This window comes from Eumetopias jubatus, unplaced genomic scaffold, assembly GCF_037043125.1.
Source record: "Eumetopias jubatus isolate StellerSeaLion01/CBP00866 unplaced genomic scaffold, mEumJub1_p1.0 scaffold_1, whole genome shotgun sequence".
Lineage (NCBI taxonomy): Eukaryota > Metazoa > Chordata > Mammalia > Carnivora > Otariidae > Eumetopias > Eumetopias jubatus.
The window spans coordinates 93622431-93684102 of NW_028274807.1; the positions used below are offsets into that span (position 1 = coordinate 93622431).

The window sequence follows — 61672 nt, forward strand, 5'->3', positions numbered from 1 at the left end:
GATGACACCATCCCACCCAGTTAGCATCTCTGGGGCTCACCCACCAAATGCCAGGAACACTTCCTCTTAATCTTTGAGAGCAAAAAATCACTCAAGACCCTTTTCATTTTATTCAAGAGCAAAGTTCCAAAACAACCCCATGGGGTGGGATTGTTCCTCTTAAAAGTCATAAATCTAATTTTGCATCTTTGTATTTAAAAAATGAGGATGTTGTGTCCCCAAAGAATATGCCCAAAAACCACAAAGTCTTCCAAGAAGAAGAAGAAACCAGGTAAGTCTTGGCAGACCCAGGCCAGGTGAGCATTTTCCACGTGCCAGGCATTGTCTTAAGCTCTTTTTAGACACTAATCTAATCTTCACATCAACACCAGGCAAAAGACTTTATTAACCCCATTATACAGTGGAAACTGTAGCACAGAGAAGTGGAATAACTTACCCAGGGTCCCACAGCAGTAAGTGGCAGAGCCCTGACTCAGACCATCTTCTTCAGAACGACTCAGGGACACAGCGCAAACAACAGATTGTTATTTAGGACTGGAGGTGACACAAAGGGCAAAATGCAACCCTCCTGCATTGTGAGTACACAAGATAGACCTGTTCAACCAGTTCATTATGTTGACCTCCAACCATGCCTCCAAGTGATCGTTTGTTCCTGCTTGGTCTCATCGTCTTCTTTCTTGTGTTTTTCCTGCAGACATTCATGCCCAGGAGAAGGCTGCTTTGGGTCCCTTTGGACCTTTCCTAAAAAAGGAGATCCCTATTCACCAGATGAGTTCCAGAAGCATCCACTAAGGCTCCCATAGAACCTCTTCCATCAGTTGACCTTCACCGTAACCCTTATCACGCAGGATGAGTGGCTTTCTTGCCTCCCTGGACCCCCGGCGGGTGCAGTGGGGGGCCGCCTGGTATGCCATGCACTCCAGGATCTTGCGCACCAAACCAGTGGAGTCCATGCTGGAGGGAACTGGGGCCACCACAGCCCATGGCACCAAGCTAGCTCAGGTGCTCACCACCATGGACCTCATCTCACTTGGCGTTGGCAGCTGTGTGGGCACAGGGATGTACGTGGTGTCTGGTCTGGTGGCCAAGGAAATGGCAGGACCTGGTGTCATTGTGTCCTTCATCATTGCAGCCGTTGCGTCCATATTATCAGGTAAGTGTCTCAGTACAGTGGAAGGCCTGTGGAAAATCTGTTACTGCTCACCCACTCCTCTAGAATATTCAGTGATGAAATGTATGAAGTGTCAACAAAGGAGTCATCAGACTCCTTTCTTGCCTTGACTGCCAGGGAGTTCAAGACTCAACTGTAGTAGCTTCCTTTTTCTTGGTTTTTCGATACAAATAATTATTCTGGTGTCTGACCACCTCCCAACTTCTCATTCCTTGTCATGACCTAATGGCTCCATTTTTATCATAACTTTCCCTTTCAATGGAAGATAGGTTAATCCCTTTGTCAGAATACATATAATACATATGTATAATATATAATATTATATTATATATATAATATAATACATAAAGGCTAGGCAGAATAGCAAAATGACAAGTCACTAAATCTGACATAATTGGGATTTGATGAGCCAAAAACTGGCATTGTGACCCCCAAGCAGGAGGAAACCAAGCTAGGAAATGTAAAGCCATTGTGAGAATCACAAAGCACCATCTGCCACAAGCACTTCAATAGACTGTATTCTACAGGGATAGTTCAACCAGTGCCGTCTCTCTCCTTGGGAAAGAAGCATAAACTCATTTTTTAAATAAGGTATCATGAATTATATATTGATAATTTGTGAAATGACTCTCCTATTTTCCTTTTCCTTTTCCCTCGTTTTCTCTTGAGATGTGACCCACAGTATCTTCCCAGGAATAGGTCAATAGATAATTACTTGAAAAAGAAGTAAAAAGAACACATCCCGCTTCATGAGCACTGTATTGCAAAAGGATGACATTTTGCTGGGTTTTTGGTGGCAGATCATGTGGGTCAGCTCATGTCTTGACAGGGAACGTGATGGCCTCATCCAGTGCCTCAGAAGCAAGAATCCTAGCATATATCATAAATCAAGATTCCTGTGTACGAATGCACACTATCACAAGAAGAGTTCTACATGAATATTGTCTATCCAGACTAGCCTTCATCCACGGGGGATGCACAGCCCAGGAACACACAACCAGAAAGTGCACCAGTTTATATTTGACATCTTTTTAACTTAATGAGGGAAGTAATTTCAGGCTGATTTTATTTATCTCTTGTCAAAGCTTACTTCCCTGTTGGTTGTACAACTATCCATTTTCCTGAAGTCATCTCTAAGATGCATGAATAGCCTAATAATTGAGGTTCCTTCAGAAAAGAGGACTCTTTTCTTACAGATGAAAATAAATTATTCACATGGATGATTTCTGTGGATACTTCAAAAGCTGTTAACCTGATTGCAATCATTTTCAAGCTTATTGGCAAAGAAACTATTTGGAGGGAAGTGCCAGATTCTTACTCACTATAAATTTATAGATCGAGAAGTGTTAGCATATAGAACAAATTAGCGATAGTAGGACAAAAGACAGACATATAACAAGGGGTCCCACCAAAGGTACAGGGCAGATGGCTGAGTCCTGCACAGTTAATGCAGATGGACCACTCTCCTCTGGATCCATTCTGTTATGACCCTGTCCCCCAAGCCACAGTGAGTACTGCAAACAAATCACCCACATCTTATCCTTCACATTGCTACATTATATTTAGAAATCAGAACAAGGCTCAGTTGCATTCTGGGAGGCTGTCCCCCTGCCAAGTTGCTCATGGCACTATATAACCCAGACTTTTCTGCTGCTTATATGGAAGACCCAAGACTGACCCAGCCAGTGCTGTGCTGGGACCAGCTTGCACCAGCTGCCAAGAGCCCTAATTGTGCACACCTCTCCCCAACTTTCCTTTGTTACCTTGAAATTGGCTATAGTAGGAGTATTTACACCACAAAAAAATGGCAAATGCTCCAAACAGAGTTTGGTGTGTTGGTTGGTTGGTTTCAGAGAGTCCATTGTTAAGCATTTACCAGGACACCACTGGCCCAGCTCTACTTGAAGGTCCTGGAACTGCCCAGTAACTGGTGCCTTCACCACTGCACCAGGCACCAAAAGAAAACCCTACCTCTCTCTCAGTCAGGGATGCCCCCCTTCCACATGTGGCTTCATCCATACCCTTCTCTACCCTCTGTGACTGAGGCCAGCCAGAATTCTCTGATAGCCCCCAGCCAGAGCCCAGCTAGAGTATTTATAACAGAAGACTCCAACCAGGCCTCTCATTCTATGATGCTTTGTCACTGAACAAAGGGAAGGCCCCCTCTGCTGTCTTTTTGCCACTCCCATATCATCATCCCTGTAATTGCATCTCCTCTGACCAAATTCCCACCACTTCTCCACTTTTCCATATCACGATAATCGAACTCTCTTGTATCTTCAGACTTTTTAATACATGTTCCTTTCTCCTTCTGGCCTTACCAAAACTGGATCAACCCTGAAGACACCGTTGAAAATACTAAGAAAGTGCACTAGGGGGATAGACGTGAAGCCAAAAAGCGGGATGTTTGAAATTAATTGAGATTTCAGAAGGGGTACTGTAATCAGCGATGTTAAGATTAGACTTGGAAACTGGCTCTGCCACTGAGTGGCTGTGAGACCGTGAGCAAATTCCATAACTTCTCTAAGCCTCAGTTTCTCCACCTTGAAAATGATCATAATGATATCTCCTTCACAGTGTTGCTGTGAAGATCAGAGATGCCTGGGAGTGCTGCTGCAATGCCTGGCACATAGCACTACATAAGCGGTTATGATTATTGTGCTCCAAACCCTGTAGCTGGAGCTTGTACATTATCACATTTAAGACTCATAACATCTCTGCACCGCGCCTGGGTGGTGCAGTTGGTTGAGCATCAGACTCTTGGTCTTGGCTCAGGTCATGACCTCAGGGTTGTGAGATCCAGCCCCACATCGCGTTGGGCTCCACCCTCAGTGCGGAGTCTGCCTGAGATTCTCTCCCTCTCCCTCTGCCCTTCCCACTGGTCCTCTCTCTAAAATAAATAAATAAATCTTTAAAACAAAAAAAAAAAGATTCATAATATCTCTTCAAGGTAGGTTTTATTATCTCCAGTTGTACATAAAAGAAAACTGAAATTTTAATACCAGAACCTAGATTCAAATTTGTTATACCAACAACATCTGTCAACACTGACTATGAATTTAAATCATTTGGGGAATTTTTTTTTTTCTAAAGAATGGTTTGGGGGAGAGAATTCAGCTTTACTGAGTAATGATTACATACAGTAAAATGTATTCTTTTAAATATACAACTCTATGAGCCTGACCAACACATACAATTATGTAACCTCCACCGTAATCAAGATACAGAAGAGTTCCATCAACCCCAAATAATTCCTTCATGATACCTTTTGCAAGTCTCCTCTCCTCCACCCCCACCCCCTGGCAACCACTAATCTGTGTTCTGTCCCTCTACTTTCGCCCTTTCCAGAATGTTATATACATGGAATCATTCAATATATAATCTTTTGAGTTTGGTTTCTTTCACTTAGTATGATGTATTTAAGATTCATTCATATTGTATATATCAGTGGGTCGTGCCATTTTATTTTTGAGTAGTATCCCATTGCATGGATATACTACAGTTTATTTATCCATTTAGTAGTTGAATGTTGAATTGAGTAGGTTCCAGTTTGGGGTCATTATAAATAAAGCCATTACAAATATTTATATACAGGTTTTTGTGTGAACACAAGTTGTCAGTTCTCTTGAGCAAATACCTAGGAGTGGAATTGTCAGACTGTGTGGTAAGCGTAGGTTTAACTTTATAATAAACTGCTAAACTCTTTTCCAAAGTGACTGTATTATATTTCATTCCCACCAGCCATACCTGAGAATTCCAGTTGTTCTGTTCCTTGCTAGCCCTCAGAATTGTCAGGTGTTGCTTTTTGTTGTTGTTTTATTTGTTTGCCATTTTAAAGGTGTATAATGATATTTCAGTGTGGTTTTCACTGTCATTTCCCTAACTGCTAATATTTTGAGCATCTTTTTATGTGTTTATTTGCCATCCATCTTCTTCGGTGAAGTGTTCAAATCTTTTGCTCATTCTTTAATTGGGTTCTTCATTTTCTTATTATTAACTTTTAAGATTTTCTTATATATTCTGGATATAGTTCCTTTATTACATATGTGATTTTGTAAATATTTTCTCCCACTTTGTGGCTCATCTTTTAGTTTTCTTTTAATTCCTGTATATTTCCTTTTAAATACATTGATGCCCAGGCTCTACCCCCAGAGATTCTATCTCAGTTGGACTGGGGTCAAACCCAGGGAATGATATTTTTTTAAGAGCCTCAGAGGATTTGAATGTGCAGCCAGGGTTAAGAACTACTCTATCATTGGGACCAAAACTTAACTCCTGCTTCAACTATGACCTACAAAAAGAGAAAACATATGTTAGGATATAAATTATTTGGCCAGCAGATTCTTAAGAGATTTTCTTGGCCCTGTGGCATCATACCCTGTGCCATGCAAACTAGCTTATACAATGAAACAAATCTAAGACAGAGAGCCACTTCCTCTACAAATTGACAAGAGCCAAATTTACAGAAACCTCCCAAGCTCCTCCTACCAGTCATGTCCCAACACCATATCGCCCACAGCCCTATTGCAGGTGGAGGGAAACTTATCAGAGGAAGCAGCTTGTGCTGTAACCTTTACCCTCTGTCCATAAGGTCTTATCTACTCTTTAATAGTTCAGCAGGCCACAGCCAGACCCCATGCCCACACCAAACATAAAAAAACTCTTTGAATACACCAGATTAAATAAACGAGATAGGGGAAATAGTTTTCCTTCCTGTTCCCACCTACAACCATGTTGAAAGACTGAGGAACAGAAGCAGGATGGCTTCCAGAGCTTGTCTAATTCTGTTGACTCAGGAAGAAACACGAGCAAAGCCACCATGCCAGTGACATCTGGCCACTCAAAGCCCTAAGAGCCTCCTAGGAACTTGAGTGAGGATGCCTGCTTTGACTTTTTTCCCTAAGTTTATTTCCAGTTCTCTGTTAATATTACCAAATTTGAACCTTAAATAGAATGTAGGTCTGAATGACTCCTAAGCTCATGCACATCCTACAATAACCCTTTAGGCCTGTATCTCAAATGGTTTTGGTAGGGATGAAGTGACAGTGTGCTTACAGGGCATCAGTCCCCAATCTGATGCACAATACCAGTGAGTTTTATTATCTACTCATAAAAAAATAGTTGACAAAATCTAATAAGATGTGGTTCAGTAAAGATGTATTGTGTACCCACCATCTGCCAGTTCTGGGGCAGTACCAAAAACAAACAAGAAATTCTACTCTAAAGGACCCATTGCTTATGGATGGAGATGAACATCCAATCTGATGGGTACCTAGGGCAACAATAGTAGTAATAATAGTAATAATAGCAGCAGCAGCTACCATTTATTGAGCACTTACTGTGTACCAAAAGTGTTCTAAGTGCTTAACACACTATGTTACTTAATCCTCACATCAACTCTATGCCATAAGTGGTGTCATTATCCTCACATTACAGATGAGACAACAGAGATTTGTGAAAAGTTTGGTAACTTGCTTAAGGTCCCTGATTAAGAGGTGACAGAGCAGGGAATGGAGTGAAAGCAGTCTGACTCCAGAGCTCACATGGTAATCCCTTTGCTCATCTGCTACTGTGTTAGCAGATTATGGTCAGATTCAATCCCACACAACAGAAAACCAAAAACAAGAGACAATTTCACTTCTTTCTTGTGTAGAAAGAATCTGGAGGGGGCTGCTATTGTGGCTCTGCAGTTATGGGGATTCAGCCCTTAGTCTTTGTGCTCGACCATGGAGGATGCTCGGCTTCCCTCCTTAAGGTGACTTCAAGATCCAAGATGGCTGCTGGAGCTCCAGTCAGTGCATCTGAGTTCCAGAAGGCAAGAAAGAGAACAGAAAGTTGAGACAGGTCATTTCCCCTATTTCTGTCCCCTTTTTAAGAAACTTTTTCATAAGTCCTTCTCTATAACTTACATGTAAGTTATCTCTATAGGTCCTTCTCTATAACTTACATTGGTTGAAACTGGAACACGTGGCCACAGCAAGTGAGGCTATGAAGTGTGGTCTTCTGACTGGGTACATTGTCAACCCCAGTATTACAGAAGCTCTGCTAATGGAAAAGAAAAGGAAAACTGCCTGTCACTGCTACATCTATAGTGGGTGTACAACCCCTAAGCCCTCCAGCTTGCTGAGATCAAGTTCTTCTGACATATTTAAATAAAATTGGTTCTGATTCCCCATAATGTATAACTGGAAAATCTAGAGTCCCCCTCAATAACTCAATAGGGAATTGTGAGGCTTACCTTTTCCTAGTTCTGCCAACTCTGAGTCTCTGCTCCCATGGAGTCTCTGTCTCTATCTCTCTACAATGTCATCCCAGGCATTCTCCAAAGACTATTGTCCCCTAACTAAAATGGTCCATCAGGATCATTCACTAAACAAAGTGGGTTCTTAGAGGAGGGACTTGGGGACCAAGCGGGAAGCCCTGCCCAAGAGGACAGGCCAAGAGATCAAGAGACACAATCAGATCCGTATTGTAGTAACACGGTGGGAATAAAGTAGAGGTGGAGATACTGGTGTTGCACGTACTTACAGAACAGGCAAGAGAGTATGAGCGGAGATCAGAAGGAAGCTTAGGATGGAGAGGGTGTGGGCAAGGGTGGGCGAGGGAGGATGTAGCAGAGGGATAAATGCCCTCTCTAAATGAGAAAAGAGAACAAATGAAAGTGTTTTTGAAATAATGTCATTAGAATAACAGATTTACAACAGTTCTGGTGACAGAAAGTGAAAGTAGAAGCAGAAAACCCTAGGAAAGTGGACCGCCACAGAACACCACCATGGACGATAAACAAATCCACGTGTGCAGAACACCGCAGGGGGGCTCCCACATAGCCCTTCCTTCCTATCCTCACCCACACGGTGGAGAGAAGAGTGACTTGATTTCTTCCCTCAAAAGATAGTCAGTGGTTAAAGTAACTTCCTGGGAGGGAGGCAGATAGTGGCAGGGCCAGAACCCTCACCTCAAAATGCAGGACTCCAAAGCTCATGCTTTTCCATTTAAGCAAGCTGAGATCTTTGAAGCCAAGCATCTAAAAGGCAATATGGGCCACCAGGCCGAGTAGCATTTTTCTTGGCATTCTTAATTTACGGTTTGGCACTAAGGTTTCTAATTTGTATTTCCTGCCATCCTCATTTGCCCTTTGGCATCTTCTAATCCATCATCAGGTGAGACCATGGGAGCTGAAACCCTGGGGATGTGGTGAGGGGAGCAGCGCTCTGTCAAGCAGATGCCTTTCCCACAGGCAGGGCTCCCAAACCTCCTCCCTGGGCTGGATCTTTGCAAAGCCTAAGCAGAATCTCCCCATTGCAGTATTCATCTCAGGTTGGATTTTCATGACCAAGGAAGATTTCTAAAGGTTCTGTCTATTTAGAGAATCTGCTGAGTTCCCTTGTTTTGTTTTTCAGAACAGACCATTTTCCCCTCCTCAAACTGAAGCCAGACTAGAGAGATGAACACAGGAGGGTTGGACTTTTTGCATCGCTGGTCGTTCTCAGTGATCTAGGATCACTCATTCATTCCACAAGCTTGCATCTCTTTGTTCACCCAAAGGTATCTGAGTGCTGCTCTTAACCATACTGGTGGTGGGAGAGGCAAAAACACTGAAAGAGTATAGAGGAAAGGCAAAGATGAACAGATGAATGCCAGTCTTCAAGCCTCTGGAAAACCAGCTCTCCAAAATATTGTCCAAGCTCACAGCTCTTTGTCGAAATATTAATAATGATAGCAGCTACCCTCGATGTTTGTAAAGTCTCTAAGACATAACTTATTAAGCACTTGGTAAATGTTAGTCATTATTATTGTTGTTGTTTTTATTATTATTAATCCAATACCATGCCCCGGGCACTGTGCATTTAATGCTCTCAACCTCCCGACTATTAGTGTCCGCATTTTATTAATCATAACAGCTAAACCACTGGGGACTTCTGATATGCCTGCACTAGCTGCACACAGCTGCATAATCCTCCCAGCAAATCCTACAATATAAGTGCCATTGTATATTTATTTTGCAGATGACAAAACTGAGGGTCAGAGAAATAAGGTGACTTATCCAGGCCCTTAAGGCAAGCAGTGGCCAAGGTTGAATCTAACTTTGATTCTGCCTGGCTCCAGAGGCTATTACCCCCAAACTGCCTCATGCAGATGCATGCCTCCAAACTTAAGAACTCACCAAAGAGAATCATGCGTATCAAGAAACCCTTCACTCTTGTTGGGGTTTCAAAAGAGCAGGTAGCTCACCCTATTCTATTGATGAGTTGAGGACTTTTCTAGATCATAACTTCTGTAACCCAGGTCATGAAAATGCTTTCTAAGCTCAGCGCCTTTCTGTCACCTGTCAGCAGTGAGAAGGGTGTTGTGAAGTTCATGTAAGTCTTCTATATAGAGCTTCATTGACAGCCCTGTAGGAAGGATGTCAGTTACCAGTTCAGAGAAGGTGAGCTCATTTTAATAAAACTCTACAAGTCACTTAAATTGCTGATTCTGAAATGAGCTTCCTCCAGCAAACCAAGAAGAACCTGGGCTCCTTTGACATCTTCTACGTCTCCTGGTAGAGTGGACAGTGCATGCCAAGAGCAGCTAGTGTGGTGTGGGAGGGACCAGCTACCTGCTCTGGGCTCAGCGTCATGGCAGATGTGCTGCAGAATGCAGGAAAGAACTCTGAACATCCATGCAAAGAAACCAGACAGGCACACGTTGAAATCATCTTGAGCACTGCAAGAGACCACAGGGCCCGGGACAGAAGTCAGGACACCTGAGCCCTTATTCCAGCTCTGTTCTTCAGCAGCTCAGGACACTTAGGCAAGTCACTCACCTCTTGACTTCAGTTTCCTTCTCTGCAAAATGAACAGTTCAGATTCTATTGCCTGTAGGAGGGTAAGAAAAGAACCCAGGGAGGGGAAAGATTTGTATAGAAAGGTCCAATATCTCAACATTATGCACATGCGCACACACACACACATGCACACACACACACACACACACACACACACACTTTCCAACACCAGGTAGCATCTGGCGCCAGGTGGGGTTAGCCCTCTTGGAACAGATCCACCTCACTGCAAGCCCTGCTCTGCCATTTACAATGGTTATTGAGGGTATTGAGCCCTTGGCACAGCTGGGAGGTGGCAGAGGCCCCGGGCTATCACCGCCACCTGTGAGCAGCCTCGCCCCTGTGCATATTGCCCTCCTTCTCACAGCCATACAAACGTGACCATTCTCTGGGTGTGTTCTGTCAAGTGGGAAAGATTGGGAAGTCCCAATAGCCTGTCTAGATCTTGGATTCATCATCTGTAAATGGAAATAGTAACAGTTTTGCGTCATAAGCGCCTCATGAAGAGTGTGTATGTAAAGTGCTTAGGATAGCCGGTGTACATGGCAAATGCTCAGTATCTTTTCCTCATGTTCTTATCACCACTGCCATACAATTGTCCAGGTCTCCAACCTAAGGAGGCTCCATTTGTTCTTAATGCGAATGAGCTTCCGTGTCTCAGAATCTGAAGCCCCTTGGTGCATACCTAGCAGAAGACCCAGCAGGCCTGCCTCCTATCCACCCTTTTGCCAGATGAACTTTGCACAAAGAACATTCTTTTAGATCTGAAGGTATTTTCCCCAAGAGGAATTCTCATCTCTACCAGGATAGCCCCCTTCAAAACAATTGTGCTTCAAAACGTGCAAGGAGGCTACGCCTCAGAAAACAAGTAAATGAATACATATAACTACACATTGTGGTAAGTGCTGTAAGGAACTTAAACAGGCTCCCATGACAAAGTACTCCTTCTGAAGAGGTGATATTTAAGCAGCCTCAACTCTGTGCACTGAAAAAAGTGCTCAAAATGAGTAAGGCATGACCGCCATGAGATAAAAGCCCGTGAAGAGGAGTGATGCCAGGCATCAACCCTCACCCTGGAGGAGCCTGGTACAAAGCTGACTTTGTGTACGGAGGCTCAGGAGCTTTGCACGTGCCCAGCATCTGCTCCGAACACTCGGCGCCCCTCCTCATGGTGTCCTCCCTGCACATTAGCCCTGTTTGGGAAAAAGTTGCGATGGCACCCCTCTTTTATGAGGGGTGTCTCATGTCTCTAGGAACGTCCTCCACCGAGAACAGATCCAGGCCCATGAGAGATTCGCTGTGTCTCACGCTCCTGGGCATCTGCTGGGAAGGCAGCCCATCCCAGTGGAACCCGGACCCACCTGCTCGTCAGATGGTCTGAGGAGCCACATAAGGGCTGGAACGGGCTCTCTTAGCACTCACCTTTAACCCCAGCCACAAAACCGTCAGGGCAGGGAGGGATGGCTTGGACCCCTCACAGAAGCTTCTTAGGTCTGTTGGCCCCCCTTTCATCGGCTTTAGAAATGGGGGCACTGCGTACTCATAGAGAGTGGTGAGCTGAAAAATATCTGGGTGCACGAGAATGGCCAGCTGTCACTTTACTCCTGTTCTGTCCTCTCTGCACAAAGCCTTCCTAACCCAGTTGTCAGAGTCATCTGAACGAGGGGCTGGAGGCCTCCTGAAGAAAGGTTGAGCAAGAAAACGGGAAATTTCTCTCCATCCTCACAATTTCTGACTGGACCTGCAGAAGAGAACATATGTTTCCAGATTAAAGATGTAAAACCTAAGAAGGAACTTTTCCAGGTTCTGATTTAGAAGTGAATTGGGCACACATAGGGTTTGGTCTAGACTCCAGATGATTTCTGATATCCCTGCCAATGCTAAGCATCTAAAACCATCTGCCAACAATTCGTGCTTCCAACCCCTTTGATCCCACCCGCAAGGCAGAGGCTCCTGCATAAACACTCAGGAGGCTACTGCTAAGAAAGTCTGTGGGATTCCCCTTCTTCCTCTGTACTAATCCCCATGGCTCCCACTGGAGGAGTGCCCACTGCATGTCAGAACAGTGCACACGTTCCTTTACAGACCCATTGCACCCCCCCAGTAGGGACCACTATCGCCACTTCCCAGATGGGGAAACTAACACTCAGTGAATTGGATGCCTTACTCAAGGCCATAGTTAGTACTAATTGTAGTTGTCATTTAGTAAACACTTGCTGTGTGCCAGGCACTGGGCAAAGTGATCTGTGTGCAATATCTCATTTAGTTGTCACGACCACACTCTAGACCTCTCTCCAGAGGCTGGGTGGCTCCTACAACGCTCACTGCTTCTCCTAAAGCAGAGACGGGCTGCTGATGGTGGCCTCGGCATTTGCAAACAGCTGACCTGAGCATGAGATGAGAAAGCACGTACAATAGGCCTAGCATAGGTGGATGCCAAAAAAAAAGGCGCGTTTCTCTTCTGTAACATCTTTGTCCTTCCAAGACTGTCTTTGACATTGACCTGAGGTCGTCTACATACAAATGTTAGGAGCAGAGAAAAGGGCAGCCCCAGCCCACCTGCCACCACAGCAATGAAGAGGGACCAATCCAGGTCAAATAGGCTCCAAGAACAGCTAACCCTGTGGGTCATTTAGTTGAAAGCAACCACATGAGCATTACTATTATTACCATCTTCATCATTTGATAAAGCAATAAAATAAACTAGCATATGCTATTGATGACATTAACGATAGCATGACCAAACGATATAATACTCTAATTCATCATGCTATGGAAATTGTATCTCTGACAAGCTCTAAAATATTTTCACAGAAGGAGATCTAGAGAAGAAAGTAAACAGATAGTTTGGTCACATTTAATCAGTAAATTATTAAACTTCCTTGACCTGTCTCAGGGGTCACTTCTCTGACTATGAGAACATCTTCCTTCCTTCCCATGTATGTGTTGATAAATTGGTGTTCTGGTTTGGGGACCTTGCAAGCTCTCTGTTCCCTACCCAAATTTAATTGGAGTCCTGTCAGGTTTAGTAATGAATAGTGTCACACACACACCCTGATTGTTGATGCTGCCCATCCCCTAAACACAGGCTCTTACTGTCCACCTGGGGCCTGCTTTGTCAGAAAAATTATAAGTCTCTTCTTAGATGCAAAGAAACGGGCATTGCCAGACAAATTGCTTTTCTTCCAGACGCGTTTGTTAAAATTGCCTGGGCTTCACTGACAGGTGATGGAGTGACCAAGGTTGCTCAGGTCGATGAGACAGGAGCAGGGAAGAGAGAGAGAGAGAGCCTGATGGATTCCTCCTGGGGAAAGAAATGCACAATTTTCTTGGCTAATCAAGAACATTGGGAAGAGGACATGGGTGCAAAATGGCAGGTTCCCACATGCCAGGGAGCTGAAGAGAGGTTTCTGAGAACTCAGCAACCTGCTTCTCAAGGGGGACAGCAGTGATGGGGATACTTCATTATTCACCATTTGGAATTCAGTGTCACAAACAAAACAAATGTTTCCAAGAGAATTCACACTCTATTTCTCTCTGAGGTCCTGTGATTTCTCCTTACAGCCCACTCCCAATCCACATTTAAGCAGTAGTACCAACCACAGCAATATAGACAACACATCTTAGCCCTGCTGTGAATTTATAAACAGAAAAAAAGATGTTTTGAGAAAACTAACAAAATGAGAAGGAAATGAGTAACAACCATCTCAGCAAAATGCTGTTTGGTGAGGACTTTCTTAGAGACTTGTTTGGTGGGATGCACTGGTTCAGTCCGATGGCTGATTCCATCCTGTGTCTGGGAGATGGCAGATAATTGGCTCTCAGGAGTAACTGACTTCATGACTGAGAATCACTGATAGATACAGTATGTTCAAAATAACTGCTCAGGCTTGCTATCTGTGACCTATGGCCAGTCACCCAAGAAAGCCCTACTGACCCTCTGAGCAACACTCCCGATGTTATTGATCCCAGAGGCCTGAATGGAGCTGCAGTGTTGGCAAATTATTTTCTTGGAGACCCCTCCCCACCCCTTCCCATATCCTCTTTCCCTAGGGAGAGTCCTTCTGGCTGTCCAAAGACCTTACTTCAGAATTCAACTTTGCAGCTTTTTAAAGCAACTCCTGCATTTTCCCCCAGCCCCTACAACTAATATCTCCTTTGTTATTTTATAATAATTGTTGGTTTTCTTGTCTGTCTTCTCCACTGGACTATAAGACCCACAACAAAGGAACTGTGTTCTTCCTCTTCACCTTTAAATCTCTGAAAGCTAACATAGATGCATAGAGATGGAATCTTATAAGTGTTTTGGATGGATGGATGGATGAATGAATGAATGAATGAAAGCTCCTAGAACCACATATCAGTAGCTTTGATTCTAGCCATTAATCTCTGTCCTTAATCAAAGGGGCAGCTTCAGGTCTGGGGCTCAGGCACATAAACCATCAAGAGAACAACCCCAGTGAGCAGTTGACACCCATTCCGCACCATGCTCAGTGCAGCCCCGTGAGTCCACAGAGGAAGGTCAGAGCTTTGGGGAGATATGGGATGAGGGGGATCCTGAGCAGACCAGCCTCAGGTCTCCCAACCCCCTCCTCAAACAGAGCCACCCAACTGTTACTTATTTTTGTATGAGACTATCAAATGCACACTACGTGTGCAAAGAGGGTTTTACAACCAAGACAAAGCTTTAAAACTCTAGAAGTAGATGGACTGGGTGGTTTTTTTCAGCTAGATTCCCCCAATTTATTAAAAAGATCTCACTCCCTCAGTCACTTGATCCCAGTTCACCTCTGCAGACTCATCCTCCTCAATCTCCAAAGCAGCCCACAGGTGTCATTCCAGCTACCCCTTCCATCTGCCTAAGATCACCCTTTCCCATTTTATTTTGCTTGGAAAAGCCCAGCTCACCCTTCAATATGTGATCAGAAACTTACCCTTTCATCCTGACTTCCCCAGCAATGAAGGACCGTGCTGTCTAAAAACCACTCACCCCACTGGGCTCCCATAACACCTCATAAATACTGTATAGTATTAAATACTGGCTAGGCAGAATCACCTGTTTATTAAACTCTTTCCTGATTGGAATACAGATGCTTCAAGGTCAAGAGATCTCTGTCTCTGGCATTCACTTCAGTGCCTCACATAGTAGGCACTTAACAATGTGTGTCACTTAGGGGTGTCTGAGTGGCATTGCTGGTTAAGCATCTGACTCTTGATTTTGGCTCAGGTCATGATCTCAGGGTCATAAGATTGAGCCCCGCATCAGGCTCTGTGCTCAGCGTGATGTCTACTTGAGATTCTCTCTCCTTCTCCCTCTGCCCCTCACCACACTTGCATTCTCTCTCTCTTTAAAATAAAATAAAATCTTTAAAAAAAAAAAAAACGGTGTCACTTAAAAGATATTAGGAAGTCAGACGTTATCGTAGGAAATTGGTATGTTAGTTGATGGATAGGTTAGGAAATTAGTCAACAGGTTAAACTATATGTTAATGGAAAAACCTCTATTTAAGTAGAGTAATTGGCATTCAAGTGTGAATAACCTCTAGATTTACTCTTTCCAGGTGAAAGTACACTTTTAAAAAGTACTTGTATATCTAATGGCTTTCTTTAGTGGAATGTGAAGGAAAATATTTTTCTTTTTTTTTTAAGATTTTATTTATTTATTTGACAGAGAGAGACACAGCGAGAGAGGGAACACAAGCAGGGGGAGTGGGAGAGGGAGAAGTAGGCTTCCTGCGGAGCAGGGAGCCCGATGCAGGGCTCAATCCGAAGACCCTGGGATCATGACCTGAGCTGAAGGCAGACACTTAACGCCTGAGCCGCCCAGGTGCCCGGGAAATATATTTCTTGAGTGGAGAAATCCTTCTCTTTCACCTACTTGCAGGTGGATCTTTCTCTTTTACACCCTCTTAGGAAGGAGGAGATGGTTCTAAGAGAGTAAAAGAGAACCAGAGCAGGCTGTGCGTGGTGGGACGCACAAATAGTGATTATTTTGATTATTGGAGGCACCATACTGGGCACAGTTTGGAAAGTTCAACATCGTCCACGGGCTCTCTGCGAGTAGTTAATGTAAGGCTGGCTGATTATACCTATTTGTGATAGAACCACAGACTCTCTGAGTTCAGGAAAGAAATTCACAGTGAAAAGGACCAAATTTCTCTGAACTCCAAATCATACACCATTTAGGGTACGCAAGAGGAGATCATTAGAGAATATTTCAAATACGGAATCCCCTTGGCATCTTATCCCAACCCGCTTTTCAATGCGTAAATCCTAAGTTTGCTCCTTAGGCTGGCAGTTTGTCGATTTAACCAAAAACAGTCCTGGGTATAGAAAAAAAACAAAACACTAGGGATGTGACAAAATGAAAAGAAGGGTATGTTTACAATATACTTAAAGAGTGGATAATTTGAAAAGGATATCTGACTTGCAGGCTATGAGAAATCGCTCTATTCCCTCTTGTTCTGCTCAAATGAATCCTCTGTATTTGTCGAGGACCTGGACTTGCCATCTCTGAACAACTACATTGGGAAACTTCACCCGATGGTCTGCAGCAGGCAGTCACTCATGATGGCTATCTTTACCCCGACATTGCACTTCATATTGATTTTCTCCAGCTATGCTGTTATACTTTTGGAATCAATATATCTCTCCCTCTCCAATCACTTGATGGTTAGCCAAGGAATGCAGAATCACTTTGATAATAGCATAAGGCAAATATGACTAGGAAGACAACCCCAGGGGAAGAAATTTTTTAATGCATTACTAACTTGAATAGAGAATATTTATAAATTTTTCTCTCACTTAGAATAGTGATTCTCCACCCTAGTACACCGAATCAACTTTAGGTAATAAATACTTTGAAATTCTTCTTTTGCTACCCTAAAATGCAAACTAGAGATAATGCTACCTTCCTGCACACTTAATTTTCTTTTTTTATAGTTATTGAAATTATATTTTATTTTTTTAAGTTTTTATTTAAATTCCAGTTAGTTAACATTCAGGGTAGGGGTGCCTGGGTGGCTCAGTCAGTTAAGCATCTGCCTTAGGCTCAGGTCATGATCCTGGGGTCCTGGGATCGAGTCCCACATCAGGCTCCCTGCTCAGTAGGGAGTCTGCTTCTCCCTCTCCCACTTGCCTGCCTCTCCCCCTGCTTGTTCATTCTCTCTCTCTCTCCCTCTGTCAAATAAATTAATAAAATCTTTAAAAAAAAAACATACAGTGTAATATTAGTTTCACGTATACAACATAGTAATTCAACACTTCCATAAAACACCCAGTGCTCATCACAGCAAGTGTACTCCTTAATACCCATCACCTATTTAACCCATCCTTCCATCCAACTCCCCTCTACTAACCCTCAGTTTATTTTCTATAGAAAGGGGTCTGTTTCTTGGTTTGCCTCTCTTTCTTTTTTTTCCCCTTTGCTCATTTGTTTTGTTTCTTGAATTCCACATATGAGTGAAATCATATGGTATTTGTCTTTCTCTGACTTATTTTGCTTAGCATCATACTCTCTAGCTCCATCTATGTCATTGCAAATGGTAGATTTCATTCTTTTTTATGACTGAAAAATATTCTTCTTTGTCCATTCATCAATCAGTGGACTCTTGGACTATTTCCACAATGTGGCTCTTGTAGATAATGCTGCTATAAACATTAGGGTGCATGTATCCCTTTGAATTAGTACTCTTGCATTCTTTGGGTAAATACCTAGTAATGCAATTGCTGGATCATAGGGTACTTCTATTTTTAACTTTTTGAGGAAACCTCTACTGTCTTCCAGAGCTACACACTTAATTTTTTAAAAAGTCAATATGCCCTGAGTATGGAAGATAAATTAAAGAAAAGTCACTTTTAGTAAAAATAATATTTCAGTGTGTGGAAGCCGGGGCATAAGTACAATAAGAGAGATAATGATGTCGTCAGAAGTCTGCTGTCATTTACAGAACCACTATAAATGCACACTCACACAGGTGTGCTGTTTGATGTTTGAAGACCATGACTCATGTTACTCTTGATGATATGATTTTCCAAAATAATGGCCAACTCTTGGTAAATTCCAAACAAAACAAATTACAACTGTCCCTCAATTTACCCAGTTGTTGCAGCCCTAGAAAATTCAATGTATATGAAATCATGAAAAAAATGTGTTAATATATAAAATGGAGATAGACTCAGGATCAGAAATTATAAACAGGTTTTTATAATTTATAAACCTGTTTTTATAAACATGTCCATTTTGACCCATAGGAGTTATGGAACACACAGGACAATGCCTCATTCTGTGGGACAGTCCCACACTGTAGAATGTCTAACAGCACAGGCTCCTACCCACTTAATGCTTCAGGTGCCCACAATCCTCATGAGAACAATGGACACCCTCACAGATTTCCAAAATTCCCCCTAGGCAGCAGTACTACTTTTGCTGAGAACTACTGGTTTCCTGTATTGTCTCCAGGGCTGCCCCCACTGACTCAAATGACTGAAAGTTGATTCTGTGAAACCAAAGAATGATAGCACTAGAAGGGACCCTAAAGTTTATCTATCTGGCCCCCTACCTTTACCCATGTTAGGAAAGTAACCTGCCCTTAGACACTCAGTTATTACATGACCTAGAATAAAAACCATGGTTTCCCTTTCTTTGGTTTTTATTTCTTATTGAAATTAGAAAGATACCTTTGAATATGTCTCTCTTACACACCAGATATTTGAGAAAAGTTGAGTGACTGACAACATTTTCTGGCTCTTTTCAGGACATTTGGGGTTGAAATCACTCTTCACCACTGAGCTTCATTGCCAGGGTGGATACTCTGTAGTGCCCACTAAAAGCCTGGATTCTTGCATGCAAATAAATCAGAAAGATGCAAAAATAAAATCCTTTACAAAGTGTCCAAAAGAATGGTCTCTAGGAGCAGAAATTGTCTTACCCAGTTAGTGTCTAATTGATTTTCCCACTATTCTTCCCAAACTCCAGCTATCAGCATCCAAGCAGGATGGGAACTAAATGACTGACTTCATATGCTCCTGCACCGTGCCCAGCTCAGGGCCTCTGTCTCTGCCTCAGGGCAGCAGGGCACTTGTTCCTTCACAAGACCAAAGGGAGACTTGGCTATTTGCCAATTACCCTTGGCAAGTGGGTTCTGATGCTGAATTGGGTATTTTTACATCTAATTTGGCAGATCAAATATTAAAGAGAGAACCACTGATTGCCCAAACTTCATAATACTGGCTCTCCAAATTAAATTTACAATCAAATTTAATGTCAATTTCAAAAGCATTGGTAGAGAAACTTCAATTTACAAGCCTTGTGCATTATTAGGAGTAAAGAGGGTGAAGAGAAGAAACTCATAGGATATAAGAATTATTGGGTAAAGCTGTGGATCCTACACCAAAGAGTAGAATTAGGATTGCCTCCTAATCCCTTCCTCACACCACACTAAAAGGGCAGCCTAATGTGTATCTGCAAACCCAACTCTCTTCAGGAGATGAGAGCACAAAAGTCCTTCAAGCATTCAAGAAAACACTATCAGGTCCTCATACTCAGTGCTTTTACACTCTATACTCTCCTCATGGAAAAATTCTCCAGCCCTTCCTTCAGAGAACAATTCCTCTTAATTTTAGACTCACTCTAACAATTTAAACATCACAGGTGGTCTGCCTGCTCAAAATCACCCCTGTGTCAGCGACAAAAAAAAAAAAAAAAAAAAACAACTGACAGTCTGACCTCCAGGAAGAAGGTGGAAAACTGTTTTACAAAGGGGTGGGGGGGGCCAACATAAGAACTCAAAATAAACGGTGGCCTAGGCTATTCAGTGCAGACACTGATGGCTTTGCTAGCCCTGAGAATGTCTCCATATATAGAACAATATAGTAATTGATGTAAAAGAAAAGGAAACTATGGCCAATATACTTAGCAGCAAAATCCATAAAATTCAATGAAACAGGTAGAATCCTAGAGTGTCAGAATAGGAAGACCCTTAAAAGAGCATCCTTGTCTAATTCCTTTATTTTACAAAGAAGGAAACTGAATATAAAGGAATGAACAGGGTCAAGACAAAGTTGAGAAAGGAGCACAGCCCCACTTTTCCAGTGCTCCTTCCACATGAATGCCCTGAGAGCTGACAGCACTAAGGGGTAGGAAAAGAGATACTGCATCACCTTTAATCATTCATTGTGTCCTGGCTTCTGATAACTCTGTTTTTGCTTCCTTGCATTGATTTTATTCCCTGATTTGTGATGTAAAACCTCAGGGTTGGCCCTTAAAATTGTGACTGAAGGTAAAGTTTACTTTGAAATCCTTTCTACATCCCATTCCTGGTGTGTTTCCTCCAAGCTGTCCTATATTTGTCATCCAACTTGGCACCCCACCCACTGGCCTCAGACCCAGAGTCCCCAGCATGACGTAGGAAATGCTCCCAACTCCCAGAAGTTTGGCGTATTCCCAGTCTCTTTCTAATTTGATCTATAATCCCATCAAAGAATGAGGGAATATACTAGTGTTTTTCAATTATAAGTGGAGAGCTTGTGAAAATGCAGATTCCTGGTCCTCATCCCTGAAATTATGATTTAATAAATGATTCTCGTGGAAGTGGGTTTTGACCCACTTTGGAAAATACATGGCTTCTACTTACCTCTCCAGGCTTTCTGCCCCCAGTCCCCTCATGCACACTTCCCTCCACCCAAATACTTCAGACTGCCTACTCACCATGTCTTTGCTTCATGGTCCACCTTCTTTGCCCAGTTAATTCCTCCATATACCTCAAAACCAGCTGATGCACATCTCTCCTCTCTACTTTCTCTGTTCCTATATATCTCTGCATTATTGAGTTTATGCAGCCTATGATGGACACTGATCTTTTGGTATACCTTCCCTTGAGGTCAGGGTCATGTCTCACTTGCCTTTTTTATTCCCAGCACTTAGCACCCTGCCAAGCACATAGTGGGCATTCTATAAGTATTCATTAAATTGTCTTTTCCACATATTAAATTTCCTGTTAAAAACTTAGTCACTTATTTACATTTGCATGTTTTATCAACCCCACCTCCCATATATAGTACAAAATCTTCACAGATCGCTTGAACTCTCATTCTCAAATGAGGAGCTCCATCCATAATATTTAAAAATGAAAGAGAAGAATGTTAACCTAATGTAGCCATTAAGTGTGGGGGTCATAATGACCTAGGCCCACGTTCATTCAGGATCTCTGACACCTAAGGAACATCACAGAGACATATACAGCAAATAGGAATGTTTCTAAATAAAAAGCAGTTTCCAATAGTTTGTTAGAATCCATTTTGATTGCCTTCGCAGGCATTCAGGTTAAAAGTTTTTCAGAACTGACGTTGCAAGACGTTAGAATTGGCCTTGAATTTATTCATATATATAAAATTTCATGTGTTTGTTCTAAGATTGCAGAGATTCCCAGTATTTTGTACCCAAGATGGTTAAACATCTTGGTGAAGAGGTTAGCTCCTCTCCTGAAGTCCACCACCCATGTGTGCTTGTCCCACGCAGGTGTCTGCTATGCAGAGTTCGGAGTCCGCGTCCCCAAGACCACGGGGTCAGCCTACACCTACAGCTACGTCACTGTCGGGGAATTTGTGGCGTTTTTCATTGGCTGGAACCTGATCCTGGAGTACCTGATTGGCACTGCAGCTGGTGCCAGTGCTCTGAGCAGCATGTTCGACTCCTTAGCAAACCACACCATCAGCCACTGGATGGTGGACAGCGTGGGAACCCTCAACGGCCTGGGTGAGACTGCCATATCCTCTTACTCCAACAAATAAATGGGCTCCCCTTTCAGGATTCAATTTGACAAAATGTATCAAAAGCCTTAAATATGTCTCTTTTTTTTTTTTTTGCAAAGTAGTCCTCTTGTGAATCTATCCTAAGGAAATCATCCTAATTTCCATAAAAGCTTTATATGAAAAAATATTCATCACAGCCTTATTTATAATAAAAAAATTAGAAGCAGCCTAAGTATTCTACAGTGGAGCAAATGATTACGTAAATTGTGGAAGCATATTATGTAGCTTTAAAGCTTTAAAAGGATGATTGGGAAGACTGTTGTAATAACATGGAATATGTTTTTGATGTAATGTCATGTGACAAAGGATACAAATTGTATATGCATCATGTTTATAACTATATAAAAATAAAACCAATGCAGGAAAAATAACTGTAATGAACTTCTCCAGTGGTTTCATCAGATTTTTTTAAATTTTCACAAATAAGCATGTGTTAATTTTTAAATGACAAAATATACTTTTAAAAGGGACAAAATGGATTCCAGTCTAGCAGAAGTCAAGGAGGGGTAATATAACTGGGTAAATACTAAATAACCAGAACTTCATGTAACAAATACCAGGAGCTCCATCCATCGCTTGCTCCTGCTTTCCATCCTGACGTCTGACTTTACCCTCTCATATTCATGGGAACCACACTATAGTTGAGGAAGCTTGGGGGTCTTGCCACAGAACTTCCAAGTACAACTTCCATGGCTGTGTGCTACTCATGTGACTTTGGTGTCCCTATCTCAGAAGAATTGATAAAAATTGTTGAGCATCCTGATACCATGAGAAGATTAAAAAGTATGAAGACCACATCTCCACAGTATACTGATTTCACGAAGTTTTTAGGTCCGAAAAGGCCTCCAAAATCAGGTAGTGCAAACCCCTCACTTTACAGATGAGGTCCAGGGAACTGAGGCATTTGCCCAAGGCTACACAGTTGATCATGGGCAAAAGTACAGCTGAAATTCAGGAGCCTGACAGCTGAGGCAGTGCCTTTTCCCCTCTATAGAGGGCAGGAGTCCACTGGCCAACAGACCAAGCCAAATAGGTGGGGTGTGTTCACTGCTTCTTTTCTCTGCAACCACATACACATAAATGCAAAGAACACCCCTCTTCCAATAGCTTTCAAAGATACACATTTTAAAACTTTCTAAAAATGAAAAGATTGCTGGAATGGAATGGAAAATTTATGGACTATAAAGTGAACAATAGTGAAGATAAACCAGTTTTGAAATAACATGTTAAATCCATATATACACCAAGACTGTCTCAGGACAGATCTGACTTCAAGTGTTCTATGCCACGGTTCCATAGGCCGTGTTGTCATTGTCATGTCATGTCGCACAATTTTGGGTCCAGGATATCAGGTCTTCTTACCTATATACCAAAACCTTCCCATTTGCCAATAGACACTTGTGGACCACAGTGTAGTCACACGTGCACACACATACACACACTTGCACACAAGCGCACATGTGGACAAGCATGCCCGCACACACTTGCTTCTCCTCCCTCCATGACAAACTGATCACCCTTGCCAGAGCTGAGTGCAAATGCCTGACAGGGTGCTAGGAGTTTACATGGCCCTTTTTTCCCTCTGGACAATATTAACTCGTATCTTTGCCCTCTAGGGAAAGGTGAAGAATCATACCCTGACCTTCTGGCTCTAGTGATTGCGATCATCGTCACCATTATTGTTGCGCTGGGGGTAAAGAATTCCGTGGGCTTCAACAACATCCTCAACGTACTGAACCTGGCAGTATGGGTGTTCATCATGATCGCAGGCCTCTTCTTCATCAACGGGAAATACTGGGCTGAGGGCCAGTTTTTGCCCCATGGCTGGTCAGGGGTGAGTTTATCTCTAAAGCCTCGTAAGGCTATTGCACATTCTGCCTTCCATCCTGTGGCTAGTCTGAGACATAGTTTCAAAAAATGCTGCTCTGTCCCATAATCTTCATGGCATCTTTTTCATCACTTTTTATCTGAATTTAATTGGAATGCTCTGAAAAAGAGGTTCCTATATCATTTTTTTTACTTGTTTCACAAACTTTTATTGAGACCCTATTTTATACAAGTAACCATAATAGATTTGATGTTTTGGTCATCTGAAATATGCCTAATCTTATGCGAAGTGCTCTCCATGTAATACTTAAGTGTCCTAATAACCTTGAAAGGAAGATATTTTACATTGTGGTCTTACAGATGAAAAATTCACACTCAGAGAGGTCAGGGGACTCGCTATTAAATACACACTATAAGTGGCAGAGTCAAAACCCAAAGCCAGGACTATCTGACTCCAAAGCCTGTATTTGAAGAGCGTGGTCCTAGAGAATCCCTCTAGAGTATTTTCAGAGAGACAGATCACCTTAAACAGACAAGGCAGTAAAGGAGTCAGAAGAGAGGGTAGGTAGGTTAAGGGATGAGTGTTGCCTGGGTATAGAACTAGGGAAACAATAGTTTTTAAATTTAATCCCAATGTTTGACCCAATGTAGAGAGCCCCACTGAGGTCTGGGTGCAGCTGAGAGGGCACAGTGAGGGCTGGCCGTAAATCCCATTCTAGTGGCATGGTTCATGGCAGCGAAGTCCACCTGGTGTGGTACGGGAGTTGGCCAAAGAGTAGGCTGGACTAAAAGGACATTTTCAGATCTCATCCCCCGATCTGGGTGGTGAGGTTTACACTAAAAAAAAAAAAAAAAAAAAAAAATTGGGACGATCAGAGGACAAAGTCTTTATACTGACAAGGAGTTCTAAATTATGCCTGGATCCTTTTTCTGGTATGATGAAAAATGCCTACTTGATGAATTCATTGGTAAAATTCAACTACCTATTCCTTTCTTGAAAATAGTAGAACATAAATCAGAGAATTTTGAGCTGGAAGAGATCTTAGAAATCACCTGCTTCTACCCCTCATCTAGCAGGTGAAGAAACTGAGGTCAAGGGAGGCCTAGCCCTGGTAGAGAGCAAGTCCGGGACTCCACCAGATTTGCTTTTGTAAAAAACTCTTGCTTAGACTGGTTTTCCTCCAAGATGTCCAGGGACCAGAAATCTCTCTTGGAAAACACTCAAAATAACTCGTGTCTATTCTGAGCCGTGCCATACTGTTCAATGAAAAGAAATAAGCAAGAGAGCAATTTAAGCCAAGATTTCTAGTCTTCTGCTTATCTGTAAGAATTCCACAGTACCGCAAAGTTCGTCCCTCCTTGAAATGCACAAATCCTGAAACTGGTCAAAACCAGAAGAGACAAAGAAACACTGTTGACCCCATTCTGGGTCCCCGAGTCGACATTTTCTTACAATACAAATCGTTCCTTCCCTATCAAATAAAGGAAACAACAAATTACAAGAGTGGCAAAGAAAGAAGTGTTTTTTCTGGAATTCAACTGCATTTTCATCCTAGCACACGAAAACGTTCTCACCATTTTTTTCACAGTCTGAGAAGTTTTGGGGTCATGGACTTAGTGTTAAGACTTTGGCCAACAGCTAACTTCCGTGCTTTCAGATTTTCTCATTCATCAACTGGGACAATTAATTGCACCTAATGTTTGCCAAAAAGAATAACATCTTGGATGATTTTTTGGTACACACTGGGTGGTTAGCAATACTGGTACTTACAGGAGGGAGGAGTTAGACTTTATCGACTGCCTGTTAGGTGCCTGGCATTGTGCTCTACAAATATTATTTCATTCTTATAACAAAACCTTAAAGCAGGTGCTGCTGTCCCCAACTTAACAGATGGAGAATCCAAGGCTCAGAGAGGCTGGAGTCTCTTAGCTGGAGTCACTTAGCTGGTCAGTGCCAGGACTGAAATTCCTAGTCGGGTCTATGTGACTCCAAAGCATTTTCGATTGCATGGTCTAACTTGTGCATGATCGCCCCTTGTTTCTGAGCTTTCTTTAAAAAATGTAATAAGATAACTAATCTAACATATTATGTTCTCATTTCCTTTTAAGCTTTCACAAAGTCAGAGTCTTAGAGCTAGGAGGAGCATTAGGACATGGTCTAGCCTCTTTTCTTACCTTCAGATGGCCCTGTAAACCAGCCCAGGCCAAAGTACATTGTTTACTAAGACATCATAGCAAAACAGTTTGAAAACATTTTGTAAGTACTCAGTTCATGTCTAATTTTCAAAAATCTAAGAGCTCACCCACATGGCACACATTACAGTCTAGGCCCCACGTAAAGACTGGAAGCAGTTAATCTCTTCTGTGCAAATACCCTTTGCCCATGCTGAAGAAGATAAATCAGTCTTTGAACCTGTCCCTTGGTCTTTGTTCTGGGGTCTTTAGTCTCTCTGGGGGTCTCCTCTTCCCACTCAAGGGCCCCATATCCCTTTTCGAGATAGTCAGAAATCCACCGCATGGAGGAAGGAACTAATCGAGCCAGCCTTAGGGGTTCCCATTTATACACCCAAGTTCTCACTAGCTTTTGTAGCAAGGAAAGAAGACCAGAAGTCAGGCATAAAAAAAAGAAAGGAAGGATGCCATTCTTAACTTAGGATTTTCTTTGTGACACACTCTTTCATAGGCACTTTTCATGTAATCTTCACAACAGCCCTGATCTCTACTTCTACATCAAAATATCTTAAGTTGAGAAAATTTAAAGTTACTGATCTAGATTGTAATAGAGCTGAAATTCAATCCCAGTCCTGGTTGAGTCAAAGTCCCCTTATGTACTCCACTACCCCCTGGACCTGGGTTTGGATGAGACCAAATGTCTCTTTTTGCACCTTTGGCCTCATCAACCCAACCCAACCCTATGTCTTGAGTAGGTTTGTCACTGGCCGCCAAAAAGGTTTGGCTGGGATTTTGCATTTTTCACTGCAAATTCATTATCCCTGTAGGAAATTCGAATATGTGTTCTAGTGGCTGTGACTAAAAGCATCAGCTGAGCACAAAGGACAGCCCAGTTTGAGGATGGTGCTGACTCATCCTCTTTCCTATCTGCCTGGCCTTGGGTTTCTGCATAGTACATATCCTCCCTAGCAAACTGGCCTGGACCTGTTCTTTCTCAACTTTGTTTTCTGGTCACTTTTCCAGTCCAGCAAGACCACTTTGTTTTTGGTTTGGTTTGGTTTGGTTTGGTTTTTAAGTAAGCTCTATGCCCAACATGGGGCTTGAACTCATGACCCCAAGATCAAGAGTTTCATGCTCTACCAACTGAGCCACCCAGGCACCCCTAGCAAGGCCACTTTGAATATGGATCCTAATTTTTAAGGTCTGACACCCTCTCATGAACATGTCATCCACCAAGTTAATAAACACACTCCCTACTCTCTTACCTAATAATTGTCAACAAAAGTGATTGGGCCTACTTGGCAGCTGTATGGTCTTCTCCTTAGGGAAAACCTGACCCCTACCCCTGACACAAGGGGCCTAGTTCAGAGTTCTAATCCACTTCGGGTAGGATGGGTTGGAGAAGATCATTGTGTAGGAGATGGTTTATAAGGATACCATTACATGACTTGAAACACAATTCTCAAGTACTTTGAAGGGGTTAATAATGAACAATCTGTCCTCTGGCCATGGACCCTTCATAAGCTTACTCTTTCCCTGCTCCAACCACATCATTCCAAAGAAAATAGCTTAAGCAATAGTTTACTCACTTACAGGTTCTGGGTCAAATGCTTCTTTGGTCTGGAAGAGCTTAAGAACAACAAACATTTTTCTCTAGATCAAGTAACTGCTGGCCTTCAGCTGAACCCCTGCTTCCCTCTATAGTTCCTCGGCCCCTGAACATTGTTGGATGTGTATTCCCTGTATGTTATTTGTTCTTGATGCTATCTTATGGTTTTTCTTTAACCAAATAAGACACTCTACCTGCACAAATAGCTCCCAGGAAAATGGTCCATAACAAGGATTTGTGGGGAATGCTGACTGCCTCCAAACAAAGGGAAAGTTGTTTTTCATCTTCTCCATATTTTAATTCATTTGCTGGAACCTATTAGCACATTCTACTGCCACTGTGGACAGGCTGCTAATAGCTGTGGAGCATGAGGGTGGTAGAAAATGCTATTAAAGTTGGAATTTTGTCTTGTTACCTTGGGAGTGAATTATATAAAGTTGCCTAATTAGCTCCTAGGCATCTGGCAGACTGGCCAAGGCAGAATATGGAGAGCTGCCTCAAGAATACCAGTAACACATAGGGGGCTAGCTTTTAGGGACTTCACACCCTGAATAGCATGCCACTCATGACGTTGCTTTTGACAACTAAATAAGCTGCAGCCAGCCCTCCCGCAACTGAGGCACGTGCTGCTTCCCCACTAAAGCTCTATAGAGGGATGGGCTGATCTGGATCACCCACGTGAGCCGCCACACCAGGATTACTTTGGGAAACTATTTCTGCTTATGTCATCAAATTAAAAAGTCAATTTTAAAAGTTACGATAAAGTACCAATGAACCTAGAGACACACATATACACACACTTCATCCACCAATTTCATTCACCGATGCTCACTCCTAAGTACATACACATTCTTTCATACATGGAAGAGAATCCTAACCACAAATCCCTGTGGCCAAATCTGAGGTCTGGATAGAGCAAAGTGGAAAGTAGTTTTAGTGGTCATTAGGGTAGAGACACATGCATACACAGGTTCATTTCCTGGCTCTTTTGTGTTCATCAATCAGGTCCCTCATCAATCCTTGCTTGCAAGGAAGAAAAACTCATTCAAACTAACTTAAGTAAAAAGGTGACCTTATTTGCTAATTTTATTATCTTCTCTTTGATAATCTGTTTATTTGATCTATATCTTGTTAGATCAGGATCTGTTTGATCTTGGCAGGTATGCTGGGTTTTTTTCTATTTGCCCCCCGCCCCAGATCCATTATCCACTCTCTGTTCTATGCTCCAGAAAGCCCCTCACTGGTTGCTCCCTGTTGGACTTAGCTAGTGGGCTTCACTGAAATCATTTCATTTAAACCATCTGAGTTAAATTCTGTTTACTACCTAATGCAGTGGAACCTCTAAGTGTCCTACCTTTGATCTGTCCAGTCGTCCTTCAACCATAATGGCTTTCTAGTTCTACATAGCAAATTTGGTTAACAGACATTCTCTTTGCAAACTTTTTGTCTCTATTCCCAGCTTGACCATAGTCAATATTTTGATATCACACAATCATCAGTAATTGCCATCTATTTTTTCAGTTGTTTGGAAAATAGTAGCATTTGTGCCTTACAAATTATACAGACAGCTATTAATCTTGTTCAGTTTATTACTACAGTCAAGGTTGTATTTTGGATCTTGCAATGTCCTTTAGACTCCAAGCCCCAGGGGGTTAAGCTCAGAATACTTTTGCTCATGACTGTATCCATATCACAAAGCACAGTGCCTGGCAGAAGGGAGCAGGTAATAAAATATGTGTCCAGTTCTAAAAAAAGAAACAAGGAGGAGGAGGAATTTGTTTATGCCTTTGGGTTTCATCTGTTCTAGAAAACTTAAAATAGTAATAAAAAATACCACTGGTAAGAGCTAATATATAGTAAGCACCTACTGTAGTCTATGACTGCAGTTCACTATATTATGTCATTTAATCCTTGTAACCACACTATGAATTAAATATTATTTTCATCTCCATTTAAGAAAATGAGGTTCCAAGAGGTTAGGAACTTGTTCTAGGTCACCAAGCCTGTATGTGACAGAGCCACCCTAAGTTCAACAGTCTACAGAACCTGCTCTACCAACCAAATCCAATGCTCGCCCCTCTTACCCCCGCCCTCTGTATGGCTTTGCCATTCCCTCTGGAGCCCACAGTATACTTCTCCTCCAACTGCTTCATGGTCAGTACATCAAAATTGTGGAAGGTGTCTTCCATGTCTTCCGCTGAGTCTTCTTTTCTTCAAGTTACACATCCCTGGTCCCCAGTGATTCCTCACACAGCATGACTTACAGACCTCTCATCTTGTTCTAGTGTAGACGTGCCCCAAAGTTCTTATTTAAGACACTTCCACCCCTCCCCCCTTCCTCAGCCGTGAGGGTTGGCTATCTATGAACTTCCCATCCAGAACTCACCACACGAAATAGGCATAACACTGTCTCCCTGGGACACCCTAACTGGGAGTGATACATCATCAGACTGATTGTCATAACAGATCCGTATGATTCACAGGAGGTGTGTGTGTGTGCACGTGCGTGTATGTGTAAGGGAAGAAGGATGTTATAGGAAGAGAAAGCAGAACCTGTTTTCTAGAAGCTGTTTTACAGCAAGGCTTTCCTTGATGGGGGAAGTTTAGGGAGTCTGCAATCCCAGCATCTATTCACCCTTAAAGAACAAAAACATGTTCTAGACAACTGAAAATAAGCACATTTCCAAACCTGTGAACCTCCATGCACAATGAAGTGAGATCTGTTTTCTCTCCTTGACTGGAGGCCCAAACATTTTCCATTCCCTGAAATGAAAGGACTTCACTGAAGTGAAAGTGGGAGTTAATGCCCCTCCCAGAAAGTAGCCCTCCGACAACTGCTTGTTTGAGAAGTTCTTTCTCCCCGAGTTATTAGAATAGACCAGGAGTTCTTCTATTGTTTTGTGCTATGTGCTCCTTGGCAGTCTGGTGAAGACTCTGAACCCCTTCTAAGAATCGTGTTTATAAATGAATAACCTAATTCATAGGAATTCAAAAGAAATCAAATATTTTAAAATATAGTTATAAAATATTTTTAAATTGTGATATAATAGCAATGTGTTTCTTTAATAGTGTTTTAAATATTGATATCTATGTCAAATAACTATCATAATTTGGAAGTAACAACAAGCACAAGTGATATTTCAACAACTCTGCAACAATCTATTATGGAAAAAATATCCGATCGCTATTGGTGACAAAGTCACAGGTACTGTTCATTACCTGCATTCGTCATTAAAAGAAATGCTAATGTTCAGTCAGAGGTTAGGAAAGATAAAGATGTAATCTCTTCCCAGAAAAATTCATAGACCCCCTGAGTTAAATGGACCCAGGTTAAGAACCCCCAATTGGGGAACTGAAACTTTAGAATCTTAATGGGAGAGACTGTAGAAATGACCGAGTCATCTTACAAGTGAGCAAAACTCGATTTGAGGTGTGAGAGCTTCAGTTTTTAATGTACCTCGTACATTCCAGTACTTAGTATTTTATCTCTACTAATTGAAAAACCAGTGGGAAAGTTTAGGAGTGAAAATTTGAGCACAGGTTATCTGCTTGGAACGTGTATTGAATTTCATCATTTATAAGCTGTATGTGGAGAAAAGGGGACACAATGAAGCTCATTCCTGGACCCCTGGCTAGAGCTTGCATACTGCCAAGGCCCCTCACCCTCTACACACAAGTCTAGAAAAAGCTCTCTCACCCTCCCCTAAAAGGACATTCCCCAAGCATTCGAAGAGGCACACTTTTTACTTTCAGCTGACACTGAGAATGCTAAGGTGGGGAAGCTTTAGTTGATTCTTTGGAAGAAAGTAACACACTCCTCAAGGAAGAGTCTCACTGACATCTTGACTTATCATGTCCCAACCACTCCTGGAGCCATGCAAGCTCCTGTCCGACAGACATCCAGCAGATGTCACTGGATACCACCTCCACAGCCCTACACTGCCTTGTAGCACACATCTTCTCCTGCCTATAAAGCCTAACAAAGTCACTCAAGCCTCCAAAGGAGCAGAAAAATCCAACTGTCTCTACCTGTCTTCCCATGAAAGACAATAGGGTAATAGACAACTGAAAACAAGCATGTTTCCAAACCTGTGAACCTCCATTCCCCGAAATGAAGGACTTCACTGACGTGAAATTGGGAGTTCCGAAGATCTGAACATCTTTTATATCATTTCAGATCTAGAAGTTACCACAGAGATGATCTATTAGGGGCACTAATGGTAATTTGGGCAGGACAACTTTTTGTGCAGAAGTATTTGAGCCCCATACACTAAAAGCTGAAAGCGCATGCCCCATGTCTCCGTGACCATCACAAGTAACTCCTCACATTTCCAAACATCCCCTAAGGGAGGTCATACAGCCCCTGCTTGTGGATGAGAACCACTGAATGAAAATGAAGCACAGAAAGTTTAATGAGTTCCCCCAAGACATAGGGATAGCCAACTTACTGATTTGCTTACAACCCCACTTATTTCCAAAAATGATTTGAATGTGTTGAACAACCCAGTTTTCATTTGGTCGAAATTCTCCTTACCTCCATTTTACACATGAGGGAATTGCCCAGGGTCACACAGCTAGAAAGTACTGGAGATCAGAACCAAACGCTGAGCCCAAGTTCCGCCATGTTCCTCCCTCTGCTGCTCAGGAATGTCGCCAGGCACTGGGCAGTTGTGAGTACCACATGTTAGGCCCTTGTGCCGCTCGGACACTCTGAGTCTGAGAAATGCCATTGTCCCACCAGGTGCTGCAAGGAGCAGCCACGTGTTTCTATGCTTTCATTGGCTTTGACATCATCGCCACCACCGGAGAGGAAGCCAAGAATCCAAACACGTCCATCCCTTATGCTATCACCGCCTCCCTGGTCATCTGCCTGACAGCATATGTATCTGTAAGTACTACATCCTTTCAGGACCGTCCTGATGGTTTTTTCATATTTGGCCATAAAATGTAGCTCCGGGACTGGGTTACCTTCTGTCCGGAAGTGGTCCCTTCCTTGTGCTATCTTGGTGTCTGTATGCATGTGTCCATGCACCCTCTATCCCACCCACCCACGACAAGAAGAAAATCAGGACTTCAAACTGGAGATGGGAGGAGCCCGGGCCCTCACTTACTTCAGCCTTGGCCTCCGAGCCTCCATCCCCATTCCTCCCCACACACAGACTCTGGGCGTCCACTGCTGCCCAGGGGATGGTGTACAGGGAGTGGGCTGCTGTCCAAGGAGCTCAGATCATAGGCTGGCAGTAACGGGTGGGTGTGCAAGCAGAGGCATTGTGGACCTCTGTGCACCCTCCTCAATGCTCTTCTGTCTTCTGGGAACTTCCCGGCAGTGAGAGGCAAGGCTCTCCCAGAGTGGGGAGAGAGAGTACATCATCCTCTAGAGACATTCTTCCCCTTAAATCTTGGGGGAAATTTCTTTCTGTTGTTGCTCCCTCTTTTTATAGCAGTCCAAGCATCTTTTTAAGGTTTTCCTACTAAAGGGAATCCTCAGAAGGAAGCCTTTGGCTTGTCTTCTCAGGATCACTTCCCTGAGATGCTCTTTACACTTACGATGTGTCATTTCTCAGCTCCCATCCCAGAATTTCTATCACAGAAATAGTTCACTCACAGCCAACATGCCCCCCCCCACCGCCCCAACCCAGCCCCTGGCAATGGAGAGAACCAGGTGAAGAGCCAGTAGGTATGTCGTTACATAAATGCCCCAGGCCCTGAGAGTCCCGCTCACTTCAGTTACCACAAATAGGAAAGAGCCAGCAGCAGGAGACATGCCCTATCAGCCCTGCCACCCTGGCTGCGTAGCATGGGAAAAGAACCTCCTTCCCCAAAACTAAAACAAAACAAAAACATATTTAGCAACTAAGGAAGCCAGATCAGTGGCTGACTTGATCATTAAGGCAAGCTGCAAAGTAAGAGTGTCCTGGACACCAAAGGAAAACACAACAGTAGCCTTGGATGTGGTTTATAGGAATTCAGCTACTCCTCGAAATTGTTTTAGAAGTAGGCCAGTTATCACCTCCCCCACTGCACACACAGGCGAGCAGTTTCATCTTATCCATAACCTGGTTATCCCTGTAAACGGGGTGTTCAGGGAGTAGGGGTGGTGTCAGGGGAGCAGGAGAGACACCCTGCTCTGCGTTTCCCCTCTTATTCCTCCCTTACATACCTCCCCCTCCTTCAGGGGCCAACCCCTCCGGCACACACAATAAAGTTAATAATCACAATTCCTTCCTTAGTACAGTGCTTTATAGACTACAGAGTACTTCTATGCATCTATCAACTTTTGCCCATCCTGACCTAAACTTGAGCAGTAGACTCAATGCAAATTGCTGTAGGAATCAATCCCATTCTCCTCCAGCCCACCCTCAAAGGGGATGTTGCAAGTGGTGAAGTTGCTGGGAAACATTCTCTTCTAGAACACATGGCCCTTACCCATGCCTCTGGGGTTGTTTGGTGTTGTGCTGGTCAGCAGGTTGCCATTCCATGATCAGAAGAGCCAAATTGCTGGCCTGTGGTGGTCCATCCTCCTGTCCTCCCTAGCAGCCCATGGCTTCGCAGGAGGATTTTGGCTCCTGACACACATGTGAAGGAGTGGTCTAGAAATGCACCACCCTCTCCATTTCAGGCTCTGAACTCCCTTCTTGATGCCAGCATTGGCCTCTGCAGGCCAGGGGAAGCCTGGCCTAATGACCGGTGGCTTCATTGCCCAGGGCCATGAGGAAGGGATGTTATGGCAGATGGATGGCATACGAAGGAAGGTAGGTCTTGGGAGCCAAGTGATTCCTGGCTAAGCAAAGCCACAATAGTCTTACAACCCCAGAGTAGAACTGGGTTCCATCCTGATGCCATAATTTGTTTGTTGGTCTGCCTGGCTCCTGACACTGAGCTACAGAGAAGAAATGGAAATATAAGTCCTTACTTGGGTCCCATCTGCTAACTGGCTATGGCCCTCTGATCACTTATCTTCGGAGTTTCTATCTCTGGTCTTCAGGGTGAAAGGGAACATATAGTTAAGAGTGTATAGGACCCTGAAAGTATAAAAGAAATGAGAGTCTGGCTCATGTGGGCAGGGTGCCCATGGTCACTGCTAGGCCCTGGCTCCAGTGCCTTTGGCTGTCCTTCCTTCTACCTGATAGTATCTGCCCTTCATTGAACTGTCAATGTAGGTCTGCTGTTGTTGTGCTTAAATACCTGCATACTTCTTCCTCAGCTATGAAAGGGCCAGAGAGATGATCCTAAAGGATCATCTGGCCAAGTCCACTAAATTCTAACGAGAAGAGAAAATACTGAGACCCCCAAGAGCTCTGGAGCCCAAATGAGAGGTCTAAATTAAGGGCACATGCCAGGAAGTGGCAAATTCAAAATCCAGGCTTCTTTGCTCTCCTGTGGGACATCCATCCATGTTGACTGTCCTCTCTACCTCCAGCCATGTTTTCTCTTGTTTTAACAGGTGAGCATGATCTTAACTCTGATGGTGCCATACAATGCCATTGACACGGAATCCCCGCTCATGGAGATGTTTGTGGCTCATGGGTTCTATGCTGCAAAATTCATAGTGGCCATTGGGTCGGTTGCAGGACTGACGGTCAGCTTGCTGGGCTCCCTCTTCCCAATGCCAAGGGTCATTTATGCCATGGCTGGTGATGGGCTCCTTTTCAGGTAAGGGCTATGCTCCATGAACTGTATTCTATTCTGCCATGCCTGCCCAGGGAGAATGTCAGCCTGACTATAGTTTTGATGTGAGTGTATGTCACACAGACTATGGAACTTGTCATATATCCTGACAAAGAGTTTGAGTGAGAGTGATGTAAGCCCTGAAATAGTCCCTCAGTTTGACTCTAGGTCCCTCAATCTAGCACAAACTGCTATGTTCCCCTAACTGCCCCCACCCCTCCTGTTTGGCACTGTGTGTTACTTTCTAAAGATTGTGGGTGTCCAACTGTCATGCTGGGTGGCTTCCAGAAGGAAGGACCCATCCCAGGAACATCTTAGGCCTGCCCTCACATTGAGGCCTGGTACTGCCCATCTCTCCACAGTCCCTCTGAAGCTGAAAACATTCAAAGCTACCATTGCAGGGAGGATAAGACCATCTGAACAAAGCCTAATAACAGTAGCAACAATGGCTACCATTTATTGAACATTTGTGTATCCTGGGTGCTTTGTATACAGTATCCCAGTTAGTTGTCACAATAACCCTGTTCTGCAGATGGATATAGTAGATGAGTATACTCAGGTGAAAAAACTTGCCCCAGCTGCTGAGTGAGGGGCCAGGGTTTGTACTCATGACTGTCTGACTCCAAAGGGGTCATACATTGGCCATAAAGTGGTCAATCTGCCCATGGGCACAAAGGGAACGTGGCCCACCTCTTGGTTCCCAGTGCCCACCATATGAGGGCCTTGCAGCGAAGGCATTCTTCAAGTTCACAAAGCAAGGAGTAAAGCATAGAGGCCAAGGAGCTCTCAGGGGTATGGAGGGATACCCTCAGGGACTTTCTCTCTGCCATGAGCTGTCATCTTCTGCTTCATTTCCTCCGCATAACCTCAAAGTCATCACCAGGTCAGAGCTGCCATGTTTGGGAGCTAGAGAGTTGGAGAAGAGGCTGATTATAGTGGAGATGTGACAACTTCCCCCACACATCCAAAAGATTTTTCTGCTGTCAAAGAAAACTAAGAGGAAAAAAACCCAAGCACAGCTGATAGTCATGTGTAAAACACAAAAATAAGGGGAGGGGACCTAGGACTCAGTCAGTTAAATGGCTGACTCTCAATTTCAGCTCAGGTCATGATCTCAGGGTCATGGGATTGAGCCTCACATCAGGCTCTGGGCATGGAATCTGCTTAAGATTCTCCCTCTCTCCCTCTCCCGCTGCCCCTGCCCCCCACCTCCGCATATGCTCTCTCTTTCTCTCTCTCTAAAAAAAAAAAAGAAAGAAAGAAAGAAAAAGAAAAGAAGGAAGAAATGGAAGAGCGGGGAAGAGGGAGGATTAGGAGGAGAGGGAGGAGGAGAGCAGGAACCTATTTAAGGCCCACAGGAACTGCTAAAGAAGCACCTGTCATTCATTCACCTTTGTTGGTCTTCTCCAGTTGATAATTGGCTGGACCTAGCCTGCATCTATGAACACGTGTTCTGAATTATTGTGCTACTTTGCCAACTAAACCCCTGCACTTTCATTGTAGAGCAATGTTTCTCAAGGTTTGGCATAAATCAGGATCCTCTGGAGTTTTTCTGAAGTATAATTGGCTAGGGTCCATGCCCAGAGATTCTGACATAGTAAGTCTCTGGTGAAACCTGAAAATATGTATTTCTAATAAGCTCCAAGGTGATACTGATGCTGCTGAGCCATGGATTGACCACACTTTGGGTAACACAGGTCTAGAGAACCCCAAGCAAGTATATGAATTTTCCACCCATCACTTCTTCCCAGCAAAGCTTGCAGTTGAATTCAGGTTTCTGACATACTTCCCAAATTCAATCAACCCTTCACATCAGATAATGAAGTAAGAACTTTAATAAAGAAGTTTGCCTCAAAACCAAGGCATTAAAGTAAATTCTCTTTAAATTATATTCCTGAAACCAGATCCTGCGGTAGGAAGAGCAGCTGTATTGAAAGCAGTGAATCCAGAAGTAAATTCGAGAAGCAGGACAAAGAGGAGTTAAACCATGTTAGAGTCAGTCACCATCTGTAGCTCACTGCTAATCTTCTGCTTGCCCCTCCCTCCAGGTTCCTGGCTCATGTGAGCTCCTACACAGAGACACCAGTGGTGGCCTGCATTGTGTCGGGGTTCCTGGCAGCTCTGCTCTCGCTATTAGTCAGCCTGAGAGACCTAATAGAGATGATGTCCATTGGCACACTCCTTGCCTACACCTTGGTTTCTGTCTGCGTCTTGCTCCTTCGATACCAACCGGAGAGTGACATTGATGGTTTTGTCAAGTTCTTGTCCCAGGAGCACACAAAGAAGAAGGAGGGCATCCTGGCCGACTGTGAGAAGGAAGTTTGTTCTCCTGTGAGTGAAGGGGAAGAGTTTTCTGGCCCAGCCACCAACACATGTGGCGCCAAAAACCTACCGTCTCTGGGAGACAACGAGATGCTCATAGGCAAATCAGACAAGTCAACCTACAATGTGAACCATCCCAACTATGGCACTGTGGACATGACCACAGGCATAGAAACTGATGAATCTGAAAACATTTATCTCATCAAGTTAAAGAAGCTGATTGGGCCCCATTACTACACCATGAGGATCCGGCTGGGCCTTCCAGGCAAAATGGACCGGCCCACAGCAGCTACAGGGCACACGGTGACCATCTGCGTGCTCCTGCTCTTCATCCTCATGTTCATCTTCTGCTCCTTCATCATCTTTGGTTCCGACTACATCTCAGAGCAGAGCTGGTGGGCCATCCTTCTGGTTGTTCTGATGGTGCTGCTGATCAGCGCCCTGGTGTTCGTGATCCTGCAGCAGCCAGAGAACCCCAAAAAGCTGCCCTATATGGCCCCCTGCCTCCCCTTCGTGCCTGCCTTTGCCATGCTGGTGAACATTTATCTCATGCTAAAGCTCTCCACCATCACATGGATCCGGTTTGCAGTCTGGTGCTTTGTGGGTAAGCAACTTCCTTTGGAGCCTTGAGAGTTCCCTCTCAAGGCCTTGAACAGGCTTATCCCAAAATTACCTCCTAGCTGGACTAGGCATCTCCATTGCAAGAGGAATCTAGCTGGTTTTATGGACCCTTGCTTTCTGCATTAGAGTCAATAAAGCCAGTTGTGCCCTTTCTGCCTGTTATGGTCTTGGTCGTTGGTTCTGAAGAATGATGCTGATCAATCCATCACTTCACTGAATACTACTACTGGACATTCTTTTTAGGGATAATTAATTCCATGAAAAGTCCACTTCAAATGAATCCACATAATAAAGGGACAAAAATAGCACACTAAAAGTGAGAGTGGAAAAGTGGAATTCTATCTTAGAAACTAAAAATTATGAAACTAAAAGTTATGGAAAAAAGGATTTTTCTTACATTTGACAAAATTAAATTAAAATACCAATCATGCCCTAATTTTTTTAATCAGCAAAGTATAAATTAAGTGTGGATTTTTTGGCATAACTTTTCTGACTAAATTATACCATTTAACATCCCCACATCATATTGATTTTTATAAAATATTCAAGACTTTTTCATTTTTTCCCAAGATTCTTTCTTCATCCTTCGATATCCCAATCATTCTCTTGGGAAGCACCCATTATGTCATCATTCTTATGGATTTTCTTTTCTTCTGTTGATAACTGATATAACACCACCAGCTCCTCAACTGTCCACAACTTTGGGTGTAAATCAGAGATTCTCTCTCTAAATTCACGTTCATTGCCTTCAAAAAGTCTTGCACCTTTCCCAAGATTTTTAATTTTCCTTTGTGATTGATTTGTATTATTATATGTTTCTCACACCCAACAAGCACTGATGTTCATGAGATGGCTGGGGATTGGTGCTCATGATCACTTGAGAGAGGTTTAAGTGAAGCCTAATTTTAAAGTTCCTCAGTCACTATCTTGATGGTCCCTATACAAATTGGTAGCCCCGAAGTCCCCGAAGTCCACTCCTTGAGGTCAGGAATATGGGCATTCAACACAGCATCCTCTGTGCCTGGAACACAACTCGTGCTTAATAAACACTTCTCTCTGACTACTGTTCAGATGAGAAAAAAGGAATAGCTGGAAAGGAGCATGAGGAGGTGGAATTTAAATTGTAAGCCTATAAAAAATAAATAAATAAATAAATAAATAAATAAATAAATAAATAAATAAATAAATTGTAAGCCTATAAGATAAGATTTACATAGAGGGATAGGGGAAAAACAGTTCTCAAGGGCACGTGGGTGGCTCAGTCAGTTAAGCGTCTGCCTTAGGCTCAGGTCATGATCCCAGGGTCCTGGGATGGAACCCCACATGGGGCTCCCTGCTCTGTGGGGAGTGTTTCTCCCTCTGCCTCTCTCTCTGTGTCTCTGATGAATAAATAAATAAAATATTAAAAAAAAAAAAACAGTGCTCAAATGACAGGGCCAGGGTCTTCCAGCAGATTCCTCACCGCTGAAGGCTAGCCTGTGTCTTCTTGTAAGCATCCCATCCCAATTTTTCACGACTCTAGGTCTCATCCTTTGTTAGACTTTTGGGGAGTTCTTGAGAGAACCCCAGTAACTCATCAAGGTTTTAACTACTTACCTGATTTATTCACAATCTCTCTTCTCCATTTAAACATGTTTCCCCTGGAACATGTAGCTAACCAATGGAGAGACTCGACTGAAGAAGGGAGAAATATTTCAGTCATGTATTTGTCAAATGACTGAAGGCGTAGATGCAAAGACACAGGCATTCATTCATTCATTCCTAGAGTATTAAAGCTGGAAGGGACCTTCAATATCTAGTAGAATGTTCCCCACAGAGTGGTGACCTTTCCATCGGTAGTATTTGGGCTGATTTTAGAGAGTCCAGGAATGAATTTTTTTGAGCTTTTAAAAATACCGTATAGTTATTATACATTTTCACACATACTAGAAAAAATATATGTACTCACATGAATCTGGTGATTATTTTTAAATTTAAAAAGTGAGTCAAATTAAAGGAAAAAACATCAGTCCTAGTACAGGTGCCATGATTCATAGAAATAATTAACACTTAATATAGTTCTAGCACATACCAGCCATTATGCAAGTGCTTTCCTCACATTAACGTATGTAACCCTCACAATGACCTTCATTTTACAGATGAGGAAGCTGAGGCATTTGACTGAGATCTTGTAGCTAGAATTTGGTAGAGCCAAAATTAGAAGTCAAGTAGTGTGGGTCCAGGGATCGTGGCCATAGCCACTATACTAAATACGTGGTATAGAAATAATGGAAGTCGGAGAAATACTGACATCGTCTACCCCTCCCCACTTCTCCCTCTCTCAGTTTTACAGATGACAAAACTGAGCCTCCGAAAGGTTAAATAACATTCTCTAGGTCAACAGGAATAATGGCAAGCTCTTCACAAGGCTATTATTAAAACCCAGCGTCTCCACACTCAGCTCTGCTGCTGGTACCTCCCTACCATGCTGTCCCTGAGCATCCTTCTTATTGGATCAGAATGTTTGCTATATGTAGTTTGTGCAGATTAACGCCTAACATCAGGGCTGGCTCCACAGTGCACAACCTCTGCAGTCACACAGGGCCCCACATTTGGTCTAATGCTCTGCTGCTGCTTCCTTGAATTCTTAACAACTTTTTTTTCTTAACAACATTTTAACAAGAGGCTCCACAGTTTCATTTTGCACTGGAGCCCACAAATTACACCACCAGTTCTGCATCACATCTGTGGTTTCTGGAGCACCAGAGGCATTTTACAAAAGTGGTAAGGTGGCAGGAACCCTTGCCCTCGGAGTCAAACAGCCCAGGTTCAAATCACAGCTCTGCCACCCCTGTGTCTTGTGACCTTGGGAAGTTCAATTACCTCCTTTGCATTTCAGTTTACTCATCTGTAAAAATGCAAATAATTCTACTAGTCTTGATCTGGTTGCCCTTTGGGGCTTAAATAAGAAAAGGGGCACCTGGTTGGCTCAGATGGTTAAGCATCTGACTCTTGATTTCAGCTGAGGTCATGATCTCAGGGTTGTGAGGTCAAGCCTGGCACCAGTCTCCACGCTGGGCATGGAACCTCCTCGGGATTCTCTCTCTCTCCCTCTCCCTCTGCCCCGCCCCGCCAAAATTAATTAATTAATTAAAATTTAAAAAGACAATATTGGGGAAAGTCATATGAATTCTTTCTCTCCTGCCTTTCTTTTTAAAATCTAAAATAACTCATTATTCCGCATACTAGCTATCACATGCCAAAGTACAGCATGAACCTGTTCTGACTCAGGCTGCCCTCCCAGTTATCAGGCAGAAGAAAACTCCCAGAGAGCCTTTTGTAATCTTGGTGATAGCATAAACTTCAAACTCATTCCAGAAACGGATACTCCCTGACATGGGAGGATGTCACCCTGCAGCCTGGGGCTGGCCAGACAGAGAGCACAGGAGCTTGCTCAACAAGCACCCAGCTGCTGGCCACTACCTGCTTCAGCATCATGGTCTTTGAAGACCAGTACACGAGTAAGCTTTGCCTAGAACAGAAATTCTCTATCTTGACTACACAGCAGAATCCCCTGACAGCTTCTGAAATATTCTGTGCCCAGGATCCCATTAAATGAGTCTGATGTGGCCAAGTACTGGGTATTTTTCAAAGCTCCCCAGGTAATTTTAATGAGTGGTCAGGTTTACAGTGATCTAGAACCGTGGTTCTCAAAGTGTGGTCCCAGACCAGCAGCATCAATATTACATGGGAACTAGTTAGAAATGCAATTTTGAACCCCACCCCAGACCTACCAAGTCAGAATCTCTGAGAGCAATTTAGGTTTCAACAAACCCTACGGATTATTCTGATGTATGTTCAAATGTGAGAACCACTGACCTAGAGAGAAAAATAAGAAATTAGTAAGCCAGGTAGATAATTTAATTACAAAACCTCCATTTTCCAAAAACAAATTTTTGCCCATATAAGATATATCAATCCCACAACCCCAAATTGGCTTATAAAACTTTCAATGCTCTCACAGAACAAAGATCCCACCTCTAAACTTCTGAGTCTCCAAAATGTCAGATTTTTCTTCTTAATTTCTCTATTCATAGTATAACTTTCCTGGGGAGAACAGTAGAGATATTTTTAAATGGAACTTCTTATGAAACATCAGCTACTTTTTAAAAAGATTTACATGGTTAAGCTGAGTCATAACTTGATAATCTTCTTGGGCACATTTTTTCTAACCAGGCTTCTCTGAATGAATCTTAATTACAGCATTTTTCTAACAATGTTTTGCTAAGCTTTTGACCTTCAGATGAGCACGACTCATAGAATAAAATAAGGCACAAGTCCCAACAAGATTACTCAGTGCTTGTTTCTTTTCCTTCAGACAAAAGAAATAACATACATAGCAAATGTTTGATAATCCCAACAAAATGAGCACAGAGAAGCCTGAGTTTTCCTTTCCTCTTAGCTGATGTGGTTTTGTAAAAGAACACCTCAAGGGGTTGGGCAGAGTCGCAGGGAGTCTGAAACTAGCAGTGACCAGTGATGACACCACTCAGTGGCACTTTCCAGTGTCTACTATTCCCCTGTGGGACTTTATTAGAAAGTAATCATCTGGTAGACCAGCTCCTGGGCCCCCTCACCCCAAGGGCGGCCAAGTTCTCGCCTGGGATTTTTTCAGCCCCTCTGATAAAGCAAATTCTTGTCTATAGATTTAGAGAACAGTGATTTGGCAATGAACTTCGTAAATCCTGTACTAAGACATAATTTCCAAAGAGAAGACATACCTATGGTCTTTACCTGTGCTATCATTCAAAAGTCCTTTTGAAAAGGGACTCAAAGCAGCCATTGTCATGAAGGGAAGAGAAGGGAAGGAAGGGAGCTGTGAACTGGGGACAGACGGCGTCAAGATAAATCAACTCCTGAGGATATGTCCCATAATAAGCTTGAAATTCTCCTTGTAGGCAGAGGAGAAAACAATTGGCAATTTCATCAAATAAATCATGTTCAAGAGGGCAAAAAAAAAAAAGCCATGAAGGCCAGGATGAGGGTGGCAACAGGGCCAGGGCAATTCCAAGAGAGAGTGTGGAGGGGATCCTGCTAGTCAAGGCTGCGTGCTGGGTCGGGAGCTGAGCATGGGGAAGAGCGCCAGGAGACCCCAAGGTTCTACGCCCAGCGGCAGCCGCAGTGTCGGCTCTCCTTTGAGACAAAAGAATGAAGGGAGAGGGGGCCATGGCAGAGACAAAGGCCCTGGAGCAGTCATGTGCAGGGGGCCTGGAACACAGAGCCCTGACAGAGTGAGCCCTGGGCATCTTTCCCTCAACTCTTTCCCATTTGTAAGTTTCATCCATGCTGTTGCTTGTGCTTTTGGGTTGTTCATTCTCCTTGCCCAGCTAGCCTTTCACTGTGATAATACTATTATAATATAATAATAATATAGTATCATATTATAATATAATAATAATAATAATAATATGCCCATGGACGTTTAACTGACTTCTAGTCTGGGGCTGTTACAAATAGGGCTGCTATGAACATTCTTGTACATGGTTTTTGGTGGACACATGGACACATTTCCCTAGGGTTTCTGTGGAGTTAGAAGTAGAATTGCTCGCTTGGATTATTGGATTTTACCGTACCTTTACAAGATTGCATTCTGTCTCCTGGCCATTATACCCCTCTAATAAAATAAGGGTCCCCAGTTCCATTTTGCAGATGGGAAACTGAGGCATAAAGTAATGTGACTTTATATTTGACCAGTGGCAGAGCCAGGGAGAGACTCTCCACCACCCCTCAACCCCCCATTCAATCCCGAGACCGCTCTTCCTGGCCACACCATATTAAACAAACCTTATTGTTATTATAATCACCAGGGCTTGTGGAGGTATTTTAAAAACTAACCAGCAAAGTGGGAGTTGGTAGGGATTGCAGTGGGTGGGGAGGACACCCTCTCATGACCATCCAGTCTTCCCTTCTGCATTGGCAAATGTCTGTTTTGGAAAGCCGATCCCAGGGTAGTAAAAATAAAAAAGCCTCTGGGCATAACAAAGTGCCTCAGTTATCTGCAGAGGGCAGGGCTTCCTGCTGGAAAGTGAGCCCCAGGAAGAGGTAGCTCCACCCAGCCTGAGGTCAGGTGACCCACCTCCTCTGGCCCTGAGTCTGTGACTGCCTACAGAGGACAGGAAGCTCCCATGGGACTCTAAAGATCTGGCAGCTTCTCCTTAGCCAGAGTTGGGGCCAGTGGGGTTAGAAATCTGCAGTTACTGTCTATCTCCAGGTCACCCGGGCTCTTTACAGAGTTGAGTTTTTGTTCAAGGTTTTCCCCCCATATGATCCAGAGACACCCCCCCCAACCCTCTACTTGGTAGGTTGGGGTCATTTACTTAGTTTGCCCAGATGGATCCACACAAGGAGAGTAAATGGGTGTATTGCCCACTGATGCTCAGGTGTCCCAGCATCTGAAAGCAAGCCTGGCATTTCTAAACCGTCCCTGGAGACGCCTGGGTGGGTTGGGAACAGCCATCAGTTTAGACTCAAGAGATGTGAGTTCCAGCGCCATTTCAACCACTGATTTATTAAACAGGTTTTAACCTCTCTGGGATAATGGACGAGAAAGTACTATTTTACAAAGGGTTTTAAGATCACAAAGTGTTCTACTACATAAAGAAAGCCCATTAAATTGCCAAAGGCATGATTCTTCATCTTGTCTAGCCTGAACCTCTCTTGGGCACATTCTCCATCAGGGAATTTCTGCCTGGAAGAAAAGCCGATGCCTCCTTTCAAATATTTCCTTTCACTGTAAACAGCCCTTCTCAGGACTCATTGCCATTACCTTTAAGCAGGGCCGGCATTCAGCCCCTCTGCCCAGGTACAGCCATGTCTGTTTTTAAAATACTGAAACACTTCTGTACCTACTGCTAACTAGTTGCTGCCCTGAGCGTCTCCTCTCCCTAAGATCCAATAACGCAAAAAAAAAAAAATAATAATAATAATAACTCCAGCCCAGCAGGAGGGTCTCCGAGACCCTGCTGCAACACAAAAGCTAATTCCCTTCTGATTTTTAACACCACACCTGCCTTTCATGTATTACAGCTTGAAGATGTATAACTACAATGCAATGGATCTAAGTTTTTAAGGAACAGCAGGATTAAATATGCAAATGTCAATTAGCCATCTCATTGTTGAGGCTTGGTTCCAAATGACTTCTGGCTTATGCCGAAAGCAAATCCTCTCTCAAAAGATAAAACTTTGCCATATGTAAGGGTTTACAAAAGAATACGATGCCAGTCCCAGTGACAAATAACAGCGCCCCGAAACTATATCAAGCAGTAATAGCATCATTGGAGTGAGTCTATCGTCTCATAAGGTGTAGAGTTTTTCCCCACATGCTTAATCATTCAGGGCAATTTTAATACTTCTGGATATCAGATGATATTAAGGAATTATTATCATTTTTTAGAGGTGATAATGATACTAAGTTAAGTTTTTTTAAGTTGATTTGAAAGATACATACTTAATTATTTACAGATGAAGCATAGGATGGAAGGGATTTGTTTCAAAATAATCTAAAGAGAAGGGCTCAGGAGGCTGGGTGTCAGGAGGGAGCTAGTGATGAGTATATGGGGTTCTTTATACTATTCTCTGCTTTGGTATATGTTTGGAATTCTTCAAACTAAAAAGCTAAGCAAAATTGTTTTCTATTGGTCTATACCCCCTGGCCACCCCTGGTAGGGGAGATACACCCTTGGTCAGGACATGGAGAGCCCCTGAAGGATTCACCGTCCCAGCACTAACCGTGTTGCTGTAGAAAATCTTTTATTTTGTCCTATTCCCCAGTTCCCTGTCTGTGAGATACACGTAATCCTAACCTTCCCACTCCCTGGCCCTCCACACACACACACACACACACACACACACACACACACTCACACACACATTCCCAAACAGGCTACGAGGAATCTAAACAAGATCACATGCATAACATTTTGAACTCCTTGGGAAAAAGGTACAACATAAATAATGCATCCTTAGGACCTCAGCACCCAGAAGTGTTGTGTGAAGTTCAGTTTAGATGATTCAGAATTCCCAGAATCCCCACAGATTTTTCAGAAACTACCTCATGCTTAGTTTTCTAAGCCAGCTGAAAAAAAGGAGCAGAAACAAAAAACACCCTGCTTCTACACAGGAGGCTTTTAGCAGCTCTGTTTACTCCCCCGACACAAAGCCTTTGTTTATGTGTGACAGATGGTAGTACATGCTTCTCTGCTCTTTCTACCTCCCTTCTCCCCTCCCTCCCTCACTTCATTTGATCCCCTCTGTTTCTTTGTCCCCCTCTTTTTTTTCCTTTTCTCCAATCCTTGGTGCCTTACACCACTTTCCTTGAACTTACTCAAGGGCCAGCAAGAAGGGTCAGACAGAACGCCAGACCTTTGCCTGCGCTGACCATTTGTTCCACCTAGGCTGCATGCACACAGTCGCTTCTTGGTTCAGAGCACTTATATTCAAAATATATTTATTTTTTAAATTTATTTATTTAAGAGAGTGAGAGAGAGAGCATGGCAGGGAGGGGCAGAGGGAGAGAGAGTTTCAAGCGGATCTGGGCTGAACACGGAGCCCAACGTGGGGCTCCATCCTACGACCCTGAGATCATGACCTGAGCCGAAACCCATCCAGGCGCCCCAAAATATATTTTTGAAGACAAAATAACACAATTTTGAAATGATAAGGGGCTCAGAGCAAACATTAAAAAGCCCATAAATATTTACATGGCAGATTTCCATGGGTTGCTTTCTCAAAGTAATCGTAGTCAATGCATTCATGCACACACATGTTCCTTCAGACACAGTCATTCCCAAAGAACAAATGTAGACATGACCTTTTACTCAATGCATACTATCATAAGCATAGTCTCCAAACCAGCCTGCAGGGGGCAGCTGTGAAGGACTGGGCATGCAAGAGTCCTCTATCCATATGGAATGCTGTTTCTGCCCTCGGCCCGATTCCCAACCTGTTTCTTTTTTTGTAAAATGAAGGTACTCAAACAGATCTATAGACTCTTTCCAGCTCTAAATATCTAGGATTCTATGAGGCTCTTAGAGAATGTCCATAAATCAGTCTACCTGACGCCACCACACCGGGTGGGGGCAGGGGAAGGTCTGTCAGAACAGATGTCAAACCAGTGCTTGAATGATGAGCTGTGTGATTGCAGAGCAGAGAGCTTAGGGGCAAAGGGAAAAGGAAAAGAAATGGTATTAAGTTCAGTAGGGAAATAACTCACTTTTAAACAGGGTCTGAGAAGGGGATCAGATGGAAAGAATTGATAATAATAGAGACCAAACAGGAAGAGGAGGCAAGATTTGACACCTGCCTCAATGTCTAAGAGAAAAGATAGCAAAAAAGCAAAAAGGGGCAAAAAGAGCTGCGTGCCTGTTGATCCCACCTGGTCTCCTGAAATTTATTCTCAGGTCTCAAACATGCTTCCAACGGAGGCATTCTCCAAGAAGCAGCATGCTGGCCCTTTTAGAAGGGGCCTTAACTTGGTGCCTTGTCCCACACAAGGGTAATAACTATCCCCCCATGGCTACTCCCCACCCCAGCCCCACCCCAACAAGAAAGAGTAAAGATCTGTGTTCAGAAAACTGAAGTCGCTATTTGAGAGTAGCTACATCTGCAAATGATTAACTCTAGGATTTATTACCAATTAGGACTATAAATCTCTGCTTACTTCGGCTCCTGGACAGTTGATTTCACTGGGGGATTGGGCAGGGGGTGAGGAGAAAGTCATTTAAAACAAAGAGGGAGAAATCCAAGTTTAAAAAAGACCCACTTCAAATTCAAAAGGAGCAGGATTTCTCAAGCACCAAAGAGGAAAGCAGAACTTGACCTTGTGGTTCTAAGCAAACAGCTGTGCAGATGCCTGCAGGATTAGCAAAGCCAAAGGAACTAGTGCCACTCAGAAGAGGGGCGTCTGGGGTTTGGAAGGGTGTTGCATAACGGAGTGGCATCTGGTGGCCAAGCCTTAATATGGCTGGTGTTGGCAACGGAGTACGTGCCCAGGAGCTTAATGCTCCTGATCTAAGGGATTCCCAGTCTTGGCTAACCATTGCGCTCACCTGTGGGGCTTTGAAACCTACCTATGCTTCAATCACACTGCAGACCAATTAAATCAGAATCTCTAGGGGTGGGGCTTGGGCTTAAGGGCGGTTCAGAAACTCCCCAAGAGACCTTCCAGCTGAAACCAGGGTTGAAAGTCATTGCTTATCTCATTTCATCCTCATGGCAACTCCATGTTATAGGTACAGTGACTATCATGAAGAGAAAACTGAGGCACAAAGAAGCTAAGTAACTGGTCCAGGGTTACACGGCTAATAGTAATGGAGGCAGGATTTGAACCCAGGGTTCACACTCTTAATCACTGTGCCCTATGATCCCCCAAGGCAATGGTTCTCAGCTATTCCAAACCCTGAGCCTTCATGAGCTTTTCAAGATAGAAAATGGGGGTTCTCAAACTATTTTTTAATATTTATTTATCTATTTATTTATTTTGAGAGAGAGAGAAAGAGCGTGAGCAGGGGGACAGAGGGAGAGAGAATCCCAAGCCAACTCCGTGCTGAGCAGACCTTGAGATCACAGCCTGAGCTGAAACAAAGAGTTGGATGCTTAAGCAACTGCACAACCCAAGCGCCCCTCAAACTATTTCTATATGTAATTTCAAAAAATTATAACAGAAATGAAACATTAGCCCTTGTTAATGCTCCATATTAACTAGGAAACAAGTTTCTTCCCTTTGCTTGGAATGACATCAACTAAGGAGGTTGCGCTGGAAATTCCATGCTCATCAGAGTTCTCATTCATTCGTTCAACAAACATTAAGTGCCAGTTTTCTGCAGTCTCTAAAATAGAACCACCCTGGGGTGCCTGGGTGGCTCAGTCGTTAAGCGTTTGCCTTCGGCTCAGGTCATGATCCCGAGGGCCTGGGATCGAGCCCCGCATCGGGCTCCCTGATCTGCGGGGAAGCCTGCTTCTCCCTCTCCCACTCCCACTGCTTGTGTTCCCTCTCTCGCTGTGTCTCTCTCTGTCAAATAAATAAAATCTTTTAAAAATAAATAAATAAATAAAAATTAAAAAAATAAAATAAAATAGAACTACCCTGTGCAGATAATCACACAGTAAACGTTCTAAGGGCCATAACAGTGGCAGGCACCAGACGCTTTGAGAGCCCACAGAAGAAAGTGAACAGCTCTGAGTAGCAGTAATATAATACTCCTTCGGTGAGTGAAAAATGGCAAAGTAAACAATAGGGCAATATATACATATTGCTCAGTGGTGAAATAAAAGATGGCATCCCTAATTGGAAGTGTGGGATAATAAAATGCTACAAGAAGGTTGGGTACCCACGGTGGGTGATCCACAGATATTTAAGCTGGGGTGGAAAATGCAAATTCCTAGTTGGCACCTACATGAGTGTAGTGAACAGGGAGGTGGGGACAGAGGTGACTAGAGAGCCCACATTCTATCTAAAGAAGAAGCTAGGGCTCACCTCCAGCCACAACTGCCATATAGGAATGTGGGAGTAGTGTCGTGAGACCTGACGTTTTTAGGGGAAGCCGTAAATATGGGTTGCTTAATGCAAGATACCTCAAAATTTTTTAAAGATTTTGTTTATTTATTTGAGAGAGAGAAAGTGAGCAAGCGAGCGAGAGAGCACAAGCGAGTTAGGGTCAGAGGGAGAAGCAGGCTCCCCACTGAGCAGGGAGCCAGACGTGGGACTCGATCCTGGAAGTCCAGGATCATGACCCGAGCTGAAGGCAGTCACTTAACCAACTGAGCCACCCAGGCGCCCCAGATATCCCAATTTTTAAATGACATCTAATTCGAGTTTTTCCAGAGACGATGTAGACCAAAGAAAACATATCTCCCGCCAGCCCTGCTTTCACCGCCAGCCCCGCTTTCACCGCCAGCCCCGCTTTCACCGCCAGCCCTGCTTTCACCATTGAGTATCTCCTCGCTAGTCCCGTGGATCCCAGAGCAACTGCTTATTCGCCTGTGCCTTTCCCTCCCTGCAGGTATGCTCATTTATTTCGGGTACGGCATCTGGAACAGCACCCTCGAAATCAGCGCTCGAGAAGAAGCCCTGCACCAAAGCACGTACCAGCGCTACGACGTGGATGACCCTTTCTCGGTGGAGGAGGGTTTCTCCTACGCCACGGAGGGCGAGAGCCAGGAGAACTGGGGCGGGCCGGCCGAGGACAAAGGCTTCTATTACCAGCAGATGTCAGATGCTAAGGCCAACACCCGGACAAGTAGCAAAGCGAAGAGCAAAAGCAAACACAAACAGAACTCAGAGGCCCTGATCGCAAATGATGAGTTAGATTACTCTCCCGAGTAGGAGTAAACACACAAGAAATGTGTAGAAACGGTGGCGATTTCTTTTCAGTAACTTAACCCGTGGGCTAGAGGGTGAAAACATTTTTGGCTCTCATTTCAAAAGTCCAGCCTTTCCCCAGAGTCAGTCCCCAGTCATAGCCTGTCATTTGCTACTTTTGTTCTTCAGGATAGTTCTGTCGAAGGGTTTCACCTGGGTTTCATCACTGATCCCCTTGAAAAATAAATAAATAAATAAATAAACCAGAGGCTGCAAGAAATTCTATCGTAGGTGCAACCATCAGAGCTGATGGCAGCAAATGTTTCCTAGGCCTTTGCTTTGTTGGTTTAATCTTTTTGCTTCTTAGAGAGGCAAGGGGCCTCACTTCTTGAGCCACACTGAGGCCACAGCTCCTCCTGGAGATGTGCCAAAGCAGGTGGGTGTGGGCACCAGGCAGCATTTCCACCACCAGGATCACCCGGGCAAAGATCCTCCGAGCACGCCCTGCTGAGAGCTTCTCCCCGAGGACGTGCACAGGTGGACACTGGCACTTCCTCAGCAAGCAACACTTGGTCCTGAAATCTCACAAAAACGAGTTCATGGAGAAGACGCATGCTGCTGCTCCTTATTCACCAAGGTTCTCACAGTCTCCAGACTAACTTTAGGATCCAGCAAAGGTTAGGGACTCTGAGACCATTTCCCCAGAGGTTTCAGAGTTACCATAAAGCAGTCTTGCAGACCCAACAATATGGTAAGAAGGACCATCAAAGCGCTACTTCAATGCCCAGAAAAAATAATTAGCCATCTCTTGCCGTGAAGGCCAGAAGGGCATTGGCAGAAATTAACTCTCCATCATACCTTTTCTTCAACCAGCCTCTAAGCTCCTGCTGATATAATGAAAGGGGACATAGTTGGAGCATGATTTCATGGCATTAATATGCCTTGAAGAAGGAGGCCGCTTGTTTTCAAATCAGATAAAAATCTTTACAAGGAGACGTGACCAGCCACTGAGATCACACTGCAAATTCTATTTCAGATTTCCAAAATTACAAATTGTGTAGTTTGTTGAGATTTGCCACCACTTGAGCGGTGGGGGCCCCTCTGAAAACAAAACAGCTGAAACTCAGCTACTTAGGTAATGGCATTCCGAGAGATCACATTTCACTTCTGAACCTTACTCCTCCCAAGTAGCTCGCGTTTAGATATATATTTCGTCTGTTATTTCCCAGAGCAGGTTTACTGAAGCCCAGAGAGATACCCACCTGGTAAGGTCTACATCGGGCCCTAACGGGGACTCTTAAAGGAATTTTCTCAGAAGTAACCTAGAGGAGAGAATGTGTGGCCGGCAAGAACACATGGTCTATCAGCTCCACTCTTGGGTCCCCAGAATTCCCTCGGTCGCCCTGAGATGTGCACACGTGAACATGGAGGCACAGTTTCGATCAAGCTACAGTCTTTGTGGGCCTTCCTGAAAGGGGGGCAAAGTAGCAAATTTCTCGCCCTCTCTCTCCCAGATCTAGCATTATGCCAAAAGTTGTCCAAAATACATCAACTAATGTAAAGCTATTCTTTGTTAAAAAGTTGAGGTTCGTGCCATCGTGGCATGCCTTAGGATTATGGAGAAGAGGCAAAATCCACTTTTTCACTCAGTGAACACTGATTGAGACTGTATCAAGTGCTAAGCAATGGGAATAGAACCAAGTGTAACATTATGCCCTTGGGGGCTCCCAGGGCAGGGAACAAGCGGCGCTGGCACCTGACAAGTGTAGACAAAACCAGCAAGCCTGACAAGTCTTCCCAGTTGATGCACTGGGCTTTAATATAGAATAAAATAGAAGGTCAGTTGAAGCTAGTTTTTTTTTTTTTAAACATGATTTTAGGTAAATTGCATATCTCACCCAGGGCCAATGAATGCCAGTAAATTCAAGCAACTCCTATTTTCTAGAATTTCTTTTCCATTCCTCTGTATTAATTGTTTAGAATTCTGGTTTCCTGGGGTAATTTTGTCATTTTAATGTAACGCATGGCAGTGCTGTGTTTTCTCTTCCCTAAACTTAACCCTAAAGATACAGTGCCTGGTCTGTGAAATGTATCCTTGGGGATGAACTGTGGACTAATTATCAGTAATTTTTTGTGAATACAAAGTTTTGAACTAGTTTCGAGACTCAGCAAATCTGCCTAAACTAAATACAACGTGTGAGACCTGAAATATCCAGATAGATGGGGTGGGGCTATATTCATTAAAAATGTCCAAAAAGAAATATGAGTGTAAAATAACAAAATCTTAACGTGGGTGAAAGAGCTCCCTTTTAGTAGTGAGGGTTAAGTATTAAGGTAACAATAGTTCAGTGGCGGATGTATGAAATTTCTGTAGCATGAGGAGACAGAACACAGAGTAAACACCATTGGTATTGATTTTGTGAAGATCCTCTGAACCGCTCTGGTTCTGGAGACATTTCTCCCAAGTAGTATCTCCTTCTTCTTATAATCTTGGTCTCTTTGTTTCTCTAAAGTTAGTCATCTCCCTAACAATCTTGGTTTAAAAAAAAAATTAGTAAGATAGAAAAAAGATTTTTTAAGGTAAATTGACATGTTTTTGTTCATGTTTCCCAGCCTCTGTGAAATGGTCCCAGATTTCACAATGCAGTTTCAAATACCATCAATTACTAGAATGATTATATTAGCATTTCCTAGCAATTTTCTCAAGACCACGTTAGTGGAATCACATTAAAAGTAAGATCATCTTATAATTACCGTAGAAACTTAGCCTTCTTGAATGGAGTCCAAGAAAGACCTACATTTTATTGAATTCTTCTCTCTTGCAAGAGCTTTTCCAGGGAGGTTTCATCGTGTGAATTAGTAGTGTGGAACCAATTACTTGATTTTTTTTGTAATTGTATTCTATTTATTGGTACTCTGCTTCCTTTCAGAAGGATTTCAAGGTGGCTATTGAAATACATATAATGCAAAAAAATAAGTGAGGAGCTTGGGTAAATAAAAACAGAAATAGAAAGGATAAGACGAAGCTAGAAGTGTGTTTAGTGCACAAATGCAAAATCTTGATATGCATTGCTAAATTTGCCGATGAGGGGGCAACTTGAAAAATAGTGAAATTGTTGGTAAGGACATGAAGAACCACTCCTGCATGATAAGAACAAATCTTTCCCCATGAGGGCAGAGAATAGCATAGATCATTGAAACCCACGTACAAGCTTCAGACTTAGATTTTACCAGCTACATGTGCCTGGCATAGAGTGGGTGTTCAATAAATATCTAATAATCAGACGGATGGCTGAATAGATGGATGAAAGGAAAATGAAATATTATTTATTTAAGAATTTTTTGCGGAGTCCTTATCTGTGGTATGACCTAAGACATGGGGGAAATAGGATATATAAGATATATAAATAAAAACCATAGTGAAGGTGACATGTGAGATGAGGGACTTACAAGGTGCAACGAGAGTTCAAATACGGAAAAGACCGCCTTTCATTGGGAAAAATGATAGAGAATGCAGTCTTTGTGTTGAGCCCTGTGGAATGGGCAGAACATTTCCCCCAGGTAGAAATGGGCAAAAGGCTTGCCAAGTGGAGAATCAGCATGAGTAGGGAGGAGAGGGGCTGACAGCTGTCTCTGACTAATAATGTGTACTGTGCCTCCTTCAAGGGAAAGCAAGAAGCTAGTCTGACAGGAGCTTACGATGTATGCATGATTGATCTATGCAACAGTAAGAAATAACGCTGAGAAGGATGTGAGGGCTTATTCACAAACAGACTTAAACAGCGAACTCAGCTGGCTGGCTCTCCTTGGGTGGGGAGGCACCGGGGAAATGATGAACATATGAATCAGGGAGGGCTGGGCTTTAAGAAGCTGGGTCAGTGGCTTCGTCCACCTGTGTATGGTGCTAACAGATCACATACACATTTCAAATTGATTTAATATGTTGAAAGGAAAAAAATACCCAAATTAAAGCAATGTATGATTGATCCTTCTTTTGAATCCTGATTTCATCATTAACCTAGAAGCATAGTCATTTAACATGTAGACAGACAACACAAAGTTATTCACAGCCATTTTAAAGTTTTCAACAATACCTTTAAACAACCAAACCTTACAATTTTTTCTAACTAACTAATCTAAAAAGTAAAACCTCAGCTCCAGATTTTACTCAGCTTGAGTGCAAGGCCACTTTGAACTGGTGAAAAGAATCAGATGATAGAATTGGGTGAAGAAGCCAATTGTACTACTTAGTAACAAACTGACAACTAATCAAATGTCTACATCGTGGTCATGATGTTAGATACACAGGGAGAAAAAAGTTGAATTTAACAATGCATTTCTGTAGATATAAACCCAGCAATTAATGGGAAACAAAGCACAAGCCGCTTCAAAAAAAAAAAAAGTCTTTCCCCTATTCTCCTGAAAAGGACTGATAAACTTGACGTCGTTCACATCACATTTGTTGGAAGTCTACAAGGGAATACCTTTTCTCTGCATTATAAGTAGAAGTTACAGGAGTTTGAGAATCAGCCCATGAGTCTAGAAGAAATGGCGTCCCCTCTCCCCAGCTTTTACCAGGGACTAAAATGTCCATGGAAGCCCATGGAGGGTCAGCCACAGGTTCATCTAATTTTGCATCTCAGAGTGGAGAAGTCAGAAGTCGGGGAGCATGTCCAAAGCCAGGGCTGCGACCAACTCACTGAATCCAGGCAGAGTTAATGGCCCTCTCTTGGATGTAAGTTTTCAGGCTAGCGAACAATCCAGAAGTGGCCTTAGTTTCTGAGGCTGGCGGGGGGAGGGGGAGTGAAGAAAACACACATTAGGGCTGCATGACAACCCCATGTTTATGCCATGTGGAACAAGACTAGTCAAAGAGGGTGTTTCTAACCAAAATTTTCATGGAGCCTCGGTTTCTTCTGCATGCTTGTATCTCCCTGACACCGAGGACCCGTTTGTCTTTAAGGGCCCTTTGGAGGCCCTAAGAGAGAGAGGCACCAGCTGATAAGCACTGATGGCCTGGCCGTGAAAGAGCCAATATTTGTAATTAAACCGCAGGCAAAGCCAGAAACCGCATCCCGAACCACAGGCCCCACAGCTAGCAGGAACCCGCACGCTGTTCATCGAAGAGTGGACTTTGTATTTCTCAATTGGAATGGTGATGGGGAGCAAAAAGCCCCTTCCATGTACATAACTGTTAGTCCTGTGTCCATTTTTTTCTCTAAGACTCCAGAGGAGAAGCTATTGTAATTTCTTTTCCTCCTCAGGAGCTACCGCTTTCTAAAATGCTTTCCTCTTCTTGCTCGGCTTGAGTAACACATGCATCGTTCTGAACTACCTAGGCAGCTGCCTTTTGTCAAAATTATCTAAGAAAATGTTCTTTTTTTCTTTTAGGACTTAAAGCCCAAAAGGGATTAGTGGAAGTTTTGCAGCCCATCAAAAGTGAACATAATTCTGCAGTATCAACTAAAATAGTGTTAGAAACCATTAAACAGTATTCTACATGCATGGAATCACGAAATTCATAGAGGACTTTCACAAAATCAGCTTTGGGCTTGAAGTCTTCTGAAAGCAGGGAGCTGTAATTTCTTACCCTCGGAGAACATTATTAGTACATTCTGGTACGATATGGAGAGAAAACGGCTTTGTATAAGAATTAGGAAACAGAGGCAGCCTGGATTTTTTCATCAGGGACTCCCTCTGTGCTTTATTTTCTATGCCGCTTTCCTAACACTGACACCGATGACATTGGCTAAAGAGAATTGTGGGACATCTGAATTTCCCAGGAAGCGCAGATTTTGAAGGACTTGTGTTCCTTCAGAGAGCCAGGTGAGGGGAGTGCTTCTTGCACATCTCGTGATGGGTATTGGCAGTTGCCAGTTCACGCATCTCACTCACTCGTGCTCCTGAAGACGAGAATCTACACCAGAAATCAACTCCCCAAAGCAAAGACTTGCTATGTTAATGCTACAATAGCACATAAATACCTCAATTGTCTGGGCTGATAGAGGGGCTGCAGGTTTTAAGAGAGCAGATACTGTCCTCCTACATGTAGTTATACCATCTAACGACAGGACTTGATGTTCTAGCTTTCCTCACTGTGGAAAAGAAACGTTACTGTTTAATCCATATCCAAAGTTATAAATACAGCTTGTAAATTTTACTGACTTGTATCCTTTTTGTTGGGTCCTTGAGAAGTACAATTTGCTTTTTGCAGATGGTAATTTCTAGTGTCTTTCTCTGCTTTTTTTTTTTTTGGTATGAAATTGCTGTATTTGTTAAAGTTTGTTCGTTTTGTGGTCTTTAATTCCCATTGGTGCACTGTACAATGGGGTGTTGTAGTGTATCATCAAGAAAGAAATAATATGCCGATGTGTTATGGAGTGTGTTTTATTTTCAAATGACTGTGGTGTTGACAATATATTGATTTATCAAGATACTAAGGGAAAATTCTAAATTTATCAAAATGTGTATATTTTAATAAACACATAAAGCTTTATTGTGTGCCTTTAAATTTAAAAATGGGTTATAAAGAAAGTCAGAAACAAAAGTGTCTTACTAAAAAATATCCATAGTAATGTAAAGCTTTTACACAGAAGACTACCAACAGAAAAAGAAAGAAAAAAAAGAGCTTTCCCATATTTTGTTAAACTTAACCAGTACCTGAAGTCTGATACTTTCTTTCCATTCTAAAATGGAGATGAATAAGTGAATCTTGCCTTAAATGTTTCAATTGTCCTTTGTAGAAAAGCCAGATAAATGAGTTCATTTCTTTTGGAACTAAATGCATTATTGTGGAAAATTCGTTTTCAGAATAAAAATATTTTAAAAATTATAGCTAATTGACTATTAAAATTTAAATTTGAAGAAAGTCAGTGCCATCCTATCTTTTTAAATTCACTTTATTTCCATGAAGAGGACAAAAGTTCTTCTTTAGCGGACTCTTGGGAGAACAGCAAGTGACCCAATCTCCCTTTGACCATTTTCTTCTAACACAGTCCTGGACTCTGTCTGGGACCCCCACTACACTGCCTACAGAATTACCCCATTCACAGTACCAACTCCTACCCACAGCCACACCCCTGCCCTCCACCCTCAGCACCAACGAGCATTCCAATTGATTGCCCCCATTCATTTTAAGGACAGATCGGAGGAACATTACCTGCCTACAGATAGCATTTGTAGTGGTTTATTTTTACTTTTTGACAGTATAATAGTGACATCTGGAGAAAAGGTAAAGCAGTAGAGCAGGGTCACATAATGTCACACCCCATGAGTTACAAAGAACCTGCCATGTCTTTATTTTCTACAACGCATTGCTCTCCCTTGCGAAGGTCTACCTGCCTGAGTAGCAGAGTGAGAAAAACAAACTTTAAATGTATTAATTTGTGGAGTCACAGTTGTCTTCGAGTTTAGTCTCTTGTTAGATGATTGAGTCTCTTTGGGATAAATGTTCAGTCTTTTGGATTTCCTCCCATCCCCCTTGCTTCTCTCCAAAATGGCATCTGGGAACAGAGCCTTTAGGATCTCAAAGAAGCTGGGGGGGGGGGGTGGAGGCTGGAGGAGCAGATGAGAACTAGGGTGCTCTGAACCCTTGCTGCTGCAGAATGGCTATGTGGACTGCTGCCTGCACAGAGACATTTGAAGGAGAACTGACCCATCCAGCCATATGGGTTGCATGATGACATTCACTTCCAAAATCCACAAGTCTGGCATTTAACCCCAGTTGTGAAGTTCCTTGCACACAGATGCTCCTTTGTATGATTCCAGGCCTCTGCTGGTCCACCAAGCCCTCAGCACTTTTGCTTTAGAACCCAGTGCATTCCCTCTGAGACCCAGGGAACCAGGAGCACCACCTCAGGCAAAAGTATCCAGCTACTTCCTTCACTAATGATATATTATCGTTTCTGGACTTTGCTTATTGATGCTTACAGCTCATGATTGCCATTTATAGCCCGTGGTGTGCGGCAGCCTGCTCCCAATAACAATTGTTAACTTTTCGTAACTTTTGTGAGTTATACACCTTGTAATTCATTTTTACTGGTGGAAGAGTTACCCATTTGCCTATTTACAAATAGTATCCAAGAAGAGTCACAGGACAACCTGGAACACAGGATTACCAGGGTCAAAAGTAATTGGATTCGTATTCCAAAATTCAACCTCACTACATGGGTCTTAATATTGAAAGGTTACTTAATAACAAGTGTAGGTGAAGATGTGGAGAAATTGGAACACTTATACACTCTTAGTGGGAATGTAAAATGATGCAGCCCCTATGGAAAACAGTGTGGCTATTCCTCAAAAAAAAATAAAAATAGAATTGCCATATGATCCAACAATTCCACTTCTGGGTATATATCCAGAAGAATTACAAGCAGGATCTCAAAGACATTGGTTCACAGCAACATTTCTCAACAGTGGCTAAAACTTGAAAGCAACCAAGTGTCTATTAATGAATGAATAAAGAAAATGTGGTGTATATATACAATGGAATATTATTCAACCTTAAAAAGGAAGGAAATCCTGGGCACCTGGGTGGCTCAGTTAGTTAAGCATCTGACTTCAGCTCAGGTCATGATTTCAGGGTCATGAGATGGAGCCTGGCGTCAGTCAGGCTCTGTGGTCAGGGGGGCAGTCTGCTTGAGATTTTCTCTCTCTCTCTCCCTCTGCCCCTCCCCCTGTTCTCTCTCTCTCTCTCAAATAAACAAATAAATCTTTTTTTAAAAAAAAGGGTTCACAAGAGAATGGAGTGATGGCTGTGCAACAATTTGAATGTACTTAATACCACCGAACTATACACTTAAAAAATGGTTAAGGGCGCCTAGGTGGCTTAGTCAGTTAATTGGCTGCCTTCGGCTCAGGTCATGATCCCATGGTCCTGGGATCGGGCCTGCGCATTCCTTCCGCAGGAAGCCTGCTTCTCCCTCTCCCACTCCCCCTGCTTGTGTTCCCTCTCTCGCTGTGTCTCTCTCTGTCAAATAAATAAATAAAATCTTTTTTTTAATTAAATAAATAAACAATAAAAACGGTTAAGATGATACATGTCATGTATATTTTACCACAATTTTAAAAATTGAAAAAAATTCAAAGGTTATTCAGAATATCAAAGCTACTTTACAGGAATTTTCTCTTTTTTTAAGATTTTATTTATTTATTTGACAGAGAAAGACACAGAGAGAGAAGGAACACAAGCAAGGGGAGTGGGAGAGGGAGAAGCAGGCTTCCCACCGAGCAGGAAGCCCGATGCGGGGCTCGATCCCAGGACCCTGGGATCATGACCTGAGCCGAAGGCAAACGCCTAACAACTGAGCCACCCAGGAGCCCCAGGAATTTTCTCGAAACCATTTTAAAAATTAAATACCCCATTGGAAAGGTAAGGGGGGCTGCTCAGGTGGCTCAGTCATCAGAGCGTCTGCCTTCGGCTCAGGTCATGATCCCAGGGCCCTGGGATGTGGAGTCCTGCATCAGACTCTCTGCTCAGCGGGGAACCTGCTTCTCCCTCTCCTCCCCACTCGTGCTATCTGTCTCTCTCTCTCTCTCAAATAAATAAAAAAAGAAAGAAAGAAAGAAAGAAAGAAAGAAAGAAAGAAAGAAAGAAAGAAAGAAAGAAATGTAAGGGATCCCCATATCCCAAACGTTAAGCTGACAGCTTTTCTACATTTTATTTCCGACTACTAGCAGTCCAGTGCCTGGCAGTGAGAGACCTTTCTCTGTCCAGTTCCCTTCCTCTCCTTGGCCCACACACATCTCTTCCCCTACATGAGGATAGGTGTTTTCCATTCTCATACTGGCCACAATCAAATCAAGAAAAACTCTAAGCTATGAGGCTCAGAGAGAAAACCACACACACACACACACACACACACCAATTCTATGACCTAGAAATTTGAATTCTCCAAGCTTTTATTACATCTATGTGTAAGCCTGATGCTTACCCATCAGAGCCATTTAGAGTGTTTTCAGAAAAGGATGAGCCCTCTGTAAGTCAATTAACCGGCTGAGATAAGTACAATGGCAGGCTTTCCTTCAGAGAAGGGAAATACAAATGATTTGTGACTCTAATTAACTTCAAACACAGCAGCAGGAATACAATTTGGCACAGAATCCAAAGAGGAAATAGTCCATCTATATTCAATTCTGGTGGCCAGAAAACCGTAATTGAATTTCCTTTCTAGCAGAGACACTCCTCACAGGGCAGGATAAGGCAGGGGTAGGGGGTTTCCCAGCAATGAGGTTTCCCTGTTCTACGAAGCTCTGTATCCAAAGCAGCCCTTTGAATGTCCTGGAAACCGTTCAAGGTGTGGATACACTGTCCTCAACTTTCCCATCCAGCCTTGTCAATCTTGTACAAAAAGGTGGAGATTGGGCTGACCAACCCCGTGGAAAGGGCATGGGAAGGAGACAGGCTGTGAGCCTTGAGGACCAGCAGAGGGAGGGCACCTCTGTCCTATCTGCTCCCTTACGCCCAAATGCCTCCACTGGAAACAGTCTGACATTCCTCAATGAAAAAGAGATCTTTAAATGTCTCCACAGTTGTTAACTCCCCTTGGAAGAAGGAACACAGTGTCTTAACTCAAGCAGGTTGAGATATGAATGACTGATACTAGTTCCTTCTCAGAAAGCGAATTTTCACTAGTCATGAGGAAAGACTGGGGTCTCTGGGTGCCTGAAAGGGGGTGGGGAGATGCCAAGAGGTGAAATGGAACAGAAGGGAGACACCAGGGTCCCAAAGACACACTTGGCCCCATCGCTTCACAGCCTTGCTAACAGCTAGATCTAAACACATCAAGGGCAGAAGATACCATAAACCCTCCCTAAACGGATGCCCCCAAGATCACTCAGGGGAGACAGATGGCAGGTGGGGTGCAAAGAGGCTTGGTCCGCCAGACAGAAACCTTATTCCAGTCCTGGCCCTCCATGGCTGGCTCTGTAAACTGTTTCCTCAACTGTAAACAAGAAGTTGACCCGTGATTTCTAACTTTCCAGACCACTCCCATGAGGGCAGTGAACACCCCTCTCTTGCTTCCTGCTGCACCTTGGCACCTAGGGCAGAGCCTGGGATGCAGGAGGCATTCAAAGAATATTTGCTGAAGGACTGAATGAATAGAAGTTGGAGTTTTCCAGGGCGCCTGGGAGTCTCAGTCGGTTAAGCGTCTGCCTTCAGCTCAGGTCATGATCCCAGGGTCCCCCATGGGCTCCCTGCTCAACAGGAAGCCTGCTTCTCCCTCTGCCTGCCGTTCCCCCTGCTTGTGCTCTCTCTCTCTGTCAAATAAATAAATAAATAAAATCTTTAAAAAAAGAAGAAGTTGAGTT

General features: G+C 43.2%; 1 protein-coding gene across 1 annotated transcript; it reads left to right on the top strand.

Annotated features, from left to right (window-relative positions):
- The first annotated feature begins 849 nt into the window (after positions 1 to 849).
- Positions 850 to 50386, top strand: SLC7A14 (solute carrier family 7 member 14). Its single transcript, XM_028101174.2, has 7 exons — positions 850 to 1153; positions 21514 to 21750; positions 23423 to 23640; positions 32156 to 32302; positions 34859 to 35067; positions 37131 to 38008; positions 50064 to 50386. The coding sequence occupies exons 1-7, from the start codon at positions 850 to 852 to the stop codon at positions 50384 to 50386; spliced, it is 2316 nt and encodes a 771-aa protein (XP_027956975.1).
- The last annotated feature ends 11286 nt before the right edge of the window (positions 50387 to 61672 follow it).

Bases quoted from the DNA above. Each gene is read 5' to 3' on its own strand.
- SLC7A14 (XM_028101174.2), top strand. From the start codon at position 850: ATGAGTGGCTTTCTTGCCTCCCTGGACCCCCGGCGGGTGCAGTGGGGG. The intron at 21,751-23,422 runs GTGAGACTGCCA...TTTGCCCTCTAG, and splicing joins GGGAACCCTCAACGGCCTGG to GGAAAGGTGAAGAATCATAC. The intron at 23,641-32,155 runs GTGAGTTTATCT...TTGTCCCACCAG, and splicing joins TGCCCCATGGCTGGTCAGGG to GTGCTGCAAGGAGCAGCCAC.